Source organism: Podarcis liolepis (assembly GCF_965112155.1).
Source record: "Podarcis liolepis genome assembly, chromosome: 17".
In the NCBI taxonomy this organism is placed as follows: domain Eukaryota; kingdom Metazoa; phylum Chordata; class Lepidosauria; order Squamata; family Lacertidae; genus Podarcis; species Podarcis liolepis.
In genome coordinates, this window is record NC_139571.1 from 40964121 (window position 1) to 41033898 (window position 69778).

At 46.9% G+C, this 69778-nt stretch overlaps 4 protein-coding genes across 8 annotated transcripts in view; 2 read left to right on the forward strand and 2 right to left on the reverse strand.

Annotated features, from left to right (window-relative positions):
• Positions 1-2466: 2466 nt before the first annotated feature.
• PHB2 (prohibitin 2) lies at positions 2467-11554 on the reverse strand (the record flags this gene model as incomplete). 2 transcript variants are annotated; one of them, XM_083481978.1, is made up of 10 exons in its annotated part: positions 2467-3100; positions 5689-5777; positions 6563-6638; positions 7318-7423; positions 7651-7780; positions 9095-9279; positions 9689-9768; positions 10315-10399; positions 10491-10623; positions 11327-11554. In XM_083481978.1, the coding sequence occupies 8 exons, from the start codon at positions 10615-10617 to the stop codon at positions 5697-5699; spliced, it is 870 nt and encodes a 289-aa protein (XP_083338104.1). In that variant the 3' UTR covers positions 2467-3100; positions 5689-5696. The 2 variants fall into 2 exon arrangements, with proteins under 2 accessions (XP_083338104.1, XP_083338103.1); XM_083481977.1 differs by lacking the exon at positions 11327-11554 and having other exon boundaries at positions 10491-10629.
• A 25-nt stretch (positions 11555-11579) lies between these two features.
• Positions 11580-15249, forward strand: EMG1 (EMG1 N1-specific pseudouridine methyltransferase). The gene is made up of 6 exons (XM_083482025.1): positions 11580-11777; positions 13386-13487; positions 13833-13974; positions 14409-14467; positions 14559-14708; positions 14994-15249. Exons 1-6 carry the CDS (start codon positions 11640-11642, stop codon positions 15105-15107), a joined length of 705 nt encoding a protein of 234 aa, XP_083338151.1. The 5' UTR covers positions 11580-11639; the 3' UTR covers positions 15108-15249.
• A 640-nt stretch (positions 15250-15889) lies between these two features.
• LPCAT3 (lysophosphatidylcholine acyltransferase 3) lies at positions 15890-36335 on the reverse strand. The gene is made up of 13 exons (XM_083481863.1): positions 36080-36335; positions 25039-25146; positions 24821-24927; positions 24577-24670; positions 23994-24031; positions 22265-22443; positions 21788-21896; positions 20095-20181; positions 19825-19991; positions 17934-18081; positions 16555-16713; positions 16308-16434; positions 15890-16217 (listed from the first exon to the last, which is right to left on the reverse strand). The coding sequence occupies exons 1-12, from the start codon at positions 36204-36206 to the stop codon at positions 16318-16320; spliced, it is 1440 nt and encodes a 479-aa protein (XP_083337989.1). The 5' UTR covers positions 36207-36335; the 3' UTR covers positions 15890-16217; positions 16308-16317.
• Positions 36336-52126: 15791 nt separating this feature from the next.
• The window catches only part of C1S (complement C1s), a 25154-nt gene continuing 7502 nt past the window's right edge, over positions 52127-69778 (forward strand). For all 4 annotated transcript variants that reach the window (XR_014520554.1, XR_014520555.1, XM_083481770.1 and 1 more), the window contains exons 1-9: positions 52127-52441; positions 52843-52955; positions 53967-54171; positions 54638-54815; positions 60920-61045; positions 62845-63044; positions 63768-63921; positions 66020-66135; positions 68107-68185. Coding sequence is in view for 2 of the 4 variants with exons in the window: in XM_083481770.1 (XP_083337896.1) it covers positions 52936-52955; positions 53967-54171; positions 54638-54815; positions 60920-61045; positions 62845-63044; positions 63768-63921; positions 66020-66135; positions 68107-68185 (1078 nt within the window). In the remaining 2 variants the exon portion in view is untranslated. The remainder of the gene's footprint in view (positions 52442-52842; positions 52956-53966; positions 54172-54637; positions 54816-60919; positions 61046-62844; positions 63045-63767; positions 63922-66019; positions 66136-68106; positions 68186-69778) is intronic.

Sequence of the window (69778 nt, forward strand, 5' to 3'; positions counted from 1 at the left end):
ATGCTCTTTGGTAGAGATCAGCAAACGTTTTCAGCAGGGGGCCAGTCCACTGTGTCAGCTTCGCCTTTGAGCCAGTGCCAACGACTGGGCTCAACCTCTTGAGGGCCAGGCGAGCTGGGAAAGCACTCCCAGAGACCTTCCACTGCAGGGAGCAGGTCTGAGTGCTGTGGACTCACAACTCAGAGCTGTGAGCACCAAAGTCAGCGGAGCACAGCAGAGCATGGACCACACGAACGACAGCTCTGAAGTATAACTTCTTTTATTCTCTGCAGCTACTGCATAAACTAACTAAAGACTAATCGGAGACGCTGGACTGCATGAGAGTTACAGCTGCTTGAGCAGTCACCTTATCTATATACAGATAACACTCAGACTCCCACAGGCTGGAGCGGAAGAAGCGATGAGCAAAATCTGCCCCCTCCTTTCTGAAACATTGTCAGCAGATTCATGCAATGGGAGGGGTGAAACATACTCACACTGTTCTTCAGACCTTGTGGGGGGCCAGATTATATTTTGAAGAAAAAAATGAATGAATTCCTATGCCCCACAAATAACCCAGAGATGCATTTTAAATAAAAGCATGCATTCTACTCATGTAAAAACACACTAATTCCAGGACCGTCCGCAGGCCAGATTTAGAAGGTGATTGGGCCGGATCCGGCCCCCAGGCCTTAGTTTGCCTACCCATGCTCTTTGGTATGAGTTTACAAAAAAGAGCAAAAATCTTGAGATTGCTAAGGGCAGAAAAAAATGAACTGGGGTACAGATCTAGGTTGCCAGTAGGCTGTACAGACTGAAATGAGGTCCTCTTTTTTTCTAAGCCCAGCAGAAGAACTAGAAATTTAAGAATAACTGCACTTTCACAGGGCTCTGCTATGTAGGCTTGTCTCTTTGCAGGAAGGTCTTCAGGCAAGATATGTCTTCTGCAAGAGGCTGAGAATTGTCTGCCTGCTGTATCTCGACAGGTAACCTCCTTAGGCCACAGCAGTACAACTGCAGCAGCAAGGCATTTGTTGAGTCACTATTGACCCTGCTCTGCAGTCTGAAAAATTAAGGAACCATAACAAAAAGAGAGGACACAGAGGAGGGCAGCACCCTCCCTCCATCCTTCCTGGAATAGGTTTTCGTGTTTTCTGACATAGGACTGCCCTCTTGTGCCAGACCACGTTGCATTTGGAACTGTTGGGTTGGCAAGCTGTCCATGCACCGTGCAGGAGGTTCGTGGATGGCTTAAGAGTTATTTTTCATTTATTAAACTGATGTATTTTAATCCCACTCTTCAGGTAGCAATCTTTCAAGGAAAAGGAGCTGTGAGGCTGGCTACAGCATAGACACAGTTGCTACAGTCTGCCTGGCGTTTCTGCAGTTGTACAGGACTAGGGAGACACTGAAACTGTACGACACAAAAATATACCAGCAACATCAACTTTTAGCATATATAGTGCTCTAGTTTGTGCAGACTGCTTCACAGACATTGTTTTAGTAACTCATGTAGTCCTGTAAGGTCATTTAGTATTATCCTCAAATTATAAGATGGGGAGGCTGACGTAAGCAGGGGCGTCCATCTTCAAAACTAAACAAATTCCTGCACACAGAAAATTGGCATACCCAGGTGGTTAGGCTACAAACCTTTTCCCTGATACACAGGCTTTCTATGTGCAGAAATTGTAGTTGTTTTGTATAACACAACATCTACTCGCGGTCTGAAGGTGCACAACCCTGACACAGCACAAACTCATGATTTCCCCAAGAGAAAGGCCTGATGATGGCTTGCTGTCACAAAATCATTGCATTTATTTGTGGCATACTTTGCTGAAAGAGCTTGGCCACCACCAACTTTTCCCTCTGCCAGCTTGTAGCTTTTTTCACTGCAAAAAAGAAAAGAAAAAAAGTTGCCGGTTTTCTTAAGAGAACTCATTTCATTGCTCAAATGCTCTGGTAGGAAATGTATGTGTGCCCTATTTGTGGTTGTTGTTTTGTTGTTGTTGTTTTACAAGAAACCCCAATGGCAGCAGCAAAGAACCCACCTCACTTTTAAAGCAATTATTTCTGAACTGTTTTCATATGAATCATTATGACTGCGGCTGAGGACCATACCAGACATGAAGGGGGAATGTAAGTAGTGCTAAGGAAATTGGTAATGGGTCGTATTCTACACAGGCTTGACAGACCACCACCTGCTGTTGCATAACAGCAAAAACGAAAGAAAACAACCTTCTGCAGAAAGGAGAATGTTATTTCTAACAAAGTTCTAAATGAGCAGATGGAAAACACAGCAGTCGACTGAGAACTAAAGCACGTACCTGCCCTCTCTTTAGCCCTTTAGGGAGCTTATTCTAGCAAATTTTTTTTTTCAGAGGACTTAGAGGGCGATGAATGGGTGGCTTCCCAGCCATTTGCATGAGTTCTCTGTCTTGACTCTAAGAAATCCACCCCATACAAAATGAACATTCATTCACAATGGTATCAGAAGAGTTTTGGACCTGATTTTATTTGTATAAAGTTGTGAATCACGATGCAAAAGAACTTACATAAATGGAGATCACAGCACTTGCAGAAGCCCCATCTATTCCTGAGACGAGGTGCTCGGCGGGGGCCAGGGGAAGGGGAGGGGGCAAAGATAGCAAACTCTCCACTGATGTGAGAGGCAGGGGATTATATATGTACTCAGACCTCATTCAGCCCCAGCAGGAAGAGGAGAGCAACAATCTGATCTACTTGAAAACCAACCCCTTGGCTGGTCTCTGCTGCCCACCTGTACCCAGTCCTTCAGGCTGGGTGGGGTGGGATCAGTGACCATGGGAGCAAAAAGTTTACCCCTCCCCCACCTCAGCATGAAGTCTGTTTCCACAGCTGGCCTTCACGGCTGGCAGTTCCCCAAAACAGGAACCAGATGATGAGCCAAGAAAGGGCTTATTAATGGCGCGTTGGGAAGTGAAGATGACAACTGGAAAGAAGGCCCAGGCCAAAGAGAAGACTTATGGGCAGCAGAGATGTGCAAGGCTCTTCCACGGCTGTGCATAACCCCCATTCTGCCAGTCATTTTGATGGGTCTGGGAGGCAGCCGCTAGTTCATTTCTTTCCCTGCTTGATCAGGAGGCTGTCACTGCAAGAGAAACAAAAAAAAAGCGGGTTGCCAAAGAGGAACATTCACACAACGTGGGTGTGTGGGGCTAATAATAATAATAAATTTTTATTTATACCCCACCCTCCCCAGCCAAGACCGGACTCAGGGCGGCTAACACAAAGTATAAAAACAATTGATTGAAATACAACTGAAAAACAAGATTAAAATACAACATAAAAATGCAGCCTCATTTCAGTAGGATCTCAAATCAAAAACTTTTTGGGGGGAACAGAATCAGGCTGGAGTAAAGCAGAGCAGGAACAGCGAAGAAACAGCCTTAGTCAATCATAACAGCATATGCTCCACTCAGAAAACATAAGGAACAACAGGGGGGGGGGTGTTCTGAGTAGTAGAAGTAGTTCACTTCCCGCCCTGGTTTCTCTTTCTCTGCTTGTTCCATTCCAAGCAACCACCCTCCCATTTTGTCTCTCTTTCTTTCCTTCCCCCAATTCCCTGGAAGGAGGGAATTTTATTCAGTTAAACGTTGCAGCTCTACTTGAAGTTAAAATATTGTTATCTTACCTTCCTCTGTAACCAGAAGCACAACGAAAAAGTGGTGAGGAAGAATGGGGCGGGGAGAGAGAGACATAGAAAGTTAGAACTATTTTATCAACTTCAGTAATTTATGTACCACAACATTTTTAGCAAAATCTCAGAGAGATTTACAAGTATCAGGAATTGCTGGAAATAAACATTAAAAACACCAAAAAAAAAGCCCATTACAAAAATCTATCATATTAAAAACAGACAAGCCAACAGTAAAACCATAAAAATATACTTTCCAAAGCTGAGGTAATTTTAGTCCATTTTAGTGTTTTTTAACTTTCGTATTATGTTTTAAAGTACAGTGGTACCTTGGTTTAAGAACAGCCCTATTTATGAACTATTTGGTTTATGAACTCCGCAAAACCAGAAGTAATGTCCCAGTTTGCGAACTTTTACCTCGGTCTAAGAACAGAATCCAAACGGTGAAAGGGCACTGGTGGTGGGAGGCCTCATTAGGAAAAGCATGGCTCGGTTTAAGAACGGTTTCGGACTTCCGGAACGGATTAAGCTCGTAAACTGAGGTACCACTGTAGAGTTGTAATTTTTTCTTGGTTTTACTGTTTTATATTTTGTATACCACTTTAATGTTTTGTTTTTTACAACCAAGCAGTGTATAAATTTTATTAACTAACTAACTAACTAACTAACTAACTAACTAACTAAGTGTATCCCAAAGGGAGAGGGCCTGTTTCTATGGGGTTTCATCTGACCATCTTCTAGCCATGAAAGATCACAAAGGTTGCTTTGGTATACAAATAGGTGAGGCAGGCCGCCAGGTATCCTGGTCCCAAGCTGCTCAGGGCTTTGTGTGCACAAGAGCCAGTGTGGTGTAGTGGTTAAGAGCGGTAGATTCGTAATCTGGTGAACGGGGTTCGCTTCCCCGCTCCGCCACATGCAGCTGCTGGGTGACCTTGGGCTAGTCACACTTCTCTGAAGTCTCTCAGCCCCACTCACCTCACAGAGTGTTTGTTGTGGGGGAGGAAGGGAAAGGAGAATGTTAGCCGCTTTGAGACTCCTCAGGGTAGTGATAAAGCGGGATATCAAATCCAAACTCAATAATAAAACCATGAACTTGGCTTGGTAGCAGATAAGCAGCCATTGCAGATTTTTAAGTGCCAGTGTTACATGAATGTGGAAAGACATGATGTTGAGTACTCTAATTGCAGCATTGTACACTAGTGACAAATTCCTGAACCAAACAAAGAGTAGCCCCACATGGAGCACATTTCTGTACTCTAGAAATGAAGTTACCAATGCACGGGGAACAGTGGAAGGGGCAGGAATGGGTATAACCGGAAATAAGCAGTCTGGGTGGAATTCAACATAGCACTAAGGAGCTCATTCTGGGAGCGAAAGCATCTCTGGTTGCCCAACAGAACTCTCTCGCCTCTCCTCCCCTTGCACACTGTTTCAGTTCTCCAAACCCTCCTGGGCAGATCTGGGGAGGGCGTGGCAGACACACAGGAGGAGGAGAAGGGGGAAAGTCCAATTGTGCTGGCTTCCGTTAGCCCGACTACTTAGCTGAATTCGTCCCCCTGTCACTAGAGGGGCATCGACCTCTGTAGCACAAAGGTGGAACTAGTGCTCCCAGACTATGTACCCTTCCCATCAGAGGAATTGCAACTCTGTCCAGAACAAGTAAGCATACCAGTTCCCAGATCTGGGATCTGACCATGAGTAGGACATGCCTGTCTCAGTTTATTCATCTTTATACAAATCTGGGAATACAGCTGTCCATCTGTCTGTCTGTCTGTCAGTCAGTCAGTCAGTCTCTCTCTCTCTCTCTCTCTCTCTCTCACACACACACACACACACACACACACACACACACACACACACAGCGAGAGCGTGCATGGATGACTGACAGTTCATGTGCATTTATGTAACACCCAGAAAACAAGGGGCATTGTTTATTTCTTAAGCTCTGCTATTCCTCCAAGAAACTCATATTTGGGGGATGGAGCTCCTAAGGCTCATTACAGAAGGAAGCAAAAAGCTTTAGGAAGTATCTCCACAAACTCCCTTACCTAGTGAAACCTTCATCCTGTAGATTCAGCACTAAGTTGTCGGCTGTAAGATACACGCGGTTCTGAGATGAAGCGATCTGTAAAAGGCAAGGAAGGGACAGATCAAGGAGAGTGCAAGCAAAGGTCCAGTGGTACAAATAACTGCATTCAATAGAGAACTTCCTTCTGCCAGCATTTGGGGGAAACCAATTCCAAACAAATGGCAGAGAATTAACGTTCAGCACTGAACTGTAAAAACTGTTAGCCAAAGTAAGTCTCAAAGCTTAAAGGGGGATGGAAAAGAAAAACAGCCTTGGCAGCTGCAGGTGAAATTTCAGAAAGTCTCTTTTTAAAAAATAATTTGCTAGTCCTTTTTGCTGTTGTTGTTCTGGAAAAAGTTTGGAAGGCACCACTATGGGTACAGTTCTAGTAAGGACAAGAAACCACAACAGCGATGATTTGAAAGAGTTGAACTCAAGTCTACTCCCTTTTTTCACTATGAATGTAGAGTATTTTATTTCTGATCTACTATCCTACATTTTTTTCCTAGCCCAGGGCCATCAGTCTTTGCAATGCTTCAGTTCATTCTGCTTCTCCATGTGTCTGATTTTCCTGTGAGCCTGTTCCTGGCCTGTGGCACATTATGGTCTGTAAGCGGCCACAGCTGGGTATGGCACATTGAACATGATGTGGGTCTGCTTTTACAGAGGCCAGAGGCTCCAAGGCCCCTGCTAAGATGCACAGACCAATGTAATAAGTAAGTGTGGCAGAGAGACACATCAGAGGAAGCATATCATATTCGCCTTAGGTTCATCACTTGGCCTGGAAAAGCACTGTTGGGGGGGGGAGGGGGAGAAAGCAACTCCAGTGTCCTAAAACTCACCGTCTTGGATATGTTCTGGGCGGCACGGATCTTGCGCAGCTTGATGTAACCTGGGTTCTTGCTGAGGGCTTCACCAATGTGAATAAGTTAAGGCGGCATTTCCCGATTTTGGAATTTGGGACCTACACCTCCTTGAACTCACCCACCTGGGATCAACACAGCACTACTTTGCTCCACTCGAAGCCACAGTCTTGTGGGAGACAGTTCTGTACAACTGCAAACATCCTGTTGCTACACACCAGGAAATCAATGAATCAGTGAGGGGAAATATGTATTTGGCAAGAGTGCTCCCCCTAATGCTTCACTCCAAAGCTCTCATCAACTAGCACAGCACTAGCTGGCATAAAATAGTCCCAACATCTTTCTGCAGGCAATGGGACTGCACATTTAAGGAAACGCGCTTTATATGATGGACAAGAACTGAGCACCCCATTCACTTGAACGCTGTCTGGTATGAGAGGGGAGGACAGGGAAGCAGAGTCCTCAGGAGTGAATAACCTCTAGTTGCTGCTTAACTTCTTGTTGCAGGGTAACTCCTCAGAATCTCAGCACCCAAAAATCTTCCTAACAGCACCCCCAATTCTCCCACCAGCAATTCCAGGTAACTGAAAACAGATGCCCTTCACTTGTGCAATGCGATGCCTCTTATATCAGTCCAAGCTCAAAAATCTGGAGTTTGGGGATTCTGCAAGAGACCACTTCCCACACCCTTGGAAAACTGTGTGGTGGTTGTCTCCCCACAGCAAAGCAAGGATATCATCTGGGCAGCTGTGGCTTCTCCTTCCGCTTGAACAATCTTCTGTCTCTGCTCCTGCTTAGCTTTCTCCACCAGGAATTGAGCTCGTTGCGCCTCCTGCTGGGCTGGAGAAGAAGAGCAAAGAGAACATGAGAATCTCTCTGCAACCACTTCCAGGGGTTTCTTTCGTTCTTTACAAGATTTGCAGGCCTGTCCTGTGCACATTTAGTCAAAAACAGCCCTACTCCATTTAGCTGGGCTTATGTCCAGCTATTTGTGCATGTGGAGCAGTCCTAGCTGACTTTATGCAAACACAGCTTTAGAGAAAGGACCAGAACTTGTTTGGACTCACCCACTTGCTTGGCTTCCACCGCTGCTGTGTACTCCCGGCTGAAACTCAGTTCTGTGATGGCTACGTCATCTAGAATAAGGCTAAAATCTTTTGCCCGCTCTGTCAGCTCCCGACGGATAAGCAAAGACACCTAAAGCAATAATCCAACAGTTTGTCCTCCACATTTATTCTGAGCAGGTGGCAACTTCCTTCAGACCAGGGAAAGTCATGAGAATCCCCAAGAGCTTTGAAAAGCATCCAATTCAAAAAGCTAGAGTTTCATGTTCAAGTCACTGACATGCAGATGAGAAAAAATGAGAGCTAGTAGTAAGCCCAGGCCCAGTCACCTCGGCTGATGTGTTAGAAAATAAAATTGTGACAAAGGAATTTTTAAGCTCTAGGTTTAGGCACAGCCTTTTGTGGTCAGCTCTGTTAAATACTCTTAGGGAAGTATACATGAAGAGATTTCTTAGAACTCTCAGTACACTTATTAATAAGATAGTTCAGAACACAGAAGAAAACACCTTCCATACCTGAAGCCAGTCTATGCTTCAAAAATGATGTTGATTTAGTTCGTTCTTCTCATTTGGTCAGAAGGTCATGTTTATACAGAAACCAATGTCACATCCAACAGACTTATGGACCTATAATCTCCAGGTGATTTACTCTAGTTTCTGCCAAATGTGTGACGCAGGTTTTCTTTAGTGATTGCTTAAATCTCCAAAGGTGGTACATTATCTTTTGCAACATGGGCAGTACCACTCAATTTTCCTTACTTTGCTAAATTACAGAGTTATCACTTTACTTGTCACATTAATCATTATGTGAAACTTCCAAAGGCCAGTACTGGGTAGCCCAGAGCCAAATGAAGCTACTGGAGGAAATCAAGAGTCTGGAGATTTTAAAGGCCAAATCACATCCCATTAGAAACTTTATCTGATATTTAGAAGTGACCTTAAAACATATTGATACTGCTTAACTGCCCTTGCATTTCATTGGGGAAAGGCTTTCCAGTTCCTCAGTCCACCAGACAATTATGTCCACCAATGCCATATTGTTTTAGTCTAATCCAGGATTAAAGTTGTCCATCAAATGATATTATTTTGTAATTGTATCCAGCCGTATGTCTAAATGACCCCAGATTTTACCATGGAACTTACCATGGCAATGTCTAAAAACTGACACCAACTAAGTTAATTACCTTTCACTAAATAACTGAGCTACATGGAAATGAGGGAAGATTGCCTCAGTAAATGGAAGAATGCATAATCATGACAAACTTTGCAAATGATTTCATCTATCCCATGGAAAATTTCTTAAGGCTTAAACCATCAAAAACTAGTGAGGCCGTGGAAGTATGTAGCATCCACACCAATAACCTGCAACCTCCCACCTTCGTAGCCCTTCCTCCCGTGAAAAGTGGAGTTGGGACAGGTAAGTCTGCCTGCATGGAAAGTGAACAGACCTGAGCTCGCTGGGTGATGAGTTGTGAGGCGTTGAACTTTGCCACCACACTTTTGAGCACTTCATTGACAATGGAAGGCAAGACTCGCTCTTCGTAGTCCAGACCAAGGCGCTGGTACAAGGTGGGTAGTTCAGCGGCGTTTGGGCGCGACAGAACTCGCAAGGAGATGTTCACCATCTGCAAGTCTAGAGACAGAATCAAACTAAGCATACTTCCAGTGGTTTGTCTTACTTCACCTTCCAACGCTGACTGTGCACCCAGATCTCACCCATTCATGCTGCTCTGTACAAGATTGTTCTGAAGCCCTTGCTTTAAACCCTGGCTATGGAAAAACGCATCTTCCCAAGAAGTGACAATAAAGTAGCCATGGTATCTGATGTAATGGCTGGGCTCATTGAAAAACCCCTCTCTGCACTGAAGTTCACTGGGTAAGCTTGATCCACTCACCCTCTCTCAGCCTAATGTGCACTACAGGATTACTGTAAAGATTCAATAGGGAAAAGAGGAAAGTAGAATAAACTATGTGCATCACCCTGTGTTTATTGAAGAGAGGAATACAAAACCAAAAGACAATGTGCTTCTCTATGTCCTCACCTTTGGAGCCTGTTGGCGAGGAGATTTTGCGGGGCCGAGCTCGAATATCATAAATTATTGGATACTGGAACCAGGGAATTCTAGGAAGAAAATGAAGATTGTACCAAATTAAGATGTCCAAAACCAAGCAGTAGAGATATGTGGAAATAAAGAATTCCTACAAATCCTTTTTTTCTTTTCTCATGTGCTTTACTTGCCCAAGAACTGCATTTTCTTCTCTTGATACTATGTCTTAGTAAACTATATTACTTGATTCACATTGATAACACTGCGCTAAAATAACAAATAATCTTTAGTGTCCTTCAATTCAATTTTTGGGTTTCACTTTCTCACGAACAGCACTTCTTGACATTTTCACAGTAAGACATTTAGCCAAAGGAGAAACTATATTAGCATGAGACAAAACATTTACCTCTTAAGAGTTGACAAATGATTCTTAGGAGTTTGTGATCAGATAAAAAAATATTGGCATGCTACAAGAATTTCAAATTAAATTAAGGTTTGTATGCTTTATAATGAGGAATCTCTGGAGGTGAGGTGCTGTTAGAAAACATTTGTCTGGGAATGACAACATCTTGGGATTTCCTGTTCTTCTAAACTTTCCAACATAGTTCTTGACCCGGTACCTGAAATGCAGTCCCTCAGAAAGAATGGTGTCCTGCTGAACTCCACCAATGCGGTTGAAGAATATTGCTCTTTGGCCACCCTCCACTGTGGAAACAGAGACAAAAGCAGTCAGTAGTTACCACCAAGCATTGTGCAAAAGGTAGGAAATGACCAGACACAAATACCACCGACTTACCTGTAAAGACAGACTCACGGATACCATAGGCTGCAGCACCAGCACCCAGCAACAACTTCAAAGCCGTCCCCATGCCCCGAGGGCCGGTGGGCAGGCGCCCAGCCAAGTCTTTCAGGCTCTGAGCCATGGCAACCTTCATATGGGGAAAGAAACACAGAATGAAAAACCAAAGCCATGTATTTCACACAGCTCTGCAGGTTTTCCTATCCAAACTCTTATGTTGCCAGAAAAGAAGCGATACACAGAAACACATGTTTCCATTTTTCGCTCTCTGAGCATGGATACATAGAAAGGTCCCTCTCTGACTCCTCTCAGTCATGGATTCTGCATCTTTACACGCAGCACCAATGGGGGGCGCTGACCATTTTTAAGCGCTGAGTTAAAAACATGAATTAGTTCTCTCCCCCCCCCCTTTTCTTTCTGGCAGAATGACATTTCGAGCCAGAACTCCTTACGTTTAGAGCACTTTTTGACTTCCAAGAATATATATTAAGTTTCATACAAACACAGCACATACTATAAAATCAATGAAACGAAAATAAAAGAGAAAAATAAAAATAAAAGAAATATAACGAATGATAACCAAAAATACAACCACAAACACATATACAATAAAAATTAATTAATTGGTTAAATTAGAGCACTTTTTGGAAGGGGAAACGAAAGAGAGGCTGCTCCCCCTTCATGGAACTGCGCTCTTGACATGCTCAGAAGCACCGCACCCCGGGGCCTCCTCAAAGCGAGCTCCTCCCTACTCAGGAGCACAACCCTCAGAAGAGTCGCCTCAAGGACTCGCAGAAGCTACAGAGGCTCGAAGGAGCGCAGAGACCCCTCACCTTCCCCTCCTTCTTCTTCCTCTCCCCAGCACGCCGCTGCCCCACCTGGGAAAAGGACACCGGAAGTGGCCGCTCGCTAAATGCTTCCCCGGCAGACAAGCGGGGCTGCCGGAAGTGAAACCTCGTGGAGGGAACAGTACTTCCGGGGCTCTTCCTGAACTCCAGCGGTGCTTAGCCGCTGCTCTCTCTCTGTTTTTTGTTGAAGCGAAGTGGCGGGGCGGGGTCACTCGGGGGACCGGAAGTAGTTCCTGCCCTGACCCCCAGGCGACAGGAAGCAGCTTCTCCGACCTCGAGGAGCCTGCGCGGCGTCAAGATGGCGTCGGCTTCCGCGAGGAAGCGCCCGAGCGAGGAGGCGGCGGGCGGAGGGGAGCGGGTGCCGCCGCCGCCTCAGCGCGCAGGGAAGCGGCGGCTGCTGGTCATCCTGGAGGGAGCGTCGCTGGAGACCGTGAAGGTGAAGGGGCGGGCCGTGAGGGGGCCTGAGAACGAAGCGGGGCGGCGGCCGCGTGCGGGGCCTGGAGGTCGCCCTGCTCCCTCAGACAAGGGGCGGCCGCGAAGGGGCGGCCGAGGGCGCTTTCCAGGGGAAAAGCTGAACGGCATTTCCCCTCAGGCAGTGGCTCCCAACCTTTTTTCTTCTGGCCATGGCCCACCTAAGCATCTCTAAAATCCCGATCTCTCTCCCCCACCACACACACATAATTCTCATTATTCAAAAAGTGAAGTATTCACGCGGAGGAAGCCTAAAAGGCCATCAACTGTTAATAACTCGTTCTCGAATTGCCCCCCCTTAAAAATCAAATCGCCCCCCTGCAAGGAAGGACGGATGCTAGGGTTGCCACCTGTCCTGTATAATACAGGATTGTCCCGCGTTTCAATACTAAAATGCTACGTCCTGGGTTTCAGATCTTCTCTCTCTCTCCCAAATTAGGGATCCTCTCCAAATAAATGCATGTGTGTGAAAGATGTTGTATTTAAGCTCTGGGTAGGCAGGTACAGACAGATTTACAAATTCGTGTGTGTGTGTGTGACGAATTCCAGAAGGGCCATCCTGTTAGGTTGCAGTAGATTGTAATGGATTGCTCTGAAGTCACTTCAACACCAGATGAAAGAAAAAGAATTGCCCCACACAGCCCTGTGTTTTGCCAAAAGAATGGTGTCAAACCTATCTCTGATGTGCCACGCTATGGTGTCTAGGTGGTTTTTCACGTAGGGAAATCATTCAGAAATCATTTTGTTTTATACCCTGCTTACCCACCCCCCGACAAAACAATTAAACATTAATACAGTTTAAATTGTATATGCATTTAATTGATTTACTTTAAAACAGCACATTATTTCACCTCTGCTTTATGTGTAGATCAAGCCTTGTGGGTGGGGAGGTGGGAGATGTTTTGAGTCCCATCAGGGAAAAAGACGGGGTATAAGTAAATATTTAATAATATATTCATCACGGGCAATGTATCAATGGCAGTTGACCATGGTAACTGCATGGAGCCTCCACCTTCTGAGGTAAGGTAAAGGTAAAGGGACCCCTGACCATTAGGTCCAGTCGTGGCCGACTTGGGTTGCGGCGCTCATCTCGCTTTACTGGCCAAGGGAGCCGGCGTACAGCTTCCAGGCCATGTGGCCAGCATGACTAAGCCGCTTCTGGTGAACCAGAGCAGCGCACGGAAACGCCGTTTACCTTCCCATTGGAGCAGTACCTATTTATCTACTTGCACTTTGACGTGCTTTCGAACTGCTAGGTTGGCAGGAGCAGGGACCGAGCAATGGGAGCTCACTCCGTCATGGGGATTCAAACCGCCGACCTTCTGATTGGCAAGCCCTAGGCTCTGTGTTCACTTGCCAGGCTTCTGTTTGCCAACTAGCACTTAAGGAACCTTTAATCTACTGTACAATTCCCAATTTAGCACATTTTAACTGTCTCATTTTACTGTTCTATTGTCAATTTATGTTAAGTTTTGCGTCATGTTACATTTTATTGTAAGCTGTCTTGAGTACACTTCACTGTAGAAAGATTGTGCCGAATACATGTAAACAAATAAAATGATTATTTGTCCAGGTTGGAAAAACCTATGAGCTACTGACCTGCGACAAGCATAAATCGTTGCTTCTGCGAAGTGGCCGGGACCCTGGAACAGTACGACCTGACATCACCCACCAGGTACATTCATGTATCTGCTACATAATCAAAGTAGTGTACCTTTAAGTCGCCTCTGTGGTGTGTTGCTATTTCTGAAGCATTTCTGACAGGAAAACTTAGTTCCCATACAACAGCTTTTAAAAATACTGTTGGCAACTTTTAAAATTATTATTCAGATTGCAAATGTTCCCAAATGCTTCCTTTACTCTTTTCACTGAAGATTCATAGCAAACTTGCATGCTGGAATTTCATTCTCACACTGCCTTTTTAAAATACGCAATTGCAGGGTTCTGACAGACGTTACTGCTGCGAATTTCCCTGCTTCTGAATAGTTTTAGCTTATTTCTTTCTCACTCTTCTTCCCAGAGCCTCCTGATGCTCATGGACAGTCCCTTGAATCGAGCTGGCCTTCTCCAAGTTTATATCCATACAGAAAAGAATGTTCTAATTGAAGTCAATCCCCAGACAAGAATCCCTCGCACCTTTGATCGTTTTTGTGGCCTCATGGGTAAGAGGACAGAGGCTTGCTTTCCCCTCAGAAACTTGTATGCTTTCAGTGGATATAAATGCAGGGTTGTATGTGAGAGGGAGTAGCCATCTATAGTAGCCTTATTCTCCATGTATTTTTCTAAAGCCCTTTTAAAGCTATCCCAAGCTGGTGGCCATTATATCTTCAATTAGTGGAGTTCACAATTGCACTATGTAGAATAAGTTCTTCCTTTTTCCAGTCTGAATCTTCCAACAGTCAGCTTCATTGAATGTGTGAGCCCCAATAGTACAAGGGTGAGAAAAGCTATTCCAAACATGCACAGTATTACAAAAATGGGAAGATCCAATTTTTAATACCTCAGTTGTGAGAACTGCCCATTTATTTCTCCTATCTTAGAGTCTGCCTCTATTCTGTAATGCCAATGTAAATATATCTTGCTTTTTTCTCCTCAGTTCAGCTGCTGCACAAATTTAGCGTCAGAGCTGCTGATGGGCCTCAGAAGTTATTAAAGGTAAAAAACAAAATCTACTAGTTCACTATGTGATTCTTTGGAAGATTGTTTTTGCTTCTACTTTCAAGCCCGTCCATTTTTCTTCTATTAGGTAATTAAGAATCCTGTGACCGATCACCTCCCTGTAGGCTGCACAAAGATCGGCACATCCTTCTCGGCCTCTACTGTGACAGACGTCCGTGACATAGTCCCTACTGCAGACCCAATAGCTATCACTGTGGGAGCTTTTGCTCACGGCTCGGTAAGACACCCATTTCCATACCAGTCAGTTGTAAGTCAGGAATCTCACCTGAATGCACAAGCTGGCCTTAGGGCAAGGCACTGTTCATAGGTAGTGTGTGCATGTAGTTGCATATGGTCTACTCTACAGGATTATAATGCCCTATTATAGGACTATTTTTGAGGATAAAGTAGTTCATAATTCAGGGGGTAGTAATTTCCATATGTTGCTCTGGCGAGTTTAAGATGTATTGTACAGAAAATACAATGCAGACATTCACTGACATGCTGGCTGTTTCTTTTCCAGGTTAATGTGGAATACACAGAAAAGACTATCTCTATTAGCAACTACCCACTCTCTGCTGCTTTGACTTGTGCCAAGATCACCACAGCCTTTGAAGAGATGTGGGGAGTGGTGTGAACTTACTAATGCAATGTGGACTTTGTGCAGTTGGACTTAACTGCTTGCTCCAAGTCCTGGAGCAATGTGCGCTACAGGGTTCTACCTGTTAGAATTGCCTCATGTTTTGTTGGGGGGCATAAATAAATGGTGTTTTTTTATTGTGGTGGATAGTCTCAGTAGAGAGGTATGTAAGCAGCAGGATGGCACTTGTGTGTTGCTTTGGTTGGGTATCCACCTCATTAGGCACTGCAAGAGGTCATTTGAATATACAGCTGTGCTTGATCAAAGTAAGAAGGGAAAAACAAACCTGAGTAGGAGCAGTGTCAGGGACCTACCCCTGCTTACCTTCTCTTAGGTGGCAGGCAAAAAGAAGTGACTGCCAATGCAGAAGGGTTAAAACATAGCAGGAAAAAGATTTTTCTGCTCAGTTGGTGTTGTATAAAAGGACATGCAGCAAAGTACGAAAATGAAGTAGCAACCTTAGTGTGTATACCTATAGCACAGTAAATCTAAAGCCCTTCAGATATTGTTCTGCTGTCATTCCCAGTGTCTCTGGCCTTTTATGATGGCCCCATAGCCAAGATGTCCAACAATAGCTGGAGGGTCGCAGCAGTTGTTACAACAGAGGGTCGTCCTTCGATTTACCTAAAACAATGTGGGTGGATCTGGAGTCCCACATACTCCTGTGTAGCTTATGAGCACCACCAACCTATCTTTCCCCTTGCCTACAAAGCTAGGAGATAGAAACAGCACCAGCTTCCCCAGCCGGTTTGTTTTTTAAAAAGCAGATGAGGCACAAGTGAAAAACCAACTGGGACCAATTTTATCTAACAGAATTGGAAAGTAGAAAAAGTCAGGCGGTGGCTCCATTCCTAGATGGCAGCTGCGACAAGTGCTTTACAATCATCTGACATTTCCAGAGACTGGAGTGTCCGTAGGGAGAAGTTGAGAGATAAGGCAACCTGTAGAAGAGGGGAGGGAGTTTGCAGCCAGTTCCCCAGTCCCCCTCAATCTGGGGTCTTTGCCCCTGTGCTCTTTTCCCAATGTCACTCTGCATGGGTTTGACCGCAGCAAGTTTGGCAGGTGATGCTTCTACCATCCCCATAATAAATGCACGCGTGGTACAATCTAGAAGAGAAAGAAGCAAAATTAATTAGCTGCGTGCCACCTGATTCTGCTTACGAAGCAGTAGCACACCCCCATGACTTTTTTTTTTACCTTTTGGTTGTTACTCGGCTTTCTTTAACTTTTCTTTTCGTGGCACAAGTACTTTCCGCATGTAAGGCATTGCAAACAGTAATGTGAAGAACACCACGTGGCCTAGGAAATAAATAGACTTGTATACCTAGAAGGAGCGAATGAGGAAGCGAGAGTTAAGACATGCTACTGCTGACAATAAGGAGAGGGAGGGAGGGAGGGAGGGAGGGGAAGTCCTCTTTCCCCATGGATTGGACTTCTTCAGTACCTTGAGCCACTTTTCCAAACTGAAGAGGCAAAATGGCACCAGAGAATATCCCATGAACATCCAGTGGAAAGCTTGCTGAATCACGTAGAAGAAAGGCCGCAAGATAGTGGTCGAGGCCATGGCAGCCAGAGGTGGACTGTCGTGTACCAGGTCAATAAGCTGTAACAAGAAGAACTTGGTCTCCATGGCTAGGATCAGACAACACCAAACCTTACTTTGTACTAACAGCAGTTAAGGGCCCACACCATAGTATGAGCTTCCACTGACTGGATAGGTCTTAACTGTTTTTCTGATTTCTATTTGTTCAGTACTAGAATCTAATGAGCAGCAGCTCTTGAGGTGGAACAGCAGCCCCAGCTGCGGCTTGTCAGTGGTCAGTAAACCCCTCAAAAAGCTAGTTTGTGGGCAGGCTTGAGTTGAGACAGCATGAGCCAGAGTTTTGTGTGGTCTAAAACCAGACTACACATGAAACAGGGATGGGGAAACTGCAGACCTCCGGATGTTGCTGGACTAAACCCCCACCCCTGCCCATCCGCTATGCTGGGCATGAGCTGGGAGTCGACAAAAATGTAGGATGAACACAGGCACCCTAGCCTGGTCTACTGAATTAGATTTCACCGAAGGGACATGTATAATAAATTGACTGCTTAATATGGCTGTCAACCTATAGCCCCCAATCTTAAATTGGTTTGATTCATTGGCATTTACGAAAGCCAAAGTCTTGGCCTTGGGTACTGTAGTGAGAAGAAAACATTTTCTTTCATTCTCCAGTCTAGAACACAAAAGATAGCCTGAAAAACCAAAACCCAACATGACCCTTTGTGAAACTGATGCTGCTCACTGAGGAATCACACAAGGAAGAAGTCAACTAACCTCCAATTCAGAAACTTCATTCCACATCCTTCCTGGCAATCTGGTGTTGCCAATTTATAAGATCTGATGGAGGACTTTCCAAGAAAGGCATAGTACCTAGATCAAGGTGAGCCGCCACCTGCTGCCATACCAAAGCTGGGTGAGACTCTAGATTTTGGGAATGAGGCCTGAAGGCTCTGACAGGGTCCTAGAGTCCTCCCATCTCCTTCCCTAAGTATAGTTAGCACTTTAGGGAGTAGGTGGGTGGGCTTTAGGACCTTCCCAGAGCCTTGTGCCTCTTTCCCTAAGCCTCTGGGAAGGCAGCGACTTTTAAGAAGAGGGCTGGGAGGGGACATCAAAGCTTTTGTCTCACTTCCTACCTCCAGTGAAATAAGGCTGTGTGCAGCCCATGGCCTCTGTATTGAAGCACTCTTGCAGCCCACTTGGAATGAAAAGTTGGGCCGCCCTGACCTAGAGGCTGACTTTAGCAACAGTCCTACTAGCACCACTCATTTAAAGCTCCTCACCTGTCTCTCAACAGTGACAATGAGGAACTCCATTTGGAAGCACACCAAGTATCCACAGTGCAGACCATGCCAGATAGCCAGGAAAAGCAAGGACAGTGCTTGAGATAATAACTTGTTCCCCAGGAATTTCAACCGCTTATAAATGTAGCTGTAGATGGAAAACAATAAATCCTTTCAGTTGCCAGTCCTGAAGGCATTAATCACCATTTAGTTTTCTCAAGAAAAGAAACAGTGTCATCTCAAAAAGGTAATGGTGGTTTCATCAAATTTTGGTTTGGTTTTTTGATGCAGGAGGCTCAAACAGCAAAAGAAAAGGGTTTTAAACCGGCACTTAAAAACACTGGCGGGCCCTGGTTCAGAGTTATCTTTTTCTCCATGTAGCAGAAATAATTTGATCTCAATTTTATGGAAAAAGCTGGTTTTAGTTAGATTGGGGTGGAGGCACTGGGCAAACAGAGTAATTAGATGCTAAGAATCAAACTTGGGACGTACGCTTTAGTACTGCGCTATGGCTTTCTTTATATACAAGATTTCTGTGCAAGTTAAATCTATTGCTATAGACTGCCATGGTGATCACTTCTAACCTCTTAATTAGCTAACTTCTTAGAATAATTTGTGCTCTATCTTAGATTTGTTGTGACAACCTTCATATAGGTTTTATTTTACTGCATGAATTTTTTTCTTTATTGGACTGGTTTCTAAAAGATATGGAGAATGCTTTTCAGTTAGGTAAATACAAACATCATTTGCCCACAAGAAAACCCTCAAGTTGAACAACTTGCGTTCCAGCTTAATTTCTCAATGAGCGGTTCTGGGGGCTCAAACTTTGTGTGGAATCCATTTCCACTATCATAGGCATGCAGCGGATATTTTCTATTTCATGTGTAAAAGCACTTTCTTGATTGGTGCTGTACAATTCCCAGAGTAGCCAAGGTGGTAGTCAACTAAGATTTACTCAGAGCAGACTGAGTGAAATTAACGAAAGTGACTAAATTAGGTCCATTCATTTCGTCTCCTCTGAGTCAAACCTATTTGAATACCACCCAGGGTATTAAAAATCACAATCCCACCAGCTCCAAATGTTACCAGCTTGTAATTCATAACAGGACTTTGTCAAGCCATTTTGCAAGATAAGGATAGTTGCATAGTCGTCACCACTCCAGGTGATGTAAAGAAGGAAAAATGGGTTGGGGATGAACACCTTGCTCTGAAGAAGGTAATCATGTGAATCTACTGTGGAGCAGCTGGATTATGCACAAAGACATTAGGTGAGGCATGGTGAACCTGTGGCCCCTTCAAGTGTTGTTCAAATCCCAAATGGTACTACCCTAGACAGCAGGGCCAGGAGCCACACCATGTGGCAATATCTGAAGGGCCACAGGTTCCCCCATCCCAGAGATTTTGTGTGCATGCTGGGAAGCTACATGGTGCTTTTGTGCCTTGCTGAGGCTAAGCAGGTCTCAGGCTTGCTCACTTCCTGGTTGGGAAACCACCAAAGAAGCCTTCTATATTACACTCCATATTACACCTAGAGTTCCATGGGCAAAGAATGGTGGGTATACATTTACTAAGTAAGATTGCTTTACTTAGTAGTAAATCTAATCAAGAAATCCTACTGAGTTCAAACAAGGATACTTACTACATTGTGCTAATCGTGAGCACAGAAGCCCTGTCCTTGCCCACTGTTATTTCTACTGATTTCCCTTAAGCTCTGGATATATGCTTTTTTAAACAATTAAACACTGCTCACATTTCAAAAGTGGGCCAAGGTAGTAAACACACAAAAAATAGATAGCCTCGGGACTTTTTCTGGTCTTGTACAAAAGGCTACCTCCTCTCTATCCAGGTCTGGGGCCAACTGTTCTGCAGAAAAGCTATCAGCATTGCTCACCGAGCCACCCAGGCGTTGGTGTTAGTGTTGAAGGAGGCGATGGTGCCTGTAAAATAAGGGGTTGTCTCGAATAGCCAGACTTTCATGTTAGCACAAGCATCCCACTTTGGCCTCCCCTTTTCATCCTTTCCATTGTAGCCAAGTCCCGTGATGATGCAGACTCCTTCCTGCAACGAAACCGGCGAAGATTAACAAGTTGTCTTGTCACTGCTTGGCCTTACTCAACAGGCGAAAGTGGTTTTGCAGGCCAAGTTTAGCTTCCAGGCTTACCGTGACCAGCCAGCAGGTAACATACTTATAGAGCATCGTCTTGCCCCAGATCAATATATAAACGCAGCGGAACCAGAAGGGCTGTTCCTGCAGGAAACAAAAAAAATCAAAATCTGTGAGGTGAGCTTTGCCCTGGAAATCAGAGGCAAGACTTCAATGAACTTGCTATGATGGGAGAGTCTGCTCAGTTGCAACATGCAAGAAACAAGAACCTAATGATGAATCAAACATGCAACTCTGGGAATAACCTGTGGCTCATCTCAAAAAACTCGACTGCAGTTGCAACAGTACAGAGAAATGGCATATAAAGCTGGGTTGTGGTAGGTAAAACTAGTATTAAAATATTCTCATAGATGTATGATGCAAACAGGATGTGTAAAATATCTAAGGATGCCTTTCATATAGTTAGCAGTACACATTTATGTATATATACACATAATAAAAAAGCAGCAGGAAAATTTAAAGGCATGCAATGTTTTGAATGCATTCAATACAAGCCAAGTTGTTTCTCATGTAGTTTTGGGTAGAAGTGTAGATTTTTGTTTAGAATTATACATTCTCATGCAAGTGTTTATGGTGGTTCATGGAAAAAGAAGATGCATGGAGATGGGACAGAGACAAAAGCTTCTTCTAGCTGAGAAAGTACTTGGACTCAAGGTAGATAGATAATTTATTACGGTCAGAGACCAGCTTATAAAACACACTTGGGGGTACAATCCCATAAGGAAAACAAACATTTAAAACAATGTACAACAATAAATTTAAAATTTATAAATGTGATAAGCGTATAGACACTTAAAACTTTAAGATAAGCTACTGCAGAGAGATGACCCAGAGTCACCCATGGAACAGAGTTCGGGGATTTTCTTAACAAACTAGTTTGAGTCGGGGGATTGTTTGCGCCTACAGATCTGTACACAGAAGCTGGCGACCATCCGGGTCGTCTTATGATCTTTGCCTAAAAGGAAAAGGTCAAATCTTTGCTTTTCTGGGAGGTCAGCGAGACTCAGCAGCAGGGGATCAATGGTCTCACTATGTGCCTCTTCATAAAAGGGACATCTAAAGAACAAATGCTCTAGGCTTCCTATATCCCCCAATGAACAGGCACAAAGTCTCCGAGCATATGGGACTTTTTTAAAGGATCCTTCCAGGACCGGCAAGGGCAGAGCCAGGCTTCTGGCGAGTGTAAAGGCCCTTCTTGCATTTTTAGATACGAGAAAGAAGAGATATGCTGCCGGTGCGGCTAGATCTCTCTCGATTTCTTCAATTTTATAGTCGGGGCACCTAGAGCAGTCCTGTTGTCTCTCGGTGTCTATGATTCTTTGCCTGACCGTAGCTTTTGCCTGGCCCAACCCCAGACTTAGAAGGGCTTGAGAGGCAAACCCCCGTTTCTGAAGGGTGTTCAGGACTGCTGTCTGCCAGCCTGACTGGTACTGGTCGCAGAGGATCAGTGGGGCTATTTATCTACTTGCACTTTGACATGCTTTCGAACTGCTAGGTTGGCAGGAGCAGGGACAGAGCAACGGGAGCTCACCCTGTTGCGGGGATTCGAACTGCCGACCTTCTGATCGGCAAGCCCTAGGCTCTGTGGTTTAGACCACATACAAATACTCTAGCAATAATAATAATTATAATAATTACTAATACTATTCCTCCTGGAGTTACCGCTCTTTCTCCTCCAAGCCCTTCTTACCAGGTAAGCATCTGAGACAAGGTATTCCTCAGGGATGTATGGGGCCACGACAGTGTAGACCACCATGAAGAAGAGACCCAAGCCCAGGCGCTTAAGGGCAGGCACAAAGCTGAAATGAATGTTGGGGAGCGGGGGGGGGGGGGGGGAGGGAGGAGAGAGGAAATCAGTCATCCAGCGGTGCACTATTTCAGAACAAGGGGAAAGTGGACTGTGGCTTAAATGGACAATGTTATGTGCTTTTAATTACAATGACTACCTTTTTGGGGGGGAACCCTGGAGAACTTGACATTTTGGGCACTGCACATGAGTCTGTAATATTTTGCTTGACCCAATAAAGTTATAGCCCTTACATGGATTTTGGAATCACCACCTTTACGAAGCTGGAATGCCCTACACCCCACAATGTTTGGAGTCTTGATTAGTAGCACTATGGACAAGAATACTCCAGGCACTGGGAAGCGGGGCAAGGAAAATTACCTGTTGGGTCTCTGGCCTGGAACGTCAGTCAACTCGCCTCTTGTCAGCTTATGATATTGTGTCATGGAGAACTGTGGCCCCACCATGAAGCCACCATAGAAATACACGAAGCCAGTGACTTCCAGTAAAGTAGGAACTCCCCGAACGGCAAGCTGTCGTTGTTCAGGAGTGAGAGCCTGCTGTAGAAAAATAATAAAGAGACCAACGACAGCATCAGCATTCGTGAATTTGCTTTTGCTTGCATGCATGAGATTTTTTGTTAGTCTTAAAGCTGCCTAACTCACTTGCTCTAAATGCTTTGAAGAACAAGATCCACCATTAGGAATCCCATAGGTCAATCATGGACAGAAATCTCTAGGTTCATAGCATGCTTTGTAGTGTCGTTCATAATCCTAACAGCGAACTGTTCTGGTATTTGCTTTCCTAAGGACTTGTCAACTGCAACTTTTTTCTGGCTTTATTCCCTGGAGTTCTAGAAATGGAAGCAGGGACTGGCACAGAAGAAGCCATGATAAGCTCAAGGGCACAGTAACAGATAGCATTTCTCTACCCAATCCTCCCTAACATCCTCAAATGAACTACCCCCACTCCCACCCACATATGTCCAAACTTGAAGAAATACTGCTTGATAGACCTGAAAGCAGGAGGTTTTTGCAAAGGAGCGGGAGGATACAAAGTCAGCATTTGTACCAACTTTATTTGCTATTTTTTTCCTTAAGTCATCACTCTCTATTATCTGTAATCTTTGCCTCAGGCCTGTGGCCTGTTTAAAAGAAACTTCATTTAAAAGAGCCCTTCATTTTTCTGGCCTTGTTCCCAGCAGCCCTTATGCACAAAAGCAAAGGCCTGAGTTGGAGTCCTGCCCTCCCCCTCAAATCATGATCTGGATACTGCCGTTGACAGGTGTGAGTGGATTAATGCTTCATAGGTGTTTCAGCATATTCAACGTCCCAGCTGACCGCCCCCTCAGACTGGAAGTTTCAAGTCATCTTCTCATGGGCCAAGTTTATCAAGTCTCACTTGGATTGGATGAAGCACATTTTCTGCTCAGCCCCAAGGATAACTTTAAAATAAGAAAGTGAGTTGTGTGTCTGTGTAGTGTTAAGGTGATCAAAACGGCTTAGGAATTTTGGTCCCATTTTCTTTGTAACCAGGGCTTTGTAAGTCTGCCAGCTTTGTTTGCTTCTTGCACCTTTTTTGCTTTCACTGCCTCACCTTTCAAATACAGTCGTACCTTGGAAGTCGAACGCCTTGCTCCCAAACGTCGCAAACCCAGAAGTGATTGTTCTGGTTTGCGAACGTTCTTTGGAACCTGAACGTCAGTCACGGCTTCTGATTGGCTACAGGAGCTTCCTGCGGCTAATTGGAAGCCACGCCTTGGTTCCTGAACGTTTTGGAAGTCAAACGGACTTCCGGAACCGATTCCGTTCGACTTCCGAGGTACCACTGTATCTGTAACTTTCTGATTCTCTTAACAAGCCTGATGTTTGACTTCTTATACCAGATTTTTCCTCTCTGCTTGTTTGTACAAGTGTTTGGAATTCAGAGGTTCACTCATAACCTGTTTGAGAAGTGGACGGTTTCTACCCTGAAAAAAACACTTTCCTGGATACCCAGCCTTCTCCACAGGACCCTTTCCTAATTGCTGCAGCCTTTATCTCCAATAACTCCCCTGAACACAATCCCGTTGAGAGGAATGGGGGAAAGAAAATGATTCCATTTCACTCACCACTTCCTTTCTGCCATCATAGTAATCAATGACCAAACCTAGGGGTAGAAAGAGATACCAATAAATCAAGGAGGCGAACACTGTACAAAAAGTCAGCCCACCGAATGGCCTGAAAAACCCAATGTTGCAGTTCAGTGAGTATGAACCAGGTTACTATCTGGAAGCCCCATGCAATCTGCCCTGAGAGGCTACTGGAAGCCCCATGCAATCTGCCCTGGGATTTCCCAATACAGTCGTAGCTTGGTTCTTGAACGGAATCCGTTCCGGAAGTCTGTTCCGACTTCCAAAACATTCGGAAACCAAAGTGTGCCTTCTGATTGTCTGCAGGAAGGTCCTGCAGCCAATCGGAAGCCATGGAAGCCCCATCAGACCTTCGGCTTCCAAAAATAGTTCGCAAACTGGAACAGTCACTTCCGAGTTTGCGGCATTCAGGAGCCAAAATGTTTGAGCCGCAAGGCGTTCGTTCGCAAACCAAGGCACGACTGTACACGTTTTAAAAGAGAAACATAGCTGGACCGTAAGAGGGAATCTGTGGCGCCAAAGCACAGCGATGGAACAGAACCGGATGAGCAAAATTGCTTACCTATCAGCTTGAGAGTCAAGACACAGTGTGGCATGGTCCATTTGATGTCATAGCTCTCTGTGGCAGTGAAGAAATAGCCGGCCATCAGATATATCTGAAAGACATTAGCCGTGAGGATAAACCGCTGCTTCCTCTATCTGCCTTCCCGCCCCCACTCCCCGGGCTCCTGCTCAGCTCTTGCTGGGCAGAGCAAAAGACAGCAAGATCAGAATCTCAGAGCGGAACACAGAAGGAACAGGTTTACCATCTGAAAGCAGAAGGAAGTGCCGACGGCAGTGACTGTGCGGCCCATGAGCCTCAGTATGAGAAACTGAACGAAGACACATATGAGGGAGTGACAGAACTGCGGCCCTGAGGAGGTAAATGTGAGACAATTAGAAACTGCAAGGAAAAGCAACATCGCCCCCCCACCCCCACTCTGGTACTCACTGGTCGGGCAGCCATCTTCTCAGCCCCCCTTACCAAAGTTGAAGTAGGCAACCGAGAGCCCCGTTAGCGTGTTGTACAGGTGTATGAGGTAGAGGTCTTTCTGGAAAAGGAAATAGCGCTGGAACAAGGCAAAAGGGTATCCTGTAGGGAAAGAACAGGAAGACAGATCAGTCCAGACGAACACAAACGGATTCTATAAAAGCGTTCCCTTTTGATTATTCTACTATCCAGGGGACGAAGAGGGTGCACCAAACTGACCGTTTAGGACTCACATTAGCTAAATAAGACTTTACTGTGAGCTCATGGCTATCTTCTAGACTCAGCCCAGTCTGTAAGGAGGAACAGGGAAGTTAAGAGTGCCTTGCTCCAGGGTTTTTTTTTCCTGGGGGGACGAAGGGGTTCACATACCCCAAAACATTTTGTGAATTAAGTTTGTACTCATTGAGGGGCAGTATTTCAATATGAGTAGAAAATGAGAGAACCCATAAACATTTTTTGAGGGGGAAAAGCAAAATTAAAAACCCCAAAAGAGGCACAGATAAAATTTTATAAAGACTTCAAACCATACAAAAATTATGACAGCATTTTTAAATGAGCACCAGTTCTCAATGACAAGAGAACTACATCAGATGTCCAACACTATGTAATGATCAGAGAAAAAGTAAAATTAAGACACCCTTTGGAAGTAGAAACCCTGGAAAACTGCATCAATCTTCTAACAGACCCACAAGGCTAATCCTGATAAAGATCTGCCCCATGGAGACAGAAAAAATTCTCCACCCACTGCATAAGATACTTCCTGAGTCAGTTTTAACTGGGCTGTTGACAATGGCTGAGTACCCTTGGTTTCTCCACACACCCAGAATACTGCCCAGGCATACTAATTCTGCTAAGTGTGATGGTGTGATCTTCAGAGTGGTATACAAATTTAACAAATAATGATAATAATAAAATGTTCTTTTAGCACAATTCACTGTGATGCTGCCACATCTTTCTCTCTGTACTCAACAATTTAAAGTGACTAAGAAACAGAGCTTTGGAAGAAAGGACTGGGGGAAGCTTTGGCTGACACCCTAAACACACCTTTACTTTTTTCCAGTTCAGTCCTATGGAGGAAGAACTAAAGTGCTGCATTTGGAGACACTGGTGCAGAAGCGGCAAAACTTGCCACCCCCACCTGCCCCCATGACCTGGATGTTGGGGAGCTGGAGTTGACCAAGAACCTGTGATGAGCTGCAATGTATTCTAGGGTGCAGGATAGACCAAAATGCCATGTGCCGTCCCAAAGAACCCTTGTAAATTAAAATGATTTGCTTCACACACGTCTCATTCCAAAACGCCGATGATAAACTTACCAGTAAAATTTCCTGAGTCGATTATTTCGTATTCAGGCAGTTTACTGATTACACAAGTTTTACTCTCTCTAACATTTTGTAAGTCTGCATCAGGTCCTTCAACGCTCTGAACTGCAACGCTGTTCTAACCAAGAGCTCCCCCTTGCCTCACCTCTGCTCTCTCCCCCCCCCAATTCATGACTGACAGTTGCACATTTCAGCCAGTTGCACAATGAACTAGATTCTAGTAAGTGTAATCGACCACACAAGCCATATTTTACCATTGCTCTCCAGTACAACCAGCCATGCTATAAATATTACCTAGTAACCAAGTGACATTGTAATTGGATCTCACACTCCTTTCCCCTGAAGAAGTGGTTTATTTATGAGTCTCCTACAGAGCTTTCTGGATTATTTTAATATCAGATATATAGCACAGCTACAACTTCTCTTGCATTTACCCTCATGCCAATCCTGTGAGGTTGTACTCCATTATTTTGTTTGTTTTGAAATTAAAGAAACACATCGACAAATCCTCAAGTTTATAGCCCAAAGGCTTCAAGCCTCAAGGTTCAAATCTTCCTACTCCCCACCCTCAGGTTTAATGATTTACTAATGGAATCAAAGGTTCAAATCCCATTAGTCTTGTTCTGTGCCACCTAATCCTTTTAGCAGAATTAGCAGCAGCCCACATTCTTGGGAGCTTTTAGACTGCAGATACTCACTAGATTTTTAAAAAACAAATTGAGATGATGCATGAGACACCAATTTAGCACACTTGCACCTCTGGTGAAACAAGTTTCTGAAGCACTGTACAAAATCTGCAAAACCTTAGTTTCCCAGTAATGATTGTAGGATAAAAAGAAATAAGTTGGTGAGCGCTTATTTCTGAGAGCACCCTGAGCTACAAGGGCTGTCACACTTCAACTTTCCTGGAAAGCGGAAGACAAACTAATGCAGCCACAGATACACTGCTTCTCTTCTCTCAAACTAAAAAAATAACTAGATCCAGGACCAAGCAGTAATTTTAAGGGATAAATTCACACACACAAGTGTTCTGGTACGCAATGTGGATTATTGTCCTTATGACACGCCTTGCCAATGCAATGATGTCGTTAATCACAGGCACTATTCGCTCCAAACTTATCTTTGCAGCCATAAAAGCAAGGAGTTCCAAAAGAAATGCTGATTCTCAGAATGCTCCTGACGGTAGGAGGTAGGTGGCAAAGTTCTTGGCAAAGTTGAGGACGTAGAGCAACCATAAACTAAGAGTCTCTGAATACCATGAAACTGAGAGTCATGATTCCAATGTACTCATAATACCAGAGGCTTTGCCTAGGAGCTTGATGAAGAAAAAGCAGGTAGTATTTACACAGAGCACTGCTTACAGTCTGGACCAGGAGGAGATCTTACTAGCACCTTCCCTGTCCACTCCCATTAGATCTTCAGTGAGGTCCGTCTCTGGGTTCCCTTCTACTGGAGATGTGACCAGCATCCAGCTGGGGACTGGCCCTTCCTGGCTGTGGCCACCCAACAGTGGGCCGCTCTCCTCAAGGAGGCTGACCTGGTGCCTCCTTTGAAATCATTTCAGCCGCGAGGCTATTTTCCAGGCCTCTTAGTCCAATCAGTTTTTATCTCGGCTGGTGATTTGCTGCTACCTTCTTATATTTTTAGAGTGCTTTCATACATTTTAAATGTTTTATTGGATTTTGTATTACAGTACCGTAAGTCACCCTAGGAATTATTTGAGAAGCAGGGCAGAAATTCCTGTAATTAAAAATAAGATAAGAGGGATCAATGTTTGCAGGAATTATCCTGTCGAGGCCCTATCTGATACAGTTTGGAGCTCCACCAGCGGTACGTGCCAATGGGGTTTGCACAGAACTCCCTAATCAATTGTACGCCATGTGTCAAATTTGTATTTCTCCTGTTCTGATCCCTTTCTTAGTGACCCCAAACTGCCCCCTCAGCTTCTCTCCTGGCATGGCCATCCCTGACCTCAACCTGTATCCAAAAGAATGTTATATAATCCAACAATAGACTTCCTGAAGACCTGGCAATGCTCACCTGCTGGGAAGGGTCACCTTTCTGTGGTCCAGCACAGGTGTCGCAAGCTGAATGTCACAGGCTGTATTCCCAGCCCCTCCAGTAAAAACATCTCAGGCTCCTGCGCTAGGAAATATCACTCTCTTTCCAACACCTTGGGAAGTTGATGCCAATCATGAGTGAGCAGTACTGGGCTAATAAACCAATGACCCAACTCAAGATCATAGAATCGTACAGCCTGAGGATAATCTAGTCCAGCCGTCTGCAATACAGGAATGCACTGCTCTCCCATATGGGGATTAAACCTGCAACCCTGGCATTGTTAGCACCACTCTAACCAACTGAGCTATCAGTAGCAAACCCTTCTTCGCAGGGACAGGCTGTGGAACGAGCACACAGTCAAAAGTGAGTTGGTGGAAACATAGCAGACTTTGTGCACTGCGAATCTTGTTCACATCCAACCATATCAATGCATCCAGAGACATGAAAACATGTAGAAGGAGCGTGAGAGGTACAGAATGCTGATATCATAGTATCACTAGACAGCTGAGAACGAAAGCCCCAAATGCTGGGCATCAAGGCAGCCGGCATGCTAGTGCTGAAGGCTAACTTTCCACTTCAAGTACCAAAAGAGTATTAGAGAAAGGTTACCAGACGTCCCCGTTTCCCGGGGACAGTCCCCGGATTTACAAATCAGTCCCCATACAAAATCCACCGAAGTTGAAAAGTGTCCCCAGATTCATTGGAAAAAAGCTGGTAACCTTATACTAGAGGGCCAAAAACACTACCGGCAAATGAATACAGAAACTATTATATGGAAGATTGTGACAGTTAAGAAGCTAGCTGGAGACCTGACATGGAAAAAGCAGAAGTACTACATAGTAAATGAAAGCATTCATTCGGTAAAAATGTGAGGAGCATGATCAGGCAGTGCTGGATATTAGTTCAAAATGATGTCTTCCTGTAGATCTTACACAATGCCCATTGACATAAATGCACTTTTAATCCAACGCTCACCTGAGATGCGTAAAGCTGCCTCCAATAAGGTGTGGTGCTGAAAGCACAGGTGAAGCTAGGGCAAGATCCAATTACGATATAGCTCATGCCATATAGGATTGCATTTCCAGAAGGAATGACTGTACAGGGCATTTTGTAAAGTGCTGTAGCTTATGCTTACTAGGAGTTCCGTGTGCACCTTGAAGTACAACCACCTTGCCTGGCAGAGAGATAGTGAACTGTCTGTTTACAGACAGGGGAACAGTCACAGTGTCCCACATATGCAGCCCCGCAGAGCCGTTACCTGAGCATAACTTAAAGGCAATGGAGTTGGGTAGGGCTGAGCAGTGTTTCCCAACTTGGGAACCATATGGCCCCCTGGGGGCCCCCAGCGTATTCCAAGGGGGCCACAAGATAAAATCGCACAAATGGGGGGGGGGGCGTAGCACCAGCCTAGGGGGCCACAGAGGGAAGTGAGAAGAGAGGGAAATCATTATTTTTTAAAATCCTGATTGACTGGCTATCCGCTTGGCCAATCACAGGAGGTAAGGGGGCGGGTAAAAGGCCTAGCACTCCTTTTTGCCACGTGTGTTTTCTTGGAGCAGTCCTGGTTTGTTTCGGGGGGGGGGGGAGGGCAATCGCTAAGGCTCCCGTTTTGACCAGTAGAGCTTGCGATCCAGAACCCCCAGCTCAGGCGTGGTGGTGGGGTGGCAATGGTAGGGCTGGGAGAGCCGGAGCTGCTTGTTTGATGTATCACAGTATTTTAATATTCTTTTGGAAGCCGCCCAGAGTGGCTGGGGAAACCCAGCCAGATGGGCGGGGTATAAATAATAAATTATTATTATTATTATTATTGTTGTTGTTGTTGTTGTTGTTGTTGCTGCTGCTGCCAGTGCTGGGCCCGGTGGCAGCCTGGGCCCGACTCTGCAAAGTGCAGGGTGCAACCCACCCCACCGTCTAGCCGAGGGGGATCTGATGCTGCTGACTTGCATCTGGTAAGTAAGTGTCTACTCAGAAGAAAGCTGTACTGAATTCAGTGGACCTTACTCCCAGGTAAGTGTGTTTGGGACTGCAGTGTTTTATCTAGGCAGCCAGGGCACCTCCGGGTGACAAGATCTTTTTGCACCAGGTCAGTGAAGCCTTTTAAAATTCTCCCATATATGCAGAACTCCCTGTGCGCCTTTTGGACTGTATCTGTAGGTTTCCTCCTCTGTGTCAAATAACTGGGGTCAAATAATCATTGTTTAGTTTTTATAATTCACAGAAGATGGATCTCCCACGGGAGGTTCTGGACTCTCCTTCCTTGGAGGTTTCTAAGCAGAGCTTGGCTGGCCATCTGTCATGGATGCTTTAGCCGAGTTTCCTACATAGAAGTGGGATGGACTAGAAAGATGACCTTTGGGGTCGTCCCTTCCAGCTCCACGATTCTGTGTTCTTCTGCTTCAACAATATTTCACTATGTTCCTATCATTTTATGTAATTGCATTTTGTATCAGTTATTAAAACTATAAATAAAACTTGTTCTATTTACAAACAAAACATTTAAATAGCTACCTTTCTACCAGTAGGATGGGGGGGGGGCATGGGCATAGCCAGGATTTTTGTTGGGGGGAGGCAGAAACTCAGGTTTGTATTGATTTTTACTTATTGGAGGAGGAGCTGTCCCCCTGGGGGGGGGACCGGAAGGAAACAAGGTGGGAAGGGGGCCACGGTCGGAAAAGGGTTGGGAAACACTGGGGGAGGGAACAGAAGGCAAGAGACAGAACAGGTGGAGCACCTCTGGCAAGTGGAGAAGAGATAGGCAGTAACGCACACCATCACTAATCTTATAAAGAAGACTGATGTAACCAGCATCAGATACACAAGACTGACGTAGCCAGCATCAGATACATCTGAGATAGACAGGCTATTTTATCTTTGTAAGGAACACAAGAGTAGAGTGCACACTTCAAAACAGATACAGAAAAAAAAGCTTGAAAAATGATTGGTCTAGATTTAAAACAGGTCCAAGTGGTTTTTTTAAGATTTATTCTGTCAATCCCTTTAAGTCTCCTCTCTCACTGTTCATAAAAACATGGCGCATGGATAGAAATGGCAAAAGTTATTGCGGGAGTGAAGTATTCTGCACTGACCAGAAGGGAATAGCCCCCCCCCCCCCCAGGAAGGAGTGCTCTGCATCAAGCCCTAGTGGGAAGAAACTGCTGACAGGTGTCAGGGGTTAGGAGAAATCTGGTGCCCCAATGAGAAGGAAAAGAGGGCAAGAAGCTTGTTTGGGAAAGAAGGAGGAGTTTGGATTTTATATCCCTCTTTATCACTACCCGAAGGAGTCTCAAAGTGGCTAACATTCTCCTTTCCCTTCCTCCCCCACAACAAACACTTTGTGAGGTGAGTGAGGCTGAGAGACTTCAGAGAAGTGTGACTAGCCCAAGGTCACCCAGCAGCTGCATGTGGAGGAGCAGAGACGTGAACCTAGTTCACCAGATTACGAGTCTACTGCTCTTAACCACTACACCACACGGTGGATACTTGTCTTCTTTCATTTCATTACCTGATAAGGCAGAGGTGGGTACTTGTCCCCCTCCAGATGTTACTGGACTCCCATCAGCCCCAAGAAGCACGGTGAATAGTCACAGGTGTTGGGAATAGTAGGACTGCATCTGGAGGACCACAAGTTAATTACTCCCTGACCTAAGGTATGAGAGTGTGGCGGTGCAAGTGACATGCTGATCATGGTCACTGGCTCTGGCACATTCTGGAAACTGGATGGCCACTGTGGGTTTGGCAAACTGGGAGGTTCTGTAAGAGGAGATTGGTTCCAGTTTCATTTACAAAATCATCCCAGAAAACCTGCAAGTGAGGATCAAGAGAAAGAAATTAGTAAGAGCCTCCTGAAATTAGCAATAATGTTCTTGGCCATCAAAGTGAGGAAGGAATTGTGTGGCTCAAGAAAGATGTGCTGCATTTTGACAATGCTGAACCTCTGGAGTGCAGTACATTTACACAATACTTCTCACGTGAGATCAGTTGATAGCAAGATCAGCAGATCTGCCTCGCCCTACTCAATAATTAACAGTGATCCAACTTTCCCACATGATCCTGTTAGTTAAGACAGCCACACCTTAGCAGAGTTCCCAGTCAGGTTTGGATGCTTCTCCACAGTATGTGCAATGCCAACCTTCTACTTCTGAGAAAACACACATGATCATGCTTGGTCTAAACTGAGACTAAGACATGTGGAGAATTTAAACTGAAGTAGTTGGTTTTTAGAAGTGATTGGCAAAAGCAAGTCAGAGAGACCATAAATAGGTCCGTAGAGCATTGCTTCATTGGAAGCATCACCACTATCCTGTTTGAAAGCACAGTGGTTCCATCTTGGAGTATTACCACCTCAGGTTTCCCCATCAGAGGTCTTTACATAAACCCAGAGCTAGTTTTCATTTGCACAATTAAGATACAGTCCTCCTAGTTAAACTGAACACAGCCAGTTATCTTTTCCCTTTGATATGCATTCCTAAACATCTAAAAACCAAAACATTTTAAAATTAAGCCTGGTGACAGTGATTCATATTTAGCTGAACAGGTCTCCCTGGAAAAAAGAGAGTCTACCATCCACATTTCAGAATGCCAAGAGATCCAAAGGAACACAGGAAAAGACATTCTAACGTTGCAGCTCTGAATTGAGGGACTATTTATTTTGCAAAGATGGCTTCTGTGGAACACAGATATGCTTTCCTCCTAGCAGAACTTAGCTTTGTGCCACCAAAACGTATATTAACCATGAGAGCTGGAGAGAGATAAAGAATACATATAAGTTCCTGACATAGCAGTGCCTCTCCAAGCCGTCTGGCTAGCTGGCTTTAGGAGGAAATTTGAGATGTCCTGTAATTGTTCACTTCTAACGCCAAGTTTGATTCATGCCCAAACTTACAGATCCTTATGCACAGCAGCAGATGGCACACACAGATTCAGTGGTGTAAAGATGGTATATGCACTTTCCTGCCAAGGAGAGGACTAAGAGTGAATGGGGTATCTGTTTTGTTTTAGGTGAATTAGACTTAGAAGACTGTCAGAATTCAGAAAAACCACCCTAAGCCATCCATATCCATTGTAAAGGCTGTTGGGAAGCCACAAATCCAAAACATAGCTATGACTCATCCTTTACTTTCAAGCCTGCCTATCAATCTGCATGTGGTGCCATGAGCCCAGCAATGTGCAGCACTCAACATGGTGCCCCCACAATCTTCACTGATGCTTGGAGACATAACCTTTCTTTCATCTAAAAATAACCTGGAATCCTTCCACCCTTTCTTTTCTTGTGTTGTGCTGGACTTGGAATAGGGCAGACAGAACTAGAAATTCTCCAGCCCTAACCATGTCTACTTAGAAATATGTCAATGGAAGTATGCTTAGAACTGTGTCACAGGTTACAACTCCAGCACTATTCATTTTATGACATGCATATGTGCTCCCAAGGTCACTCATATATTTTTCTGCCCTAGACTTGGGCTGCAGGCAGACCACCAGCAGTTTCAAGCACCTGTAGCCAGGGGGTGATTGCTGATTCAGAAGGCAGGCAGCTGAACTCATGCACCTTTAAGAACTGCACAGAACATTTGTAGGAGTGAAAAGTAACTGCACCTGTTTCTGCTTCCTTCTTCTGTGCAATCATGAAAAAAGGAAAGGAGCCACGCTGCCCTTATTCAGTGCTCACTGCTCTAACTCTTAATGGCAGATCAGTGCTAATTTCACACACCTGTATGCAAGGAGTGATAGTAGATTAGGAGTGTCTAACCTAAGATCCTCCAGATGTTGAACTCTTAACTCCCATTAGCTCCAGTTAGCAAAGCTCAAGGGATGATGGGAATTGTTGCTGGTGTCTGTCTGCCAAACCACTACGTTAGCAGCACCGAAGCGGCCTTCCTGGGGCGCAAGCCTGGGCAGTGTGTGTGGAGGTCCTGGGTTGCCCAAACGAGAAGACTCCCCTCTCAGCCTTGCTGATATGGTCCAAAGGAAAACAAAGCAATACATTTGGCACCAGCTTGGCTGCAGGAGTTGCTGAAATGAAGTGCACAAGGCAACATCCAACTGTTTTGGGAACTCCACTCTGGATTTGTGGGGTTTACCCCTTAGCCTTTTCATCTCCTGAAGGTGTCCCGCAAGGCAGCTGAGGTTTAGGATCAGAGGTTTTCCTTCTCCTAGATGGGCTACCTTTCCAAGCTGACAAGCTTCATCTGCCCCTCAATTCCCTCTATGGCATGTGCAGAAACTGCCTACTTGACCACTGCACACACCATTGGTTTCATCTGCTCCAGCCGGAGCCTGTCTTCGCATGCAGGGGAAGTCCCTAACTCACCAAGGATTTGAGACCCATCAACTGCCCTCACCTGGTTTAGCCAGCCAGTTAAAGCCGTTTCCTGGGGTGTGGCTGCTATCACATTGCAACAGCTTCTAGGAGCCACAGGTGAGAACTGAGTGCAGGGTGAGGATCAAAGGTGGACAGGACAAACTACCCCAGAAGGAGCATGGTGTGTCCCCCAGCAGAGGTACTACCCCTCCTCTAGCTAGCACACCATCTGCAACAACATCTGGAGGCCTAGAGGTTAGCCACCTTTGCCATACATGTAATGAAGGACAGTAGGGTTCCCATGGCTTTGACAGCTATGTAAAACAGAGTTCTGCAGGACCCTTAAGACTAGCTGATTTATTACAGCATAAGCTTTTATGGATTCTGAGAAAGAAGACTGGTATGTGAAACCCACTGCATGGGACTGAGAAGACACTGCTTAACTCAAGTTCTGTCTTCTACACAGTTATTAAAAGTAGGCAAGTTCTTGCTGTCCCCTTCCTTGGCAGACAGTCAGTCAAACAACTTGCTGATCCCAATCTCTATGGCAGACATCTGTAACAAAGGCAAGGGGAACAGAGACCAGAAAGGCTATGGAGGTCAGTATATATATATACATACAAGAACAGCCTTGCTAGATCAAACAGAAGAACCTTTCCCTGTTTCGAAGTGATCAGCCACATGCTTCTAAGCGCACACAGAAGGGCAGCCCACCATTTCCTGTTTTCTCTCTCACACACAGACACAGACACACTACAACTGCAATTTAGGATAAGCAGCCTTATGGTAAATCAGACTATTTCTCCATACAGCTCTCAGTGGCCTACTGAGAAGAAGTAGCAGTGGCTCCCCAGCAGAGTTCTTTCCCAGCACCTGCTCCTCAAGATTTATTCTTACAACTTTACTTGTAAAACAATTAAGATCCTCCAGATGCAACGGGCTACCAAAAAAACCCAACACCCCCCCCCCCCACTTCCTCTGCATGTTAACCACCTGCTACAGCCTCCCTCCCAGTTTTCCCAGGAAGTGCATTTCAGAGAATATGCGGGTTGTTATAATTATTCTGCTTATTCCTACCCCGCCTTCCTCCGTCCCCCCCCCCCCCCGGACAGGGGCTCAAGGCGAAAATAGGAACAGCTGGAACATGTGCAGGAAGGAGGAGTGGGCTTTGGGCGGGTGTGGCTCGATCCCTCGCGCCACAGGTGAGAAGGGTCCGCCTGCCCTCCTCCATGCCAGACACGTGTGCGCGGGGTACGTGTGAATGGGGTGTCCCGCCCGCAAGCCACGACCCGCTCCCTTCCCTCTCCCGCACAGCACCACCACCACCCGCCGCTCCGCCCCGTCCCTTACCCACCCATGAAAATGGACAGGATGAGGCGCAGCGCCTGCTCCGAAGTGCCCAGCGAGCTCGCCACCTCCGCCAGGCTGGTGGCTATGTGGAAGCCGGACCCGGCGCCGCCGCCGCCGCCCTCGTCCGCCATCTTCTCCGCCCGCCCGACTGGACCCGCTCTGGCGACCCCTTCCGACGCCCGGCAACGGCACTGGCAGCACCGGCGGCGGCGGCGCGGCGGCCCCCTCACCCAAGCCACGCCCCCTCCCGCGGCGCCCCGCCTCTCGGGCCCATTGGCCTCCGGGCCGCCGGCTCCCGCGCCTCATTGGCTAACAGGTGGCAGGGGGCGGAGCGAGCGGCTCCGAAGCGTAACTGAGGCAAAGGTTACTCACGCCTCCCCGCCCCCCTCCCCACGCGAGAGGGCGGCGCCTCGGAGTGGGAGGGGGGAGAGGGAGGGGGGAGCCGTTTCCTATTGGGGAGGAAGGGCGGCGTCCCGAGCGCGAGGCGGATCCCCGCTTCTCATTGGCTCCCTTCAGACAGGAGAGACCCAGGGAGGGAGGGGGGACGGAGGAGGAGGCGTTGCCGGGGTTACTGTCGGGCACGAGGCGGGAGGAAGGGGGCGCGCGGCCTTGGGGCTGGCATTGCTGAAAAAAGAATCATATATATATATTCCACACCGGTGTTTGAAATAAAACCATCGTCATCTTCAGAATAATAAAAACCCATCATTATAATGGAAATTAAGTTTCATCGTCGAAATAATAAAACCCATCATCATCATCATCATCATCTGGCTTTTTTTTTAATAAAAAAAGGCACTTAAGAAAATAAGGAGGGCATACTGGATCAGGCCGATGAATTGCCTAGTCACTTATGACAGCCCTTTCCTGAACTCCAGAACCCTTTCCTGATTTCTTCAGTATTCCATGCTCAACATCAAAAAACCTAAGATCATGGCCACTGGTCCCATCACCTCCTGGCAAATAGAAGGGGAAGAAATGGAGGCAGGGAGAGATTTTACTTTCTTGGGCTCCATGATCACTGCAGATGGTGACAGCAGCCACGAAATTAAAAGACGCCTGCTTCTTGGGAGGAAAGCAATGACAAACCTAGACAGCATCTTAAAAAGCAGAGACGTCACCTTGCCAACAAAGGTCCGTATAGTAAAAGCCATGGTTTTCCCAGTAGTGATGTATGGAAGTGAGAGCTGGACCATAAAGAAGGCTGATCGCCGAAGAATGGATGCTTTTGAATTCTGGTGCTGGAGGAGACTCTTGAGAGTCCCATGGACTGCAAGAAGATCAAACGCATCCATTCTTAAGGAAATCAGCCCTGAGGGCTCACTGGAAGGACAGATCCTGAAGCTGAGACTCCAATACTTTGGCCACCTCATGAGAAGAGAAGACTCCCTGGAAAAGACCCTGATGTTGGGAAAGATGGAGGGCCCAATGAGAAGGGGATGACAGAGGACGAGATGGTTGGACAGTATTCTCGAAGCTGCAGCATGAGATTGACCAAACTGCAGGAGGCAGTGGAAGACAGGAGTGCCTGGTGTGCTCTGGTCCAGGGGGTCACGAAGAGTCGGACACGACTAAACGACTAAACAACAACATGTGCAGGAAGCAGAGATGATAGGGAGAAAGAATATCCCAGCCGATGCTGTCCTTCAGTTTATTAAAGGCAAGGATGTCCATTCTGACTTGCCTATAACTTGTCTGGCCTATAATTATTTTAAAAATAAAAATGGCATGCTTTAGATGATACAAACGATGCCATGTTATTGCTTTATAACTATTTCCATTCTGCTGTTCTGCTATTTCCTAACAATGCAGATTCTTAAAAAGGGCAATACTGATTAAAAAGGAAGACCCATTAAGCAGCAAACTTATTTCCCTAAAACTTTTGTCCCTGGCTTCCTTCCGAGGTATGCTTAAACAAAATGAATTTTCACTTGCTGTTTAAGAACATCATTCTATACTCCAGATAGGCTGCTTACCCTTCCTTACCCTCTCAGCCAGCCAGCCTTCTGCATAAGGTTGTCATATGGGTAATATGTCAGGGGGCACAGATACCGTTTTCTCTCATTCTGCCACCCCCTTTTCTTTCTCTCTTCCCCCTGTTATAGAAAAAAAAACCTGTGCCTTTTCCGTCATGGGGTATTCCCGAGCCCGTATAGAGTCCTTAAGTGCGTCAACCAACCAGAGTATACTGAGAAGCAACAGAGTTCTCACTCACCACATGCAGGAGGGAGGAGGAACCAAAAAAAATGGTGCGCAAGCCCTTATATAGACTTTTGAAATTGCCCACCCTGTAGCTCAAGACCACCACCCCCCCCCCAAGCATCATACATACATCACAGAAGAGGGTGGTCTACAGCAGAAATACATCACAGGAGGTGGTCTGCAGCAGAAATCCTGTTTGCCAGGATATCTGTTAATGGTCACTGGTTGTTTTATCTGGGTGACCTGGCCATTCTTTCATGATGGTAAATATTTTAATTCCTGAAACCAGGTCACAGGCTCACCCTATTCATACACAAATACGCTCTTAAGACAGGTAAGGAAAAGACAATGGAAAGGCTTTCTCGTTTGCTTCCTCCTTGCAGGTAAATATTTGAGGTCAATTTGGGAGAGTCAAAATGGTTTCAGGATTGCTCTCCTGTACTATTTCAGACACGTGGTTTATATACTTATGTATGTGTTTGCCTTGTACATTTAGGAACGTTTATTTTATATTTGGGACCTTAGAATTATTAGATCACTGCAGATGGTGACAGCAGTCATGAAATTAAAAGACGCCTGCTCCTGGGGAGAAAGGCGATGGCAAACCTAGACAGCATCTTAAAAAGCAGAGACATCACCTTGCCAACAAAGGTCCGTATACCATATTTTGCACCCCATAAGACGCTCCGGCCGCCATCTGTGCCGCCATCCCGAGCGGGGCGGGACTTGCCGCCCCGCTCGGGATGGCGGCGCAGACTTGCCTGCAGTCCCGGGACGGCAGGCAGCTCTGTGCCGCCATCCCGAGCGGGGCGGAGCTTCTCCCCCGGCTCCCGGTGGCCGGGCAGAGCTGCGCTGGTCCCAGGACCGCAGGCAGCTCTGCACGGCCACCGGGAGCGGGGCGGAGCTTAGCGCCCCGCTCCGGATGGCAGCGCAGAGCTGCGCTGGTCCCAGGACCGCAGGCAGCTCTGCGCGGCCACCGGGAGCGGGGCGGAGCTTCACCCCCAGCTCCCGGTGGCCGGGCAGAGCTGCGCTGGTCCCAGGACCGCAGGCAGCTCTGCGCGGCCACCGGGAGCGGGGCGGAGCTTCTCCCCCGGCTCCCGGTGGCCGCGCAGAGCTGCGCTGGTCCCGGGACTGCAGGCAGCTCTGCGCAACCCTCGGAGCCGGTCTCCCGAGGGTTGCGCAGAGCTTCCTGAAGCCTGGAGAGCGAGAGGGTTCGGTGCGCACCGACCCCCCTCGCTCTCCAGGCTTCAGCGAAGGCCTGCATTCGCCCCATAAGATGCAGGCACATTTCCCCTTCATTTTTGGAGGGGAAAAAGTGCGTCTTATGGGGCGAAAAATACGGTAGTTAAAGCCATGGTTTTCCCAGTAGTGACGTATGGAAGTGAGAGCTGGACCATAAAGAAGGCTGATCGCCGAAGAATTGATGCTTTTGAATTATGGTGCTGGAGGAGACTCTTGAGAGCCCCATGGACTGCAAGAAGATCAAACCTCTCCATTCTTCAGGAAATTAGGCCTGAGTGCTCACTGGAAGGACAGATCCTGAAGCTGAGGCTCCAATACTTTGGCCACCTCACGAGAAGAGAAGACTCCCTGGAAAAGACCCTGATGTTGGGAAAGATTGAGGGCACAAGGAGAAGGGGACGACAGAGGACGAGATGGTTGGACAGTGTTCTCGAAGCTACAAACATGAGTCTGACCAAACTGCAGGAGACAGTGGAAGACAGACGTGCCTGGTGTGCTCTGGTCCAGGGGGTCACAAAGAGTCGGACACGACTAAACGACTAAACAACAACAGAATTATTATAACACCCCAATCTCAGCAGACTTCTGGTGCTGGGGGGAGGGAGGGAGATCACTCTTGCCAGAGCTCTGAGATGACTACTTGAGGAGGGCTTTTAAAGTTAGGCAGAGGAGGACCAAGGTTGTCAGGTGGGGGGTGGAAAAAATAAGGGCCCCTCCACCTTTAAGAGAAGGTTAAGCCATGCTATGTTCAGGGGCCCTGTCTGTGCATCTGATTGCCCATCCAAGTCAGCATCAAATTAGGCTGAATGACTAGCTTGCTCAGTCTGAGCTACTGGCTATGAAGACTTGCTGTACCAGCAGAACATGAAATACTGAATGTTGGCGCCACAGATGATAGGCTTGCGCAACATCCTACTGGTGTATCTATTCTGATGGGAACAACTCTGTCAACAGAACAGGGCAAGGATGTCAGTGGGATGTGGGGAACGTGGGAGGGGAACAGACTTATTCCCAGTTTTATCTTCCTTCAGCGTCCTCCTATGCCCCCAACAATGGTGGAACTGTACACAACAACAGAACTGCAAAATTCAACCCCCTCCTATAAAACTCAGTTGAAGAGGGGGGCACCAGCCAACTGTTCCACTCACACCCCCATTTTGAGTATAGGATATGGCAGAACTCTGAGCCCCATTACAGGACACCAACACCCCTATTTAAACTCCACACAAGGTACCCGTAATAACTCAAGTGACCCAGTGCGCAGCATGGGGCAGTATTTATTCTAGTTTCATGTGCATACAAAGAAGAACTTGGGGGATGGGAAACGGGGCGGCCCTCAGGGGCAAGGAAAAACAAGAAAGTGCTTTGCAGGAACAGCAAATTCCTCAAATGTTTCCTAAAACTCTCATGGGCAGGGGTGCCAACTTGAATAAAATATGGAGGGGGGGCATGTAAGCCCCACCGACATAATCACATAACGCGGTGCATGCGCACCATTTGAATGGCAATGCCTATCAACTGGGGGGGGGGTCGGCCATAAATATTTCATTGTAGGGGGTGAAGACCCCTTGGCCCCTAGGAGTTGGCTCCTATGCTCACGGGTATCCCATCAGTGGTTGGTGTTGTGATCTCAAATTTCAGCAGCGCTCTGTGCGGCACTAAAATTACGCCCCCCGAAATCTCAACAGCACTGTTGTTGTGCCCCCTGCAGCGAGGTGCCCAGTGTGGCCGAACCAGTCGTGCTACCCTAAAACTGCCTCTGACCCCACACGAGTAAGCAAGGCAAAGCCGAATCCATGTTACAGCCGATGCAACCGTCTCCCACGCCCCTCGCTGCAATTCTTTGCCATTGGTGAAAATTGCAACTTTGCTTCAGCTGTATCACTCCAGCACGCCGTCTCCCTGTGATAGCCAAGAGCTGTGTCTCTCATGCAGATAAGCTGGCAAAGGCCAAGCACTCCAACTATCTAGTTATATGAGCATGTTTGCCTCACAGGAACACAGCTCAGGCGCACGAAGCAGAACAAACTGTCACTTCATGCTGCATTCCACTGCAACCCCTTCAGGGGGATGTGGGTAAGTATTGCCTCAGCTATGGCAGGCAGTTTCTCTCTCTCTCTTTCTTTCTCTCTCTCTCTCTCTCTCTCACACACACACACACAAACACGAGTGGCAGCGCTAACATATCCCACAACCATAAGAATATCATAGGAACCAGACTTCTGACTCAAACCAAAGGCCCCTCAAAGGGTGGGCAAACCCAAAACAGAATAGCTGTCTCCTGCTCATGAGCCCCCCACTCAAATTGGTATTGGTTCTCAAACTTTTTTCTCTGGCCCACACTTCCAGAATAAAAATTTACTTCTGCCTCACCAGATTTTTTAGTAATACACTGAAAAACAAGAAGCAACAACTCTTAGCAGGGCTTGACTTGTAACACAGAACACAACTTCTTCATAATATGATCACGGGACGTCCAAAAAGTATAAAGCAATGCAGCTACATAAGAACATGAGTCACCTCCCCAAATACAATTATGAACGAGCCTGTAACATATGCACCTTAAGCATGTACACAAACTCGATAAGAGGTGTGAGCTTGTTTTTGTTGGGTAATTTCATTTTTGTGGGGTCTAATTTGAGACAAACAAACCCCATCTCCTCATCAACGCAAAGCAGCCTCTCTCTTTTCTGATCGTTCTTATTTTATAATAATAATGATACCTTTATTGTCAATGTACAACTTGTGTACAATGAAATTAACAGAGCCTCCCTCGCACAAACACTTAATCTCATTGCACTCTGTGCAGTGGCGTAGCATGGGTTGTCAGCACCCGGGGCAAGGCAAGTAATTTGCGCCCCCTAACCCGTGGATTTGCGCCCCCTAACCCGTGGATTTTCACCCCCTAACCCTAACCCCCAGATGTTGCGCCCGGTGAGGCCGGCCCCCCTGCACCCCCCACACTACACCACTGACTCTGTGTGCTTGTCGCACAACACACCAACCCCGAAAGTCAGTTGCACTATATTATTTTCCGTTCAGCAGCCTAACAGCCCATGGATAGAAACTGTTTTTTAGCCTGTTGGTACAACTGATTATACTTCTATATCTCCTGTCCGAGGGTAGAAGATTAAAGAGGTGCTGGCCGGGGTGTGAATCGTCCCTGAGAATTTTTCTCGCTCTCCTAAGGCATCGATCCCTTGCGATTTGCCAAGGCTGAAAATCACCGTTCACAAGAATGTGTCATGGAGAACTGTAGAAGAATAGCCAACACTATTCTCCAGCACTGCAGTTTGAACGGCAATTCTGCATCACAACCAGGATTGTCTGCAGATTGCTCTCATTTTGAAATCTACCCATATTCTGCGATTAACAACAAAATGTTAACACTAGACTACACTGAAATGTTTAAATGTTTCTTTGATTGCCCTTGAATCTTCCTGCCACACTTGCCATCCTCTCCGGGCACACATCCCCTCCTGCCCTCCCTGGCCAGAGCCGGGCTCAGGGTGCCTAACACCAATAACATTTCAGTAAAAATAAGGGGAAAAAATTAAATACAGGTTAAAATGCAATTTAAAATGCAGCCTCATTTTAAAAATCAAAACCATAAGGGGAGGGAAACATAAGGGTCAGACTGAGTCCAAACCAAAGGTTTGCTGAAGGGAATGCATAATTTCCATCAGAAGCTTTATTCTGCACAAATTGTTGAGGTCTAATGAAGATCATATTGACTAAGAAAGAAGAGAAGACATTTCTGGAGGAAACATCATAGGACAAAGGTGGGGGATAGCTTTCCGCCAGAGGGCTACTTTCCCTTGTTGCCAGTGGTGGCTGGTTTCAAAGGCAGAAGTCGGTATAGCAATGCATGTGACAATTATCTTTCTTCACTAGGTTACATTCCAGCGATGCAAATGTCACCGACTTCTACACACACAGATATACGTACATCCAGCCAGCCTGGCAAGCGAGAGGCATTATTACAACTCAAGGACACATTCCAGCCAGGCAAAAGCATTCAAGGGAGGTGCTGAGAAACAGCAATGATGGGCATGGCAGGGCTGGCCCACCCATGAAACAAGGTGAGGCGACCTCCTAGGGTGGCAGGATCCACAGGGGCAAATCCAGCCTCCCAAGAAACACATTGCCTGCTGCCGCTGCCCAAATATATCGAGCTGGCCCTGGCGTGTGACCTGGGAATAGCCCCAAAGGCCAAACAAAGAAGCCAGGTGTGTTGTGCTTTCTCATTTCTTCAGTCTCAGATGCAGAGAAGCCCCTACTGGAATTCACAGCCTGACTATTGCCAGTTTCAGAAACTTGCATGAAACTAATTTTTACTGAGATGCATTTTGGAGACCTTCACCAGGCTTCCCCGGAGGGGGGTGCAGTGAAATCTGGTGGGAAGCTGTGGGGATGGGATTTGGGAAGCAAGACCAGCGTAAGTGACCATACAGGAATTTGGGGCGGAATGGCCCATTCCAGTCAAAATCAAAGCCTGAGCCTGGAGCAGCGGTGTACTGTCAGTGGACTAGGCTAGTTTCCCTCATGTTTCCCTGGCACCTCCTTCCCAAAGCTCAGGAAGCTTCTTCCTGGCACAGGGAGGGAGGCACGATGCCCACATGCTTGACCATTCGCGTGACGTCGCCTCCCCCCAATCACGTCCTCAAGCTGGTGCTCTGCCCCTAGCTGTTCCCCTACGAAAAATTTCGCCGCGTGCCACTGCTACATGTGCACTCACAGCTCCATCCCTCACTTAAGCAAGCAAGACGAATGGTCCAAGGACACATTCCAGCCAATCAAACCTTGGAAGGACTGCTCCAGTCCCCGACTCCAGGCCTGAATTTTTTCTTAGGGAAACAGTTTGCAAACGTGATGTGGGAGTGACGTCACGCACCTCCCTCCCTAAGCCAGGCAGAAGCTTCCCGGGCTTTGAGAATGAAGCACCAGGGGAACATTTAAGAGACTAGCTTACTCCCCTAGTCCACTGACCACACGCCAATGTCCCATGAGAATTGCCACATCTTTTGCACTACCGACTTTGTCAGCAGTCCCCTGCTGACGATAGCCCTCTAACGTTGCCATGGGGGAATGTGGCTTCTGGTTTGGAAAAGGCTCCTTGCCCCATTCTACATGCAGAAGTGCCTCACCTGGTGGTACAAAGTGGCCATGCTCACTTCCTGTCAGGTGTGACGCCTTCAGTTGCTCACCTTGCCAATACCTGAGCTAAAGCATCACCTGAGGCAGCTTATGGCTCTCTTCCTGTATGGTTATTCTGCAGGCTATCTTGCTTCCAACTAGATGCGTTTGTCTTGGCTCTCGTAGCTGCGTTATGTGCATCTGCCGGTGTCCAATGGATGGTGTGGTATGTCGACAACATTGTGGGCATCAGCAGCCCTGGCCTCGTAGGGATTGGGCTCTGGGGCACCTGTTCTCTGCATGGAGTTACCATCAAGAAGATAAACGTAGTGTGCACAGCATTTGTCCTGATCATGAGTCCTTCCCTTCCGAAATGATTATTGATCAGGGTTTCATGCCATTAGCCTCCATTGCAAATGTGCTCAGTTTCTTGGATGCCCTGTATAATGTCTTCAAGCCCAGAAAACACAAAGGTTTCATCTTTATTCTCTTCCCCACACCCCCATTGGAGCCATTCTGGACTTAGCTGCAGGAACATTTGTGTTCAGTTTCCTGGAATATGTCTTCCATCCTAGCGAAGGAAGGGAGTTCCCTGCAGTTTTGGGATCGCCACTCCTTCCATAAGAGCAATGCACTGGAGCTTCTATTTATGTGGGGTACTTTACTGCAGCTCTGAAGCAGAACGCTTGTCTTTGGTAAAAAGTATTTCTGGAGATCCAGGGAAATAGACTCTTCCAAAGAAGCAATGGCCACTGATCCAGAAAACGTCATGGAAATTGAGAGCCCAACCCTGAGGCTAAATTGAAGGCCATGTGGATCTGCTGTGAAACTTGAGTTCAAAGACCACTCCACTACTTCAGGGAGATATAAAAGGCAAATGAAAATGGAATATATGCCAAGTTCAGTTCTGTGGCTATGGGATGGCTCCAATCCTGGATATTACAGTATCCAATTTGTTGCACTTTCCATTCAAATTATTGTTTTATTCCTGTTGTATCCCACCCTGGGTTCTTCAACTGGACTCTAGTACTCAAGGGCTTTTCCCAGTTCTTCCTTACTTGCGTCTGACCTAAAAGATCTGAAAAGACTGGAGCTCGTCTGATCCGGTAACTGTAGCAACTGCAGCTCCTTTCAGTTCCTTGGCAGTTAGAATGCAGCTTGTTTTGAATGTTCACAACAGCACAAATCATAACTCCAGGCTACTGGCCGTTTGGAACATTCAGCAACCAGAATTTTCAGGGGAACTCAGTTTTCTCCTTTACCAAGGCAGACTGCATTTTTTAAAAAATTCTTTATTGTCACTTGTACAACTTGTATACAGTGAGTTTACACGAGCACCCCCCACTCAGCTCTCTTAGTCTTAATTCCCATCATTTACTGATGCACACCCACCAAACCCGAAAGTCAGTTGCCCTGTTGTTATCTTTTCATTCAGCAGCCTATCAGCCCACGGATAGAAGCTGTTCTTTACCCTGTTGGTGCGACTAATCATGCTTCTATGTCTTCTGCCTGAGGGCAGGAGATCAAGAAAGTGCTGGCCAGGGTGTGAATCATCCCTGAGAATTTTCCTCACTCTCCTGAGGCAACGTTCTTCCACAATGTCATCCGTGGGATTCACGGGACAGCCCATAATATATTGTGCTGTACTCACCACCCTCTGTAGGCACTTCTTATCCGTTGATGTCAAACCAGCGTACCACACCGTGATGCAGTATGAAAGGACACTTTCTATTGCGGACCGGTAGAAGGAGATCATCAATGATGTATTTTTGTTAAAATTATTGTGTTGAAATTTCTAATACTTTTTTTTAAAAAAAGACATCGTTCTTTTGCAATACTCTGAGGAGATGGAGTCTCTGTATACATATATATTCAGAGAAAGTGGAATTTTATGTATTTCAGCCATTTACATACCACTTATAAGAGGCAGTATGCTGCGAGAGTCCACACAACCTGAACTAGTTGGGAGGAAAGGAGGGGCTGCTAATGGGATTTTCAGGGCACCCCACCCCACACCCCTACTCTTTACCTTTCAAGCGCTTGCCTGGGAGGCAGGAATTCAAATGGTGCAGGCTTCCCGGCAGCCAAGATGCAGTGGATGGACAAAGCTTCTGTACTAGGGGCTGGGCTTATCATTATCATCATTATTATTACAAGTGATTTATCAATCACCTTCTCAGCCACTGTCTCAAGGCAACTTGCACATGAGTTGCTGACTGTGCATCTGCTAAAAACACAGCAGCACTGGTGGAAACAAAGGCAGTGACCAGTGACTGTGTAGAGAGAATTAATATTCCTCAGTTCCGAAGAAGTAGTCTTATCTGGTGGCTAGGAAAGCAACCAATGACCTAGAATCATAGAATCCTAGAGTTGGAAGAGACCACAAGGGCCATGGAGTCCAACCCCCTGCCAAGCAGGAAACACCATCAGAGCACTCCTGACATATGGTTGTCAAGCCTCTGCTTAAAGACCTCCAAAGGAGGAGACTCCACCACACTCCTTGGCAGCAAATTCCACTGTCGAACAGCTCTTACTGTCAGGAAGTTCTTCCTAATGTTTAGGTGGAATCTTCTTTCTTGTAGTTTGGATCCATTGCTCCGTGTCCGCTTCTCTGGAGCAGCAGAAAACAACCTTTCTCCCTCCTCTATGTGACATCCTTTTATATATTTGAACATGGCTATCATATCACCCCTTAACCTCCTCTTCTCCAGGCTAAACATGCCCAGCTCCCTTAGCCGTTCCTCATAAGGCATCGTTTCCAGGCCTTGGACCATTTTGGTTGCCCTCCTCTGGACACGTTCCAGTTTGTCAGTGTCCTTCTTGAACTGTGGTGCCCAGAACTGGACACAGTACTCCAGGTGAGGTCTGACCAGAGCAGAATACAGTGGCACTATTACTTCCCTTGATCTAGATGCTATACTCCTATTAATGCAGCCCAGAATTGCATTGGCTTTTTTAGCTGCCGCGTCACACTGTTGGCTCATGTCAAGTTTGTGGTCAACCAAGACTTCTAGATCCTTTTCACATGTACTGCTCTCAAGCCAGGTGTCACCCATCTTGTATATGTGCCTCTCATTTTTTTTTGCCCAAGTGCAATACTTTACATTTCTCCCTGTTAAAGTTCATCTGGGGGAAAGTCTGGGGAAAAGTCTGACTCAAAGATCACCACCACGAATTCACTGAGTGGTCTTAAGCAAGACACTATCTTCAGAAATCTCCACACCTCTGCCAGACTGCACTATGGAGATAATAATTTGCCTATCTTCTCAGAGTTGTTAAGAATCAAAAGGTTTGGGCCCTTCCCTACAAGAAATGACTGGAGAATATGAAGACTTTTTATTATTTTATTTTGTTGGCTCATGGAAGAGGGGAAGGAGTGACATGACAGAAACTTATAAAATTACGAATGATGTGGAGAAATAAATCTTTTCCTCTTATCTTCCAGCACTCAAGCTCAGGCTATATATACACCATGCATTTAAAACACTTTACTTGGTCTGATCCATCAATACTACTGAATAAAATTGCTGTAATTCAGAGTGGTGTTCAAATCCCACGGAGACAATAAAATAGCTCTGAACAGAAAGACTGGGAGAGAGTGTACTGGGAGTGGGGGTGGGAATCAACATTTTAATTTGTGCTAAACACTTATGCATTTAAGCCCTAATACATGAATATATCATTTTTTAAATATAGATCAAAAGGTACGCTGTGATGATAGCGCTGATACTGAATTTGTGTTACAATGTACCTACATGTAAAAATAAATCTTTAAAAATAGATGGAAGAGTAGGACTAATGCAATCCGTACCTGTTCTGCTGTTCTGTTCTCTCTCCCCCACAAAAAACCCCCAGCTTTTCTACAGTCTGAAAAGGGGCTCAAAGAAAATAAAAGGCAGGCAGTGATTGGATTATAATATCAAAAAAAGTGAGTCGATAAAGCACGCCGACTCTGGAGTAACCACCCAGGGTGGAATTCAACGCCGGTGCTATCACAAATGTTCCACCAACAAGGTTCTTGAGGTGCCTCCTGCTTCTAGTGTGGAAGCACCTGTAGTTATGGAACACAAATTAAATCCTGGCATTTGTCAGAGAAAAGCAAACCCTTTTGTTAAGGTAAAGGTAAAAGTACCCCGACCGTTAGGTCCAGTCGCGGATGACTCTGGGGTTGCGCACTCATCTCGCTCTATAGGCCAAGGGAGCTGGCGTTTGTCTGCAGACAGCTTCCGGGTCATGTGGCCAGCATGACTAAGCCACTTCTGGTTAACCAGAGCAGTGCACGGAAATGCCGTTCACCTTCCTGCTGGAGTGGTACCTATTTATCTACTTGCACTTTAATGTGCTTTCGAACTGCTAGGTTGGCAGGAGCAGGGACCGAGCAATGGGAGCTCACCCCGTCGCGGGGATTCGAACCGACGACCTTCTGATCGGCAAGCCCAAGAGGCTCAGTGGTTTAGACCACAGTGCCACCAGCATCCCAACCCTTTTGTTACCTTTGACTCAAATCTCTTTCTCCCTCCAGCTCTTGTACTCTGTGCTTGGGGGTTGCAAACAGATTTCAACAAGCTCTTAACCTTGTTAGCTGAGATTCGGTGAAGTTGGGGCAGTGGACCAGGCTGAGAGAGAGTTGGTCTCCAAAGTCATTTGGGCAATTGAGATGGTGCCCTTTAAGTTGTGATCTGCTGCCCCCTGCTGCCCTTATACCGTATTTTTCACTCTATAGGACGCACTTTTTCCCCTTCAAAAATGAAGGGGAAATGTGTGTGCGTCCTATGGAGCGAAGACGCCATAGCCCCGCGACCCTCTCCCGGCTGGAAAGGGGACGCGCGGCTATGGCAGGAGCCTCTCCGCTGTGCCTTTCCGCTGCTCCCTGACCTGCTCTTTGGGGCTGGTGGTGGGCTCCCCCCCCCGCCCCAAAGAGCAGGTCGAAAGGAACCTGAAGCCTGGAGAGCGAGAGGGGTCAGTGCACACCGACCCCACTCACTCTCCAGGCTTCCAAGGTAGCCGCCTGAACGCACCTTAAACGGCACCTTGTTTTAGAGCGGGAAAACAAGAGGGGGAAAGTTCTCCCCCTCTCTGTGCAGCGCCTCCTGCCGCTTCACTGAAGGGGCGCTGGGCAGAGAGGGGGAGAATTTTTTTTCTTGTTCTCCCCCCTCTAAAACAAAGTGCGTCCTATTGTCCGGTGTGTCCTATGGTGCGAAAAATACGATATATGTGGAGCTGGAGATTGATGTTTCACAGGGTTAGGCAGTCTGTAGCTACCAGATGTTGCTTGTCTATAAATCCCACCTGAGCCAAGATAATAATAATAATAATAATAATAATAATAATAATAATAATAATAATATACCCCACCCATCTGGCTGGGTTTCCCCAGACACTCTGGGAGGCTCCCAAGAGAACATTAAAAACCTGATAAAAGATCAAACATTAAAACTTCCCTAAACAGGGCTGCCTTCAGATGTCTTCTCAAAGTCAGATAGTTGTTTATTTCCTTGACATCTGATGGGAAAGCGTTCCACAGGGCGGGTGCCACTACCGAGAAGGCCCTCTGCCTGGTTCCCTGTAGCTTCACTTCTCACAGTGGGGGAACCGCCAGAAGGCCTTCGGAGCTGGACCTCAGTGTCCGGGCTGAATGATGGGAGTGGAGGTGTGTCGCGCATCTCCGGGGGGGGGCGGCTGCGATGGTACCCCCCTCCCCGATGGTGCCGGGGGCGGTACACTCCCCCCGCCCACCGTTCCTCCACCAGTGAAGGCGAGTGAGTGAGCAAGTTGGCGGGTGGGTGGTGGCAGGTGCAAGTAGGCCCATGATGGGGGTTGTAATGTGGGAGGAGCACCCCAAATTGCCCTCCCAAAACATTGGAGGATGTGATAATCCGCTGACACTCCATTCTATCACTGTTTCCTGTAGAAATGAGGAAAAGGCATTCACTCTGCTTTTTTCCATATGTTTTGGAGGCATTGTTAGACTGCTACTAATCTCTGGCTAAATTTCATTTCCACGTCTACCTGACAATGCATTTCAGCATAACTGTTTTGCCCTGCTATCAGCTCTATCGGCCATGAAATTTCCAGCAATTTAAAAAGAGAGCAGTTAAGTAATAGTTTCTACAGCATCGCAGAAGAAGCAGAATTATGTTAAACCACATCAAAGGGGAGACCTTTGCTGACTGAAAGCTGCCATTCTAAACACGCTTTCTTGGGAAGAACTACCTCTGAAAGGTACATAATTTACTTCTGTGTCAACATGCTGAAAACCTATCACATTACCAGTTCCAACTTAGTAATATTCACCCATTTTTTGGCTTAGCTGTGTGGCTGTAGCATTGTGAAAAAGCTAAACGTGGTGTAATATAGAAACACAACTGCAGTTCCATTTCCAGGTCATCATAAAAAAGGTTGGTGCTTTGGCTGCACAAAAGGACTTTGGAATGGAAGCTCCTATATGATGTAGAAAAAAGAAAACGGGGGCGTCCTACCATACCCTCCAACATTTTGCTGATGAAAATAGGGACGTCCTAAGGAACGCAGGTGGCACTGTGGGTTAAACCACAGAGCCTAGGACTTGCTGATCAGAAGGTCAGCAGTTCAAATCCCTGTGATGGGGTGAGCTCCCGTTGTTCGGTCCCTGCTCCTGCCAACCTAGCAGTTCGAAAGCATGTCAAAGTGCAAGTAGATAAATAGGTACCACTCTGGCGGGAAGGTAAATGGCATTTCCGTGCACTGCTCTGGTTCGCCAGAAGCGGCTGAGTCCTGCTGGCCACATGACCCAGAAGCTGTACGCTGGCTCCCTGGCCAATAAAGCGAGATGAGTGCCGCAACCCCAGAGTCGGCCACGACTGGACCTAATGGTCAGGGCTCCCTTTACCTTTACCTAAGGAAAAGTGGGACATTCCAGGATCAAATCAGCAACTAGAACAGCTTCTGTAAATCCAGGACTGCCCCTGGAAATTAGGGGCACTTGGAGGGTCTTCATACTACCATGAGACTCTGTTGTCTCTCGCATTGCTTGACTTTTTGGTCTCATGCAGGGCTTTTTTTCAGCTGGAACTCAGTTCCAGCACCTCTCACGTGGCCCCATGGTCATTATAAGAGAATGGGGAGGCACTCACAGTGAGTTCTGGCACCTCTTTTCCTAGAAAAATATCACTGTTCTAACGGTGCGGGGAAAAACAACATCTCAAAATTGTTTCTTCTCTTGGTAATCAGGATATATGTTTCTAGCCATACCTACATATGTGACCATATAGACACTAAATAAGTGTGACAAAAAACATACATGATAAGAAACCTGTTTTCATCTTTTGGGTGCTTCTAATTCTCCATGTGTGTTTTGTGTGTTTGTTTTTTGCCCTTTCTGGAAAGTGATTGGAGGTCAACGGATGACGACAAACAAAAAGGCGAGGGAAGATTGCATAATGTTTGAACTTTTTCCCCCAATCTGGAATTCCCCGTCCCCTGTCCTCTTTGCAGAAGTCACCTGACTTCCCCGAAAAATGCCCAGTTTGAAAGGATCCAGCCTTCCCCATCTCACAGACTTGGGCCTGGCCAAAAAAGAAAAAAAAGAGGATTGTGCAACCAGAGACTATTAGAACTTTCTCTCTCGGATAGGATTTCTCAGTAAAGTTGGAGGATGGCATCTTTCAAACAGCAGAGGGCAATGGAGGTTTGCAATTAAGTGACATTAACAGCTCAGAAATGTGGATAAGGGTCGGTGAGGATTATGAAGAGGGAGATAGAAGAGGCAGACAAAGAGAGAAACAGCTGCAGAGGCGAGGAGTGCAAGGTAAAATTCTTTTTAAAAACTTGTTTTTTATATATAAAAAAACCGGAATCTGAGTATTAGCATTTGAGTTAAATGTTTCCTGAGGGGGGTCATCCTTTCTGGGAAAGAAAATGATGTTTCTCCTAAGCTTCTATGGTTGTTTTGAGGGGTGGGGTAGAGATAGCTGCCTTGCATAAGTTGCAGGTAACGTCTGTGATGAATCTCTCTCTTTGGCTCAGTTCCTGACCTATTGCCTTTACATGGCGCTAATGACCCTGTTGCCACTTTGTGGGCAAGCGTGCATCATGTTGCACCCTGCTCTACTCTAGGAATCAGTTCCCCTTGCTAAAGGTTAGTAGGGGCTGGGTGCCTATGGCTTCCGTGAGCTGGGTTTTAACTCCATTGCTCTGCTCACCAACCAGGCCTGCTTCAGGGGAAGAAGACAAACAAGCCAGCGTGCTTTGTTTGTCTAAATCTGAAGTCCAGCCACAGTGGATTTGAGGAAGAAGGCCAAGATGGAACTCTTGCAGACTTGGTAAGTTATTGAAAATATGAGCTAATAAGGTGCGACTCTGGCCAGCAACTACTTTTGCTGAAGAAGGGGTTGGGGGAGGCAGGCAAGGCACACCCCCCCTCTCCCCACAAGAGTTTGTGGCTTTGTTCTACAGTGGAACCTCAGTTTTTGAACGTAATCCATTCTGGAAGACCGTTCGACTTCCGAAACATTTGAAAACCAAGGAGCAATGGGCGGCCGGCAAAATCCATTGGGGAAAAAATAAAAACATGCAGTGTGTTTGAAAACGGAAGCAGGTTTTCAGTGTTTGGCTTCTGAAACGTTTGGCTTCTGAGACGCTCGAAAACCAAGGGTCCACTGTAATAGTTGCCGAAGATGCTTCTTGTCCACACTCCTCGTTTGCCAAAGGGCTAAATACTACCCATCAAAGAAAAGCATCTTCCTCAGTGGCCCCTGTTGCTGACCTCAAATCTAGGAACCAAATTCCCTCAGTTGTGTTTTCAGCAGTGCAACTTTACCACCTACTCCCTAGATAGTAGAAGCAATCCTGTGCTGCTTAGGGCTGCTGAATCAAATTGACTTAACTCTTCCACCCCTTGGGTCATAGGTAGAGGGGGCAGAGAGTAGAATTGGTAGCCACTATCAATATTCCTTTCTCCTATTTAGAGGGACGCGGGTGGCACTGTGCCTAGGACTTGCCGATCAGAAGGTCGGCGGTTCGAACCCCCTGTGACGGGGTGAGCTCCCGTTGCTCGGTCCCTGCTCCTGCCAACCTAGCAGTTGGAAAGCACGTCAAAGTGCAAGTAGATAAATTGGTACTACTCCAGCAGGAAGGTAAATGGCGTTTCCGTGCACTGTTCTGGTTTGCCAGAAGCGGCTTAGTCATGCTGGCCACATGACCTGGAAGCTGTATGCCGGCTCCCTCGGCCATTAAGCGAGATGAGCGCCACAACCCCAGAGTCCGTTATGACTGGACCTAATGGTCAGGGGTCCCTTTACCTTTACCTATCAATATTCCTTTCTCCTACTTAGGGGCTTTGTTTCCTGCTTCCTCTTGGCTTGCACTGAGGCAGCTTCCATGTACGGGGAAATCCTGTCTCCAAACTATCCTCAGGCATATCCCAACAATGCTCTGGAATCCTGGGAAATCAGCGTGCCTCCTGGTTACGGCATCCATCTTTACTTCACCCACCTGGACATAGAGCCATCTCAAAACTGCCAATATGACTCCGTGAAGGTACAGGGGCCCCATTCCACTGCTGGGGCAGGTAGATACACAGCATTGGGGGGGGTGCTGGTGCTGAACCGATGTGTCTAAAACACTGAGCCTCTTGGGCTTGCCGATCGGAAGATCGGCAGTTTGAATCCCCGTGACAGAGTGAGCTCCTGTTATTCGGTCCCAGCTCTTGCCAACCTAGCAGTTTGAAAGCACACCAGTGCAAGTAGATGAATAGGTACCACTCCGGCGGGAAGGTAAACGTTGTTTCCATGCGCTGCTCTGGTTCGCCAGAAGCGGCTTAGTCATGCTAGTCACATGACCCGGAAGCTGTACGCCGGCTCCCTCGGCCTATAGAACGAGATGAGCGTGCAACCCCAGAGTCGTCTGCGACTGGACCTAATGGTCAGGGGTACCTTTACCTTTACAATCTATTTCTATAAACAGAAGCTAAGAGAGACTTGTCTTTTGTGCCTGTCACTTTTAGGTCCTGATCGGTAACCACATTGAGGGTCAGTTCTGCGGGCGGAAGAAGGGCCGCACTCCTGGCTCTCCTGTCCTGGAAGAATTCCATGTCCCATATAACACGTTGACAGTCACCTTTCAGTCTGACTTTTCCAATGAAGAGCGATTCACTGGCTTCGCTGCCTATTACATTGCAGAGGGTAAGCGCTGGTCTGTCTCATCCTGGTGTACGAAACCCTTTGTAGATAATGTATTCCTCCCAGCAATGCTTTGGGATGGCTATAGGAGGAACCCGTTCAGATTCCACTGAATGGACAAGCCGGATTCTTAGCAAGGCTCAAGGGCAGAGTATTAAGAAAACTGGTTATGGAAATTTTTTAGGAATTATAGCAAGGATATCATAACAACTTAAGCCATCATCTAGTACATATCTGCATATTTAGTACATAGATTGCGTAGGATGCAGAACTAGGAGTTGACCAAGAATGGAGGTGTTCCTGAGGAACTGTCACATGTGGTCTGAAATGGCCTGATGGTTGCGTGCATAAAAGACCACAAACTTCCCAATAGACACCCTGGGTGATAACTTGAAGCCATTGATTCGAGTCCTAACCCCCAGAGCAGGAGAAAACTGTTAGGATATTTCCGTTCCACCTTAAAGGGAGCAGGCTTTGTGAGTAACAGAGTCTGCGCATGTCCTAGTCACAGGATGTTTATGTTCTTGCTGAGATTCCTTTCGTTTTCTCAGTTGGCCGAAGATGCTGACACAGAACGGTCACGTTTTCTTTTGTTCTGTTAAACGCTAATAAAGTCTGTAAATTATGCTCTTCTGCGGTGCAAGCTTTTGGCTGTGTTTCTGCTGATAAACAGTGTACACCCAGCCCTGGAATGTGGCTAGGAATTTCCAGAGGCTTCGTGTCGCTAACTGCTGGATCTGCCTGTCTACGGGAGGCCGATGGATCGTCCAGAACTCCGGCTTGGGGGCTCATGATGGACACTATCTCCCTGGCAGTTTCCCAACAACAAGGTTTCGGGCCCAGATTCACAGCACCTACAGGAGAGTAAAGCTGCAACAGACTGCGTTTAAGAGGTACGGTGGGAAAAGCGAAAGAAAAGAGGGAGGCTTTTGGCTTTTCTGTTTACCTCGCAAGGAGTCTTTCATCTCCGGCAAGGCTTAATTGGCCTGGGAGCCGAGCCAAAGAGTTCGTGATTAATGAGCTGCCAAGATAAGGAGTCTTTCAAGTTAAAATAGACTCACGGCTAAAAGCCAAAAGCTGGACATGGAGTTTTTCCAAGCTTCTGGAGATGCTCAGTCCCTTAAGTTACATGGGCAGAATTATGAACCCTGGGCAAAATGGTGTGAGAGTTTACTGCGTCAGTTTGGGGTGTGGCATGTTGTTTCTGGAGCCCCCCCAGTTCCTCTGACAGAGAGATGGAAATCAGCTGATTCGAAAGCGATGGACATAATAGTCCTATCCGTATCTCTTGAGGAAATTAAGACACTGGCTGGCAACACCACTGCACGTGCAATGTGGACTGCTTTGTTGAAAGCTCACAAACCAATAATCCCAGCCCAGAGTTTGACTGCATCGGAGGTCCTAGCTGTTTCCCAGAATGCGGGTGATTGCAGGGATGCTGAGGGCACCGGTTGCAAGCTGCAGGGGGAGCTGACCGTCACGTCATCCCAGGCAGCATTCCAGCCTCCAGGGGGAGCCAAGGAGTCGGCAGCTGAGAGCTCTGTTTCTCATGGGAACCAAGGCCATCGCCTTTGCAGAAGCCGGAAAGGCAAAGGTAAACAGATGCCTGCAGATGGCCAGGAGCAGAGGGAGGGTGAAGAGCCCGCGGCGCCAGGGAAAAACAAAGCGTTGTTTACTGGCACAGCTTCACCAAAGGCTAAAGGCACGTCTGCTGACCAGAAGCAGGGGGGCAAGCTGCAAAAGCCCACGCCAGTGGAAAGCAAGGTTTTGCTTGCTGGCACAGCTTCACCAAAGGCTAAAGGCACGTCTGCTGGCCAGGAGCAGCAGGGGGGCAAGCTGCAGAAGCCCAAACCGCTGGAAAACAAGGGTTTGCTTGCTGTAAAGACTGCTCCAACAGCCAAAGGCAGGTTTATTGTGGACTCAGGTGCCAGCCGCCACGTTTCCAAGGATCGGCATCTCTTTATCTCCTTCAAGCCTCAGGAAGGTGAGATCCACCTGGCTGATGGAAGGACGTTGCAAATTGCTGGAGAAGGGACTGTGAAACTTGCAAGTTTGCACACAACCATCAGCGGTGTACTATATGTTCCAGGCGCTGCAAGCAACTTGTTGAGTGTCCCACAGCTTACTGGGCGTGGTTTTCAGATTTCCTTCAAGAGGAGCGTCTGTGTCATCAGTAAAGGCAAAGAGGACTATTTGCATGCAAAGTTTATGGATGGTTTGTTCCATATAACTTATGATGACACTGCTGTTGTGTCAAATGCTGATTCTTGTTGTGTTGCACAAACTAACAAAGTTCTTCATGCAGGTTGCATTCATGATGCGCATCGAAGGTTTTGTCACCTCTCTTGGAAGGCACTGGCCAAGATGCCAGAAGTGGTTGAGGGTTTGAACATCAAAACCTGTAAATTTCACATGAAATGTGTATCTTGTGCAGAGAACAAGGTGAAGGTTGCTCCAAAAGGCAAGGAGTCTAGCAGGCAGGCTTCCAAACCCTACCAGCTAGTGCATGCGGACCTGGTTGGGCCACTAGCGCCCTCTTTAGGAGGAGCAAGGTATTTCATGATTCTGATTGATTCTTTTTCCAGGTACATTCATGTGTATTTGCTCGAACAGAAATCGCAAGCGTTTCCGAAGTTTAAGGAATTCTGTGCTTGGTTGGAAAATGTGCACAGTAAACGTATTTCTTGTTTGTTCACTGATCGGGGCGGGGAGTTTACTTCTCAGCAGTTTGAAGCTTTCCTGACTGAGAAGGGAATCCAGCATGACATGTCAACGCCCAGATCGCCATGGATGAATGGGCTTGCGGAGAGAGCAAATCAAACATTGCTGCAAGGAATCAAGACCTTGTTGCATGATGCCAATCTCCCTGATAAGTTTTGGGGGGAGGCTCTAGGGAATTTGGTTTATACCGTTAATCGCAGATTGTCATCACCCATTGGTTGTACCCCCTATGAGAAGATGTTTGGCAAGAAACCCAACACCAAACACATGAGAATCTTTGGTTCGGACATGTGGGTACGCACACAACAAACCAACAAGCTTGGGAAGCGTGGGGCACATGGTTTGTTCATGGGGTACGAAAAAGGTGCATACAGGGTATGGATGACTGACTCTAAGTCCATAAAGTTCACAAGGAGTGTTGAGTACAATCCTAAGTGGGGGGAAAATGTGGGAATTTTCCAGAGTTACCCAGAGGAGGATGAAGATGATGTCAAGCAAGCAGCTAAAGATAAGAAAGCTGCTGCTGCTGATGATGAGGATGATGATGATGATCAGAGTTCGGATTCCAGTTCAGTGGGCGGTGCTGCTGCTGATGTCAGTGAAAGTGATGACACAGCAGACTACCAGAGCGCAAAGGCCTCAGTCAGACCATCTGATGCGTCTGACAATGAACTGGAAGAACCACTGTTCACCATTGGTCATTTTTCTCCTAAGAAAGAGGAGATGAGTCCAGAAGACTTGCGTCTAGTACGCAGATCTGAAAGGGCGACCAAGGGCAGACCTCCAAAGAGGTATGCTGATGAGTTTGCTAAGACAGCAACTGCTGTTCTTAGTAGCTCAGAGAAGGTATGGGAACCTTCAAGCTTCAAAGAGGTTCAGGAGTTAACCTCTAAAGATGCTGAGCCTTGGCTAAATGCCATGAAGGCTGAAGTTGATTCCTTGAACAGGAACCAAACTTGGGAATTGGTACCGGTAGTCCCAGGAATGAGACTGGTTGGCAGCAAATGGGTCTTCAAGGCCAAGACAGACCAGAATGGCAAGGTAGTCAGACACAAAGCCAGATTGGTTGCCAGAGGTTTTTCACAGGTACCAGGACAGGATTACCACGAGACCTACTCACCCACAGTCAAATATGAGAGCATTCGGCTGATGCTCAAGGTCGCTGCGGAGGAGAAACTGCATGTTTCCCACCACGACATTAATACAGCTTTTTTGTACGGGATTTTGAATGAACAGCTGTTCATGCTTCCACCTGATGGGATGGAGATACAGAAGGGTATGGTCTGTAAACTGCGGAAATCCTTATATGGTCTCAAACAGAGTGACAGGTGTTGGAACACAAAACTCACTGAGACATTGCTTTCTCTAGGTTTTCACCAGGGCAAAGCTGATCCATGTGTGTTTGTCAAGGAGGAGGGGCAAAACAAACTGTATTGTTTATGTTTTGTTGATGATCTTCTGATGTTTTGGAAGAATCAGGCTTTTTACCAAAGCACCCTAGCTCAACTGAAGGAGCACTTTGACATGAAGGATCTTGGTGAGGTATCCAACTATCTTTCTCTGCAGGTGGAGAAGGACCAAGCAGGTAATTTTCTGGTACACCAAACACAGAAAATTGCTGATGTGTTAACCAGGTTGAATTTGGTTGATGCAAACCCAGCAGACACACCGATGGTGACAGGTTACCAGGTAGACAGTACTGCTGAAGCGTTTTCTGACACAACGCTATACAGATGCATTCTAGGCAAGCTGAATTTCATTGCCAGATGTTCAAGACCTGACATAGCTGTAAGCTGTAATCTGCTTAGCAGACATGCCAACAATCCTACGGTTCAGGATTGGAAAGCTCTGAAGCGCATAGCCCGCTATTTGAAAGGGACTATGCACTACAGGCTGAGGTTCACCAGTCAGAAGACTGGAGGTCTTGAAATCTTTGCTGATGCAAGTTTTGGAAGTGACACCACGGATGGTACAAGCACTTCTGGTGTGTGCTACATGTACAACCACTGCCTGTTTGACTGGTTGTGCAAGAAGCAAACAACAGTGAGCCTAAGTTCCTGTGAAGCAGAACTCAATGCTCTGTCATTTTCACTCATGGATTGTGAATGGTTGATGCAACTGTTTAAGGACATCAGGGTGTCTGTGAAATGTCCTATACAAGTGTATCAAGACAATAGATCGTGTTTGGCTTTGCTGAACTCCGAGAGTTGCAAGCAAAGAACCAAGTACTTGCAGATTAAGCTACATCGTGCAAGAGAGTGTATTCAGAAAGGACTGATTCAGGTGTCCTACATGGCAGGAAATGAAATTCCTGCTGATCTGTTGTCTAAGGTTGTTAACAAAGAACAACTTAAGGTTTATGTACAAAGGTTGCAATTGGGTGAACCACAGGTACAACAGGTTACACGGAAAGGGGGAGGATGTTAGGATATTTCCGTTCCACCTTAAAGGGAGCAGGCTTTGTGAGTAACAGAGTCTGCGCATGTCCTAGTCACAGGATGTTTATGTTCTTGCTGAGATTCCTTTCGTTTTCTCAGTTGGCCGAAGATGCTGACACAGAACGGTCACGTTTTCTTTTGTTCTGTTAAACGCTAATAAAGTCTGTAAATTATGCTCTTCTGCGGTGCAAGCTTTTGGCTGTGTTTCTGCTGATAAACAGTGTACACCCAGCCCTGGAATGTGGCTAGGAATTTCCAGAGGCTTCGTGTCGCTAACTGCTGGATCTGCCTGTCTACGGGAGGCCGATGGATCGTCCAGAACTCCGGCTTGGGGGCTCATGATGGACACTATCTCCCTGGCAGTTTCCCAACAAAAACAAGCATGCTCCATCCTCCATGTGGCAGCCCTTGAGATATTTGAAGATGGCTATCCTTTCTCCTCTCAGTCTCCTCTTTTCCAGGCTAAACATACCCAGCTCCTTCAACCGTTCCTCATAAGGCTTGGTTTCCAGACCCTTTATCATCTTGGTTGCCCTCCTCTGCACATGTTCCAGCTTCTCAACATCCTTCTCAAATTGTAGTGCCCAAATAAAAGTTATTTATTTCTGCCCCACCTTTCCCCCTTACGGCACTCAAGGCTGCTTACAGATCTGTTTTGGATCCCATTAGAGACGGCTGTCTTTTAAGCACTTGGCGAGGTCAGGATCCGAACTCTGAGAGGAAGGCAAGTGGAAGTTTATGAGAAGTGGCAGGGCCTACCTGAATCTGGGTGTTCCAGTGAGGCTGTGTGAGGGTTGCAAAAAAGAAGGAATAATTGGGACTCTACCTTAAAGGAAGGACCTCTTCTCCCTTAACCAGCATAGTGTTTATCCCACTGTCTCTTTTCCTTTCTGCCTTTTGTGATATTCCACACATGTTCTTATCTCCGTCTCTGTTCACTTCTTGCAGATGTGGATGAATGCACAGATTTTCTGGAAGAGGCCTGCAGCCATTATTGCAACAACTATATTGGTGGCTACTATTGCTCTTGCCCACCTGAATATTTCTTGCATGAGGACCTGAAGACGTGTGGAGGTAGGAGCCTGGTTGCTGCTGCTCCAGCAATCACAGTCCTTATCCCCACTGCTGATACGGTACTTGAAATGGGAAGAACTTCAGCAGTCTACTGTGGAACTGTGGCTGTTTACACACTATACCTTTAAAGTACATTCAAAGCACACACACCCTCAAAGAATTCTGGGTACTGTAGTTTGTTACGGGTTGCTAGGAATTGTAACCCCGTGAGGAGTAAAATACAGTGGACACTTGGGTTGCAAACGTGATCCGTGCGGGAGGCACGTTCGCAACCCGTAGCGCCGCGTCTGCACACGCGCGGGTCATGATTCAGTGCTTCTGCACATCTGCAAAGCACGATTTAGTGTTTTTACACATGTGCAAGTGCCGAAACCCAGACATAACCCGTTCTGGTACTTCCGGGTTCGGCACGGTGCACAACCCAAAAATACGCAACCTGAAGCGTCTGTAACCCGAGGTATGACTGTACAGTGCCCAAATTTCTTTGAGAGAAACATTGCACTTTAAAGGGTTTGCAGCTTGTGAACATCCACAGAGGCTGATAAATGACAAGAAACTGCGGTTGCTCACAAAGAAAGGAAAAGAAACTAGCATTGCATAATAAAGAAATATAATTAAATCATCCCAAACACTGGGAGCCAAGACCCCGCCCCCTCCAATGTAATGGAAGGAGACTTAGAATGAGGAATCTGAAAAAAGGGTTTGGCTTTTTACAAAAAGCAGCTGAAGGATGTTTAGATAATGTGTCATCCAGCCGGCCAAGGGGGCAGCAAGATGCAGCCTGCATAGACGTCATTCAGGATTCAGATCTGAGTCCTTGAATCTTAGAAATATGTTGCTAAACTGTGAGAGACTAAGTGAGGGCATAGAAAACGGAGTCATGGAATTTCTGGTGTGACTTTGCCAAGCCCAGTGGCAACACAGTCAAGATAGGCATGTGCAAATTCTTGGCACTAATTCACTTGAATATATATTTTTGTTTCTGATTTCTTATTAAGGTTTTTAAAATTACGAAAGAATAAGTCACATTTTAAAAGCAACAACCTATCACAGAAACTCAATACAGTAGAAAAGAAAAGTTGGCTTTGCTTACATGTACTAACAAGCTAGATTTTTTTCCCTTATCACAGCATGTGGGTGCATGTTGCTCAGTCATCCCAACTTCGCTCCTCGCCTGGGACAAGCAGGAGAAATCTTTGGCTGCCCGGTACACTTGATCCAAGTCTCCCTCACAAGGCAGGATGGCTAGCAAATTACCGAAAGTGGCTTCTTAGGCAGCAACAAACCACATTCAAACCACCGTGCCTGGTTCAAAGGCTGCAAGAAGCCAAGACTTCTTGGTTTGTTTCCCCTGCTTGGTCCATGGGAGGAGCAAACTGGAAGCAATTGTGCAATGTGCGGCAGCACACTGCTCATTCATGCTAAAGCCCATTAAGCCAGAAACCCCAGCATATCATAACAGGTAGTATTGGGCAGCATGACATCATTTTGAGGTTGAATCCTGACAAGACAGAAGTACTGTTTTTGGGGAACAGGAGACGGGCAGGTGTGGAGGATTCCCTGGTCCTGAATGGGGTAACTGAGCCCCTGAAGGACCAGGTGTGCAGCCTGGGAGTCATTCACTGCGCAGCGATCCCTCTTGCTGTTCTGGCTTCTGGGATTCAGAATATTTTTTTTTCTTGTTTTCCTCCTCCAAAAACTAGGTGCGTCTTATGGTCTGGTGCGTCTTATAGAGCGAAAAATATGGTAATCTAACTTTGTTACGGATCTCCTGGCCGTTTCTCTTCCCTAAACTCTAGTGAACTGCACTGGGAATGTGTACACTGACTTGTCCGGGGAGATCACCAGCCCCAACTACCCCAGCCTGTACCCTGAGAACTCGCACTGCGATTACCGTGTCACCCTGGAGCCAGGATACCGCGTGGTCTTGACCATTGGCAAGAAGGACTTTGACATCGAGCCGGCTGACTCGGAAGGAAACTGCCCTGACGCCTTGAGAGTATGTGGTGGCTTAGATAAAGAGAGGGGTGTCTTTGCTCCTGTTCTGAATACATCTTAGCTGTGTGTCCCTAGAAGCCAAATGGCAGACCGGAGTCCCAGGGGCAACATTTGCCGTTGGGGGTTGTGGCACACTTGGGCAGGAGCAGGAGGCCTGGTTTGGGGCACGGTGTCCGCCCTTTGCTCCTGCTTGCCTTTGCAGCACCACGCTGTTGTTTGCGCACCAGCTTAGTAAACTAAAAGGGGGAAAACCTCAGGACATGGGAAAGAGAGGACTGCATAGGTACACACACTCTTATGGTCTGCCCCGCAGAGGACCTTAAGGTCCATGCATAATCATAGTTTAGAGGTCCCGGGCCCTAAAGAAGTCAGATTATCCTCCACCAGGGCCAGGGCCTTCTCAGTGATGGCTCCGACCTGGTGGAATGCTCTGTCCCATGAGACCAGGGCCCTGCAGGATTTAACTTCCTTCTGCAGGGCCTGTAAGACAGAGCTATTCCACCTGGCTTTCAATTTGAACTTAGCCTGATCTTTTATTCCCCTTCCTTCCTTCCCTCCCTCCCCCTCCCCTCTTTATCCTTAATCCCTCAAGTACCAAATTTCTGCTTCCCATACACTCCTCTCCAGATCTTGAGTGTATTTCTTTTAGATGCATTTCCTGTTAAATATGCCTCTTTTGTCTTCCTCTATTATTTTTCCTTAATCTGTTTCGTTCTTCTTGCAGTTCTCAGCAGGCGACCAGCAATTTGGCCCCTACTGTGGCAACACATTCCCTGGCCCTCCAGAAATCAAGACTAGAAGCAATATACTTGACATTTTCTTCCAAACGGACCAGTCAGAGCAAGGCAGAGGCTGGAAAATCCGCTACTTTGGGGATCGTGAGTAGATATCCCATGAGAGCAAACCCGTGGGGCACATGCATGAGCGCTCTGGGACAGAGATATGTGTCGTTCTTAGGAGAATGGGCATGTGCTTGCAAGTAGCAAAGGTGCACCTTGAGTTGGAAGTCTAGCGCAGGAGAAAACAATTGCAGACAAGGGGTGTCATTCAAGCAGAATGGCCGCTGTTTCTGAGAGCAGTTGTTCTTGGGGCGAATTGCTGCAGGAGAGAACACTTGAGGTATGCTATGCACCCAAATTGTGAATGGGTATTTGGGTATAGCTAAGACTAGCAAATCTGGTGCACTGCTGGCAGAACATCTAAGGGATTGGCTGGTGTGTTGACAAGTGGCTTCCTGGCTAGGGATGAGCCCCACCAGAACTGGAAGCAGGGAAAGAAGGAAAACCCAATGGGGACCTTGGGGTCTTGAATTTCAGTGGCACCCTGTGCAGCGCCAAAATTCCACCTCCTCTTGCCTTTCACTCTACATCATAGTTGCAGTGGCCCCTGCAGCAACCCCGAGGCTCCACGAACCAGTCACCCTAAATCCACCACCGTAAAACCCATAGAAATCTGAGAAATCTCCTGATCTCTGGTGGGCAATGGGGAAATTGAAAGGGGAACAAGGGTTCCAGCTGAAGCCCCTGCAGGCTACAGCTGCTAGCTCTCAGGAGACAGGGTGAACCAATCCGTTCTTCCTCATCAGTGGACCCTGGTCCATTAGGGCAAGGCAGGCACTGCCCAACATGTCATAGTCCTATGCCAGATCCCACAGAAACGGCAGATAGCCTTTCCCCTCCTGAGTCTTGGTGTTGCCTTTGTAGAACTCAACAGGGAGGAGGGAGGGGGGCGATACTGGAATCACGTGTCTGCAGTGGCGTAGCGTGGGTTGTCAGCACCCGGGGCAAGGCAAGTAATTTGCGCCCCCTAACCCGTGGATTTTAGCACCCGAGTGCGAGCGCGCCCCCCCCATGTTGCACCCGGTGCGGCCGGCACCCTTGGCACCCCCCACGCTACGCCACTGTTCCAACGTTCAGCTTCACTGGATGCCCACAAGTTATATTGTACAGAGAGAGGGATAAAAACTTTCCTCTCTGTCCACTCTCTCCTTGCCATGCCTTAGTTTTGCAGGCTTCTCTCCTGTTGCCTCTTGCTTGCCTTTTCTCTAAACTAAAAACAAACCCAATGCTGCCGCCTTTCCTCAGGGCACCGGCTCCATCCCCTTGCTTAGATTCCCTCTACCAAAGCTGAAAGCAGCCTGAAGTTCCTCCTGATCGTGAATGGGAAACAGCTGGCGAAGCCGGCGGCCTGCCAGGGAAGGGATCTCTTCCTAATCTGCTCCACGTAGCCCGTTCCTTGCAAGCGCTCCGTGTCCCTCGGATGGCGAGCGCCTTTGGAAACGCGGAGCAGGCGCTTGCCGGCGATCAGCCCCCCCCCCGCCCCTTCCCAACCTAATCCTTTTAAAACCGAAAGCCCCTTAACCCGCTGGCGAGAGGCTTAGCCGGGCCTCGCCCGCCCACCGGCTTTCTCTCGGAGGTTTTTGGGGAGCGCAGGGCGCGGCGAGGCTCGGCGGCGCGTCGGGGTGCGGAGGCTGCCCGTGCCGGCCAGGCGTCGGTGGCGGTGTCGGCGCTGCTGCAGCGGCTGCTCCTCCTGCGAGCAGTGAGTGGAGCGCAGCCACAGCGGCGGCGGGGGGCGCGCGCGCTAGGGCGCAAGGCTGGCGGTGGCTGCGGGGAGCCTGGCGGAGGAAGGAACTTGTCCCTTCCCTCTGGACTCGCCCCCCCCCCAGATGTTGCGCCCGGTGCGGCCGGCACCCTTGGCACCCCCCACGCTACGCCACTGCGTGTCTGTGCCTGTCAATGGGCGCCAACCTCTACTTCTTCCTCTTGTTGATGCGGTTGAGAGTCGAAGAGGCTCATTAACCCTCAGAGCAGAGAGGAAGTCGCATTAAATAAAAGCATGGCTTCTGTTGACTTGGCTGTGACTGCTGGGGACAGAAAATGACAAGGGGCGTGTGCATGTGTGAGAGAGCGTGTGCCAGGTGATTCAGTGATTGTTGACTGGTTTCATTCCCCCCCCCCCCCCTTTCCATTTGCAAAGCAATGCCCTGCAAAGAAACTGTCATTCCGCATTCCAGTATGGAACCCGTGAGAGAACGTTACGTCTTTAAGGATTCAGTGAAGGTGACCTGTGTCAAAGGCTATGAGATTGTACTGGTAAGTCCGTGCCCACCAAGGTCAGTTAGGCTCTGAGAATCCCCTTGGCATCAACAGTACATTGGTGGTACTTCTACACCGATATGCATTGTGCCTCTTCTCCATCTCAACACAGCAGTGAGAGAGGATTCTTTCTGCACTGATGTCAGGGGCCCAGACAAGTGGGCAGCCAGGTCTTCTGAAATGCAAGCTTCAGGCAGATTGGCTGGCTGAATAAACAACTACCTAGGAACAATCTTGGGGACGTGGGTGGTGCTGTGGGTTAAACCACAGAGCCTAGGACTTGCCGATCAGAAGGTCGGCGGTTCAAATCCCCGCGACGGGGTGATCTCCCGTTGCTCGGTCCCTGCTCCTGCCCACCTAGCAGTTCGAAAGCACATCAAAGTGCAAGTAGATAAATAGGTACCACTCTGGCGGGAAGGTAAATGGCGTTACCATGCGCTGCTCTGGTTCGCCAGAAATGGCTTAGTCATGCTGGCCACATGACCCGGAAGCTGTCTGCGGACAAATGCCGGCTCCCTCGGCCTATAGAGCGAGATGAGCACCACAACCCCAGAGTCGGTCACGACTGGACCTAATGGTCAGGGGTCCCTTTACCTTTACCTTTAGGAACAATCTGGGACCAGCCAGGGGCTTGATTCACCAAATGAGAGCTGGGTGGTCTCCTTCAGGGACAAGCTTCCCACAATAAGAGTCTTTATACTTGCTGGTGGCACCAGATTGGTCCTCCCATACCACCAGACGTCCCAGGCCAGGTGGATTGTGGGCTGTTATATCAGCCTCCTGTGGCCAGCAGTATTAGCAGCGCAAAGAGCCAGCAGCTATTGTCTGATCTGCAGGGCTGTTGACATGTCACCAGCCACCCTTCACTCCCCTCAGTACTTGACAATTGGTGCCATGGCCACAGACCAAGAATCCTGAGAGACATAGCCATCAGGAGGAGGAGGAGGAGGAGGAGGAGGAGATGAATCTACTCCAGGTGTGTTGCATGTGATGCTGAAGTCACCAGAACCTGCACCTCCTCCTTTGAACCCCAAGGAGATACTTCTGCCACAGAAATCTTCAGATGATCAGCAGAGTCCTCAGGATATATCCCCCATCTTGAAACCTCAGTTCCTAGAAAGCTAATAGCTACAGAGGTACGCCCTGGCCCTTAAGCTGGCCAGATATGATGCTTCAGCTGCAGGATCAGTCACTGTGCTCCTGAAACCTACACTTAGGTCCCTTTCTAAGGCCCTGAGTGTGGCAGATATGTAGTCAAATCTAACAACACAAAGTTTTGCTAGTTAACAAGTGAAGGGGTTAAGACCATAGAGCTGCACTGCTGATAGGCAGACTCAGGCCATAGAAATGTAATTGGTAGAGAAGGCTCTGTATGATGTCGTTTTCCATCCTCTCCTGGGAAGGAAGAAGCAAAGAAGTATTTCCTGTTTTGTCTCTCTCTCTTCCACCAGCCATGTATATGGACATCTGTCCGCTTGCTCCAGCATCAGGCACTGGCCTGAAGCTATTTTTGCTGTAAACACAAGTATTTTACCTGCCTTTATTTTTACTGCTGTTGCTGCTAAGGACAAATGCTTGACTGTGAGAAAAATACATGCTTTAAACTTCATTTTCAGTCTGTAGCCTGTTTCTTTGATAAACTGGATAACAAAAGGGGGAGACCAGCCTAATGGCTAGTTCCTACACTTGCAATCAAACTGTTCAAGATGGGATTTAAACTCTGTTTAGCCCCATGCTTTTAAATGCAAGCGGTAAGCTCGGAGATGAAATGCCAGCAGTCTTGCTTAGTGCAAATGTTCCACCTCCTTAAACAACTTTTTTGCATCCTCTCCATATATCTTCTCACTTTACACAAGGGCCCAAGGTTCTCCTCATGTAACAAGGGAGAGAGAGCAGTGTGTATGTCATTCTGATACATTTCTCAACCAATAAATTAACTCCAGTGTCTCTCAATTCTGTTCCCTTCAGTCAAAAGGCAGCCTCACATCCTTCTACTCTGTCTGTCAAAGCAACGGCGAGTGGAGCAACTCTGACCTCGAATGTGTCCGTAAGTGCTTGGCTTCCTATATTGGTGGTCCGTAACACACTTTCAATTGGTCTTGAGACCACAGGGATCATAACAGAGAAGAATACTTGAGAAGCAGGAGACTTTCTGAAGTTTTGACAAGATGCTGAAGAGGTAAGACACTTCTAAATTTAAACTGGAAAGCGGCTTGCTTCTTCAGCAGTGTGAGTAATCACAAAGAAACTTCCAGCTCTCTTCATAGCTCTCTTCATAGCTGAGCTGGACGGCAGCCACACAGAATGATTGTTCCCCTTTGCGGTGGCTGTGTAAGGTAAGAAAATACAGTGATCCACAAAGTAATAAGGCAACCAAAATAGTGGTCCTCAGCAGTCCTTTTTTCGGGGGGGGGACACAGGGGGACGCCTACCCCTAAACATTTTGTGAATCTTTGTACTTTTGTCCATTTACTGTATTTATTTCCCCCGATTTGAACTATAAAACGGTGGTTTTCTTGAGTCAAAATGAGAGTACCCCTAAACATTTTTAAAGAAAAAAAACACTGGTCCTCAGTACAGTTAAGCTTAAACACCATTGTCTGGATTACCCGAGATAAATGGGACTTTTCAATGGAGAGGGCATTTATGCCATTCCAGTTCTAGGCAATTGGTCCTGGAAGGAGATGGAAATATCATGGAACTTTGAAGTGTCAGGCATAGCCCTAATGGCTTTAGCCCAAACGTAGCAGAGTTTTCCTGCACAGCGAAGAAGCTAGTTGAGGTGGAAATGACTAGTCAGCTAGACTCAGAATAACTATTTACAGGATTTATTAAAAGGGAAAAAAACCAGCAGAGTTTCTGCATACAAAGCAAAGCAAATAAATCCTTCCTTTCTCTCTCTCTCTTAACCATACACAGCACTTCTACTCCTTCAACACACCTAACCCCAAACTGTGCTAGCATTCATAGATAACAGAGTTGAGTGCTGGTCATTAACCAATCACTGCAAATAGTTTCTAGGTCAAGCAGACCTTGGCTTTCTGCCAAGAGTAAATTGACACTGCCTTGAGTTAATTGTGTGAAGCCAGAATCTGTAAGTTTTCATGAGAATCAATTAACAGAAACTGAACAAATAGGAAGGGATAACTTGGAAGTTAAAGACTGGCACCCATGAAGGCTTTCAGTGGTTCCCCTGGGCAGGTGCCCCAACCTTTGAGCTCTCATTTTTTTGGGGGGGAGTATTTAGTCACCCTAGAAAGAAAGCTGTGGGACCAAATGTGTAGATAAGTGATTTCTATAGCTTGTATATTGTTCTAGATTGTGGGGGGGCTAAACCCTAGAACTTAATAAATGGTAGGATTTTGATTATTTGTAATGTGAAGGGAGAAATACAAGCTGCAGAGGAATTCCTGAGCTAGCCTGTTCAAAATGACCTGGCCAAGCTAGGACCATTAGGAAACAATAGAGGGTCATTGGCAATTCAAGAGAACTGTCCTCCCCACTTGTCCTGAGGTGTGAACAGAGATGGGGGGGTGGGAAGGTTGCCAGGGTAACTAGGTGTGGGGTGACAGGAAAAAGAGAGTCTTGAGCAGGGGTTGCTGGGAAGGAGAAGGAGGAAGAAGGACTGGGATCCATCTTG

Bases quoted from the DNA above. Each gene is read 5' to 3' on its own strand.
- EMG1 (XM_083482025.1), top strand. From the start codon at position 11,640: ATGGCGTCGGCTTCCGCGAGGAAGCGCCCGAGCGAGGAGGCGGCGGGC. The intron at 11,778-13,385 runs GTGAAGGGGCGG...TTATTTGTCCAG, and splicing joins CGTCGCTGGAGACCGTGAAG to GTTGGAAAAACCTATGAGCT. The intron at 14,468-14,558 runs GTAAAAAACAAA...TTCTTCTATTAG, and splicing joins GGCCTCAGAAGTTATTAAAG to GTAATTAAGAATCCTGTGAC.
- LPCAT3 (XM_083481863.1), bottom strand. From the start codon at position 36,206: ATGGCGGACGAGGGCGGCGGCGGCGGCGCCGGGTCCGGCTTCCACATA. The intron at 19,992-20,094 runs GTAAGCCTGGAA...GTTTCGTTGCAG, and splicing joins TTACCTGCTGGCTGGTCACG to GAAGGAGTCTGCATCATCAC. The intron at 16,435-16,554 runs GTACTGAAGAAG...CGCTCCTTCTAG, and splicing joins GTTTGGAAAAGTGGCTCAAG to GTATACAAGTCTATTTATTT.